Source organism: Clarias gariepinus, chromosome 8 (assembly GCF_024256425.1).
Source record: "Clarias gariepinus isolate MV-2021 ecotype Netherlands chromosome 8, CGAR_prim_01v2, whole genome shotgun sequence".
NCBI lineage: Eukaryota > Metazoa > Chordata > Actinopteri > Siluriformes > Clariidae > Clarias > Clarias gariepinus.
This window is the reverse complement of record NC_071107.1, coordinates 2,019,417-2,091,505: the sequence shown is the minus strand read 5'-3', so window position 1 is coordinate 2,091,505 and position 72,089 is coordinate 2,019,417. Positions and strand designations below refer to the sequence as shown.

Genomic DNA, 72,089 nt, shown 5'->3' with positions numbered 1-72,089 from the left:
TCCCTTTCCTCTCTCTCAGCTCAATCGATCTCTCGATTCCCCGCACCTGCTGCTCTCGGCTCTGTACGATTCTCGCACACATAAAGATCCGAGTTAACTCGCGCGCGCACACACACCCTATACCCACTCAGGGACGTCCTCAGAGGGCCGTTGCCGAGCATAACCAAACTCTGCACGTCTATAAGAAGCGACACGGTAGGGCTGAGCAACAGATTGTCCTAATAAGAGCAAAAAAACACAAAAAAAACATGTGCTAAATGACGCATTCTGTAACAAAAAAAAATAAACGAGAAAAAATAAATGAATAAATCACTATAAATCAGCAGTGAGTGTGAGGAAATGTTACAAACGGGATCGGGTTTCAGAAATGAAATTGTAATGAGGAATTGCATTAGGCGCCTTGGATTTGAGTCCTTAGCTCACTTTCAGTGTCTCGCGCTCTCTCTCTCTCTCTCTCTCTCTCTCACACACACACACACGGGGAGGGCGTGTCGGGATGCCTTTTGTGCGGCGAGTATGTGCTGTGTGTGTGACATGTCGGGGCAAAGTCCTGGGCTGGGTCGCACCTGCCACCCGCCTGTTCATCCTCCTCCTCCTCCTCTCTTCTGCACCGTATAAATACCTCCGCTGCAGATCAGGCAGCCGAACAAAGCCAAACCGCCTGGAAACACGGAGTTGCAGCGTCACCGAGTTTGCACAAGTTGGGAAAGTCTTCTGCTGACTTTAGGGATGCAATTACGTTGTGGGAAGGAAAAAAAAAAAAACATACACGCACACATGTAAACACTGGATTAATTTCAAGCAGCAGAGGGATTCTGTCAAAATAAATAACGGATGATATACTTAGGGGGAGAAAAGAAAGAAAGAAAGAAAGAAAGAAAAAAGAAAAAAAATACATCTTACTCACTCCTGTACAGGAGGCATGGCAAGGTAACACCCAATCTATTGCAGAGTGCGCGCACACACACACACACACACACACACACACACACACGTAACCTAATCTGCATGTCTTGGACTGTTGGAGGAAACCGGAGTATGCGGAGGAAACCCACCAAACATGGCGAGAACACACACACACACACACACACACACACACACACAGACCCCGAGGTCTGAATCGAACCCTCGACCTTTAAAGCGTGAGGACACCGTGCTAACCAGTAGGCCGCCATGCTGCCCAAAAAAAAAATATTCCAAAGTGCTTTTTAAATTGACAGTCCATATTAAAAAAAATACTTAAATAAATAAAATTACAATTGTTTTTTTTGTATGCAGGGAAATGCTTATACGACCTCCTGTGACCTGAAAAGAAGAAGGGCGGGATCTCTGCAAGAATAAATCAATTAATAATAATAATTAAAAATATTCAAAGAGAATAAAAGAAAAAATATATACAACAATAGAAAAGGTCAAGCTGAAAAGTGTGAAATGTGTACAGGGTTGCTAATGAACCCAAACTGAAATAGGAGCTAGTGAGGGTTCGTTCATGAACGATTCGTCCTTTTTGAACGAGTCTTTAACGAGACTCCGATGAACGAGTATCTCGGAGAGTGATTTGTTTATTTTTTACTGGGCGCACAGACGCAAATCATCGCAAAACCTCCGTGGGTTATGTACAGGAAACAGAAATGAGTAGTTACCTTTAAGTCTTTTTTCAGTCCTGAGTCGTTAGTTTTTTTGTCACGTGACTCCCATCGACGCTATGCGGTGCAACAGATTTAAAAGAACGAACGACTCCGACTGGAAGATATAAGAGGTGAGCTGCTCATTCTGTTTATTATGATGTCTTTAGCTGCATTGTAATATTTTGATTACTGGAACTGTAGCCAAAATTTGTGTATGTAGACGTGTTGGGGATCTTTTTATTGAGAATGCAACATTTTATTTTATTTCTGATCAAAAGACCAAAAAAAAAAAAAAAAATTCGTTTATTATTAGGAAGCATGCTGGAGCACGACTAGCCGGCTAGTCAGGAGAGCTAAGCTAGCGTTATTAGTGAAAAACAAACCTTTAAATTCTTAGCGGTCATTAATTGATTAACGGTTAATGTTTTATGGCACGTTTAGCAATTCTTTCTCGCGGTTTAAATTTACAGCTGATTGGAAGGCGCAAAAGCGCCACCTACTGGACTGGAGAGATGAGCGGAACAAAAAAAAAGTTTATTGACGGTACAGTTAAACTATCAAGACCACATGTTACATGGCATTTTAATGTTTAGAAATGAATTCTGAACTTTTTAATATTGTAATTCTGTAAGAAATAGAGCTGCTTAAGATTAATCAGATCAGCTGCATCGCGGCTCTACTGAAGCTAAACGCTGTTTGCTCGGTCAGCGGTGTTGCCCCATTGTCTGTTCCTAAGTTCTTTAACTCCTCCTGCTGCAGTTTTTCTTGTTTAGTGACTCCTATGGCGTGTGTGTGTGTGTGTGTGTGTGTGTCTATATACTGTACATCGTCGTATTCTGGCCTCAGCGCTAATGGCTCGGCTAATGTAAAGCGGAAATCGAACGCGCGGCTCCACTTAGCAGCACTCAGAGCCGCAACGCAAATATATACCGCTCTTAACGGGAACGGAAAGCAGTCAGGTAAGCTTAAAGGCCGCGGTGTGATGAGGCACGCGTTCACTCGGGTACAGAAACCCGCGGAGGACGGTTTACACCCGTACATTCGGAACTAACTGCTGAAGCGCAAAGAGAAGCAAGATGTGCGAGTTATTCTCCAAATCTCAGTTCACTCAGAATAGGATAGTGTGTTTCCTCCCACACACACACACACAGAAAAAAAAAAAAACAAGCTTTTCTCCTCAAGTGCTTCTCATCCACAGACCGTGGCTAACCATCTCATTTCCCTGTGGCTTTGAAGCATGCTGAACCTGCACACAGTCAAAAACACACACACACACACACGCACATACACATACACACTCTGCTCCCTTCTGGCACTCAGCTGATCACACACTTCTGTTCATGGATGGAAAAAAAAGACACAAAACACAAAAAAGAAACAAAAACAAAACTGACAAGTCCATACACAACCTAGTGCAACACACACACACACACACACAAACACACTTTCACACAAAGTCTTTTTAAAGTACCAATTTGAAAAAAAAGAAGGAAAAAAATCCACGAAGGCTAAAAGAATGAAATGTGTAACGATTATTTAATCTGTTTCTGAATCACTATAGAGCCGAGCGTGGCCTCGAGATTCCCAGCGCTGTCGTCAACCGGCGCAACAATTCTAGGATCTCATCATCGTCATCATCACCATCATCATATAAGTCATCGTCATCATCATGATCTGAACGCCTCCCCCATGGCACTATCTCTAAAATCTCCCCTGCCAGCCAGCGGTGCAGAAAGCCCCCGAGCCGGAGGAGGAACAATGATGCTCTTAAAAGAATCCGGCTCCACGGCGTCAGAGTTTTTGGCCACCGAGGCCGAGTTGACGAGGTGCATGGCGAAAGAAGGGGAACGCGCAACGAAGGGCCACAAAAGCGCCTCTGTGTTCGCCGCCGACAGCCGGAATAATCGGCCTTTGTTTTCGGTTAAAAGTAAGAGGGGGAAAAGGCAGGGGTTTTTACATCTGTGCCTATTTTTACGTCCGCTTTTCACACGTCCGAAGACGGCGAGCGCGACGGCGTGACGGAGGCAGATGCGCAAACGAAATGGTTCGGCTTTGGAAAGGTCACGGTGACGGAGCGTCAGCAGGGCGGGTCCTCTCTCTTTCTCTGCAGTCTGCAGGCTTGTCCATCTCGCTCTCGCATGTTCGCTTTAAAAAGCTGTCGTGTTTTCGCAGCGCCAGCTTTGGCCTTGAGCACTGAATGTCCAAACAGCACTGTGTGTATCAGGAGCAAGAAAGAAAAAAAAACACTTATGGACTGCTGAGGACAGACAGACAGAAAGAGAAAGAGAGAGAGAGAGAGAGAGAGAGAAAAAGAGAGAGGTCATGGGGAGAGAAAGCAGAAAGGCAACAGCAGATAAAGAGCAAGAAACAGAAGGAGAGACAGAGAAAGACAGAAACAAAAAAGGCAGAGAGAGAGAATTTTATCTTTCTTGCCCTTTTTTAGCTTTTATGATTACTACTTTTTTTCCTTTTTTATCTATCCATTTCTGTTATGTTTCTTCAGAGCTTTGGCATATTTACGAATGTTAATATTTGTCATGACAATAAAGCACATCAAATCTCAAACCTTGAGGGAGAACAAGAACGAGAGAGAGAGAGAGAGAGCAGAAAGTACGTCCAGAAAAGAAGAAAGTGAGGCAACAGAGAGAAGAGACAGAGTAAAAGAGAGAAAGCGAAAGAAAAAAAAAAAGACAGACAAAATCAGAGAAAGAGAGAAATGGCGCGAGAGCTGTTTGACCTTGAAAATGTTATGAAAAAAAAAAAGTAGGAGTTCAGCTCCGCGGTCGGCCTTGTCCTCGTCTCAGCCTGTTCTCAGCGCGGCCCTGGAGCGTATAAAGACTTATCTTCCAGTCGTTTCTTGATGTCCTTCAAAAACTCTCCATGGCCTTAAATTACAATCTCAAATCTGTCCCCCTCGAACGAGAAGCAGAAACACCTGCGACGGAGGACACGGACACAGACACCTCCAAACCAAACGGCGAGCGGGAGGGAACATGAGCAGGTTCTGTACCCGGGGGGGGGGGTTTCTTCTGCGTCTCACGGTCAGTTGGAGCGCAAGCCTGCGAGGACGAATTCCCTCCGACACAAACCACAAAAACACTCCCAGGCTCGTCATGCTTGGAATAAACACACGAGATAAATCCTCTTATTAATTACTGCTGGAACGAGTTAAAGCCGTTACACCGGGACGGATAACAGGAACTTAAAAAGTATTAAACGTTAAACATTACTACACGTGTATAAAATGTATGACGTGTCTTTGATCATATGATCTTTACCAATTTGGGGTTTTATTCTTTATTTGATAAATCAGTTGAAATTAATGAGCAGGGGTGCAACGATTAATCGCCATTAATTGACTAAAACCGATCAATTAGTTAGCAACTGATTTAATTGTCGATTAGCTGATGATGTCATCACGCTTAATTCGCACATGACCTGTGACATCACGTAGGTGGAGAACACCTTATTAACTCATCGTCTAGACCGCTTTATCCGATATTCAAGGTCGCGCGGAGTCTCGAGCTAAACAAAATAAAAGCGGATAGTTTATTAAGAGCGGTTGAGTAAATCAGTCATTTATAATCGGATTACTCGATTAATCGTTTCAATAATCGATAATTTAAATATCTGGTAGTCGAAACGGTTAATACGAGCTACACCGAAACTATAAACTGTAAAACTATGTAACGTTTCTCAAAACATGTTGCAAACCTTTGTGAGCTTCTGTAATGTACATAGAGTTCTGTGAAAAAGTATTTGCCCCTTCCTGATTTATTTTACATCTTTTTAACATATCCGTCACGCGTAAATGATTCAGATCATCAAACTAATTCTAATATTACACAAAGATAACCCGAGTAAATACAAAATGCTTTCAAGTTTTCAAATTATGATTTCATTTATTAAGGGGAAAAAACATGCTGTCCAAACCTGCCTGAGTATCCTATGTGAAAAAGTTATTGCCCCCTGGTTGTGCCACCCCTGACAGTAATAACTGCGCGACATCAAGCGTTTGCGATAACTGGAACCATGAATCCTTCGTTCTCGTCCGCGCGGAGGAATATCTCCGTGTATATCTCTTTCCTGAAACGTACAGACATTATCTTTCCATGACACAGCTCCGTTGCCGTTTAAGCATCGACTTTATAGACCGTACAGCCGTACTGCGCTTGCCGTTCTGTTCTCGGGTCATCACCCGTCCCTGGCGCGCGCTCCACACTCCCACGCTCGGGAGTAAAAACAGGCCATGCTGGAAGCAGCGCATAAACAGTGACAAAGCATGATGTACTGAGCCTCAGGCTCGCTCCGGTCCTTGGAGGTTATTAAATTAGAGCAGCAGAGAGAACGACTGACCCGGCCTGCTCTCCGTACGCCTTGGCAGCCACGCAACACTTTCACGGGTCCAACAGAGAGTAGGAGGGAGAAACGAACAAAAAACTATCAATCAATACGTTACCATGGAGGAGAAAGATGGGGTAAAAAAAAGAAAGAAAGAAAGCAAGCTGCCTGGGTTCTTATTAAACAGAAGATAGAAAGAGCAGCATTACCTGTTGGTGTACCTCTGAAAGTGCAACAGCCGCCGGACAGCAGGGACGTGTGTTAGAGGTCTAAGGAGTGTGTGGCTTTACCCAGGGGACGGCGGTTTCAATGCACAGACCTGATATGAAGGGTTTCCTGCCTGTAACGGCTTCCTGTGTGGAGTAATCATGACCTCACAGTTCCTACTTAAAGGAAATCACAACCCCCCAAAAAAACACACATTTATTCCCCCCCCCCCAAAAAAAACGCTTGAGCAACTCCTTTCCCTTCAAATAACGAATCCTTAGCGGTGAGCAGAGTTACGGTTAGGGCGACACGATGCATGCTATCACACGAACCGCGATTTTACTCCATGAGGTCACGAGTCTCTCACACAATTCTCATTTCTCCACCATAATGCCATCCACACAGGACCTTCACGTCTTGTAACGATTATTTTAGAAACCTGAAGCGGGAATCGAACCCGGACCCTGGAGGTGCATTTAGTTTATGATTATTCTTTGTATTAGCATTACGTAAAGTTTGTTAGGAATTTTCTCAGCAATAATAACAATTCTATGACCGACTCCTCCGTATGCTCTCTGCTAAACACAAGAACAGAAGAAAATATAACGGGGTTTGATGCACACACAGCGAGGGACACAGAGAGCATCAAAATCAGCCATCAGATCATTATAAGGTACTCGTCCCCCAGACTCTCATTGGTCAGTTCTGTCCCTCCTCTGGTCTCTGATTGGCTGGAATTGAGCGAGCCAGCGTTGTGATGTCGAGCGCGCGCTAATATGGGAACGGCGTGAATGAGGGAGAGAGATGAGAGAAGCGATGGAGGTGGACGACGGAATCATTCGCCAATCTCTCGTCTGATTGGTGAACTGCTTCATCATTTTTTTTTCCCGTGCGTGCGTCCGTGAGACTGATACAGCATCTGGAATCACGGTCATGTAAACAAGTTAAACACATGCATGCAGCGCGATCTGGACTGCAAAACGGAGCGTCTCTCATCATCTCAGCGGAGACGCGGCTCGGCCAGCTCAAGCGGACGGAAATGAGACGGAAAGACCGAAAGAATAAATCCTGGCTGCTTCAGTGTCTGTTTTAGGTGGACACGAAGCAAGGATTCACTCCTAATGCAGACTGAACAGCATTGTGGGTAATGTAGAAGACACGAGAACAGGATACGATCACTGACCAGGCAAACACCTGCAAAAACGTGCGAACACATGGCCTGTGCATGCAAACACACACATACACACTCACACACGTATTCTACTTGAATACTTCCCTTACCTACAGTAAGTATCTGAAAGCTCGTTTCGAACAACACAAACCACAGAAATGTGAAGTATTTTCATCTCGTCACTCCGGTCTCCACAGCCCGCCAGTTCTCCGCTCCAACACAACATTCCTGACGTTTCTTTCTCTCCAGATTATCTCTTACCAGAACTGACCGAGTTCCATCCAAGTCCCCACTTGTTGACCTACCAGGAAAGAGCGGACTCAGAGTTTACAAGGATCTTTTTTTTTTTTTGGTTGGGGGGAAGGACACTTATCCCGCAATCACCCCACACACACACACACCAGGATTCTGTGACTACATTGTTATTTGTTTACTCTGGCACACACTATTTTCCAGCCAGGTTTTTAGAACAACATGTTACAATCTATAAAAAAAAAAAAAAAAAAACACGCACACACTACTTCAGTGCTGTTGCACCAACCTCGAAAACAATCAACATCCATCTCTAAATGACTTAACCTCCGACCTCCCGTAGCACTTATTGATTTCTAGGACAAAAGCAACGTGCAAAACAGAGACCTGTATCACCTGATTCGATATCGCAGCGACGCCGATTCGATTCACGCAGCGATTCTGTATCACGATGTTATAAACATCCATCATTTCTCTATATTACATTTTGTTACAATTTTAAGGGCAGCACACATCTCCGTCATCGACCGTAATTATTATTTCTAAACAAAATTAGCAAATAATTCTCTCCTAGCACTCGGGTGCGAGTGCGCCACCTGTAGAATTATAAAGAAACGGTGAGATTTTAACGTTTTCCAAGTTTGGACCTGTCGCGAGCACAGCGGCAGAGGCACGCGCGGCTTCTAACGAGGCTAATAAGCGCTCGCGGTTCGTGATTGACTCGCTTGAGCAGGGGCTTTTCAAGCACGTTGCACCCTTTCCAGCTCCATTATAAACATAATAAACAATTTAAAAGGAGATTTTGGAGTCAGCATGTCCATACGTTTATTGGCACAAAAAAATGTATCTATTCTTTTCTCCATCTTTTATTAAATAATATGTTAATCAAAAATGTTAATCAAAAAATCATGCTCTCTGTATTCCACTGCTTCTACCTCACGGCTGTGTTCACTCGCTCTCTCTCTCCTCATCACTTATCTTATTACGATCCCTTAAAAATATACAGAAAATCACAGAAATCCAAGTGGACTAGAGACTAGAACTGAATCTAATCTAATTCCAAACACACCCTGAAGTGGAAGAGGCGTGTGTGAGTGAGTGTGTGTGTGTGGTCCTGATGTTGCCAAGCAGCTAAGAGCTGGGTCACACACACACACACACACACACACACACACACGAGTACGCAGTGCGTCTCTGTGAATACTGACTTCCTGAATGTCTTGGTGACTTTCTCTGCCGTCCGCGGCGGCCCTGAGACGAGCCGTGTGGTTTTTATTTCCTTTTGTCTTTTAAATAAACACGGAAACACGGATTAATGGATTGAGGACGATCAGATAAAATCAACAAGGCTTCCTGAGCAGAGAGAGATACTGGCCTTCGAGTCCTGTTTGGGAAATTGATTATGGACCAGAGACCTGGGGTTTATTGCTTAACTGATTGAATGACTAATTGATTGATTGGATTGATAGATAATTGAAGCTGATGTGGTTTTAATATTCTGTTTTTTAAGTCAGTAATCAGATTTCTTAGTCGCCTTGTTAGCCTTACTGCATCTTCCATTGCATGAAGAGAGCATCACCAGTGGGTAAGATGTTGGGCCCAGTTCGAGCCGCAGGATCCCCGGGGTGCCACTGTTGGGTGCTTGGGCCTCAACTGTTCAGATACAACGCGGCTTCGAGCTGAAAACCCGGTCATTAGATACGCGGATCTTAAACTTTAATGCTAACTAGACGACAAAGTTAACAGTTCTGGAAGGAGTCTCCAGTGTCAGGGCTAATGTAAAGTTTTTTTGACCAAGTCTGAAGGATAGAGCTTAGCTTCTAAGTAATACGTCGTAGTTTCTTAGTAATACGAGTACAGCGGTACGTCTGAATACCAATTTAATTCGTTCCTCAGGCGAGTTCCTACGGTGAAAATTCTGTATTGTGAAACGCATTTTCCCATAGGAAATAATGTAACTGCAGATAATCCGTTCCAGCCACACAAAAATATTACCAAAGTTACCAATTTCCAACACCATAATCATAATTTTGCATATAAAAACAATTAAATCATTTAGAAAAGACATGTAAATAAAGTAAAATGTAAAATAAATAGACGTTAAACATGACTTAACCTTAGTTTATGATTCCTCTTGGCACTGGCTGCTTTAAAACCCAAACTGAAAGCGGCTCCCTTTTCTTCTTGCTAACATTCTTGAGTCCCGCGGTGCTGTCTTCACTTAAGCTTACACAAAATGCAAAATGGAAAAAGAAAAAAGGAAACCTGCTTTGCTTGGCTTCCCACTGACGCAAACTAATTTTATGCGTCTCCCAAACGTACGCGCAACTTAGCCGGCGTTTGCTTCAGCTCGATTTGTTCACTTGTATACAGAGAATGCTCCTGATTTCGTGCAAAATTTCTGCCGTTTATATGCCGAGGTACCCCTGTAGGTTTTTCAGAAGTTTTAAAACAGAGAAAAGGAAAAAGTTGCTGATTAGGAAACAGTTGAATACAGCTGTTATAACGTAAACCCACCGCTCAGCTACTCAGGCTTGAACGTTCATAATTCTGCACAAAAATAATGAGGAACAAAAAGAATAACCACGTCTGCATAAGCGCCATTTTTGTGGCCGGGATGATGAGTGTAGATCAGGAACACACGGAGCTGGGAATAAAAATTTTGGATGAAGCCGTCACTCCACTCCCTCGCAAAACTTGAATTCCTCAGCGATCCCACCGCCCCGACGCGCGCCAGAGTGATTTATGTTCAGTTTTCATCAGGGAAATGGAAATCTCCCTACCTATCAAGCAAAAAAACACAAGAAAAGCCAAGGCAGAGATTTGTGTGTGTTTGTGAAAGAAGGGATGGGCTCCATGTCGAGCAGGATGACCTTGGGAACAGCTTGAACAGCTGCGTGGTCCATCCCTGTAAGAACACCCAGCATCAATCCGCTTATTCATGAAGACAAGACAAGCCCTTAACAGCTCAGCATCGAGGCCAAAAGGTCAAAAGGATAACGCGGTTAGCTCTCCGAGCGCTCTGCAACAACCCGGTTTAGCTCGCATTTAAAAGGAGACAAAAACCTCAATATCGCATCGAAGTACCAAGACTGATCAGAAAGATTAAACATCATTAACCATAACACACACACACACACACACACACGTAAAATGTCCATCATCTCTATACACGAGTCAGCACTAACGGGTTTGAGTGTTGATTAGTTGGTAACGTCATTGTGTGTTTTTCACTCCGACGCGGAACGCTCTGACGTGCGGACATCACTGTTAACTGAGCTGAAGTGATTAACAGCGTGATGCTAACACCCTCACAACTAAAAATCTCTAACGCGCGAAAGCATTTCAGTCTCGAGCCACGTAAACACAGCGGCTAGAAGCCATACTCTATCTTACACAACGCAACAGGACCCAGGATTAATCCTGAAGCTCAGACCTGATGCTTGCTCTATTTTTACTTCTCTGTTCTCGGTGCTGATTTATTATTTTTTTTATGTTATCGATAAAATATAGAAAATGTGCGGCCAAAGAAGCGACTTCTGAAGTTTATGCAACATGGAAGTGACCGATCTTACTTTCCTACCAATTTCAAGTTGCTAACTTTAGCCGTTTTAAAGGGATGATTTTAAAATGAAAATTTTTCAGGTTTATACTGTCTCACTTCAAACAATAATTATTTAAAATGCAAATTATTCATATTTTCACATATCACGTGTTGATACTAAAATCAGTCCAAGTTTCTAGAAGCGTATGACCTGTATTAAAAATGTTGCTTTAAAAGCAAAAAATCTGTAGTGTCCGTAACCATGTCAAAGTCATGTTGCAATATCCTAACAATTTAACATTTCAGTATAAAACATTTTTTTTTTTAGGTTTAATGTCTTTTTATGTGAGATCTAAACTGGCAAAGTTTCATCTGAATGACAGTTGAGATCTTTGAAAGATTTAAATAAAAAATAAAAAAGTTACAGACACTACGGACATAAAACTGCATTCGGCAAATGTGTTTCTTTTCATCTGATAAAAATATAAATGTGTATGCAAATTTACAAAAAATTAAGCCTGGATCGGGAGATAAGAAGCTTTAAAAATGATGAAAAGTGGTTTTTATATGATTCGATCTAAAAACTGACTTGTCTTTTCTCCTGAGCGAGACATTTTTTAGCACTGATAGCGCGTCTTGGCCGGCACTTTCCTCACCTCCACGTGCGGCTGTTCGCTGGCCGACTGTGTTCTGCGGAAATTTAATGACTTTTACTGTTGCTCTTAATTGCGAGGAATTCAGGGCGGGGCAACGTGATGATATAACCACAACACTGTGATAAACCGCATCACAACACTCTCCTCATGGAGATACGCTATATTCTTAAACTGGTTACAAACACTGATTTCAAGCTGATGATGTCTGGAAAGCTTTAAAAATATTTAAACAGATTTGGTTGGTACAGTAAAAGTAAAGTAAGAGTTTCAAGAGATAGATGGTGTACTGTATATCCATAATATATTGTATAGAATTCTCTTCAAGTATCAAAATCAAGTATCATAATATGATTTCTTTTGAAGAATAATGCCCAGTCTTATTCCTAGTCGGTGCAGGACAATAAGCAGATCGTATTGGCAATAAATGCGTATGATTATCATCAGAATTACAGCAATAATACAGCAGACGCATGAGTAATATGATGAAGGGAATAGACTTTAATAGAGTTTAAAGCAATAACTGGATTAACTTTAAGACTAATCTGCAAACTGCATTTTCCAGCAGCGAGGTTTAAAACTGGTAGCTTGTGTGTGGTTGTAACTTTTATCCCACCAGGATCGGAGTTTTATTGATATGAAAATAAAATGATTTACATTTACACGATTGCTAATAATACCGCAATAAAAAAACAAGTTGGCGCCACCCATTACTTCACGATTGGCCTCCTGTGATTAAAAAGCAGTTGTACTGTACAATACCTAAAAACAACCAGTTCTACTTACCGCTGTAATGGAATGGAGTCATGAGTGCAAAACTGCACCGAGTCGAAGGATCCAGAGGAAAAAAAAACAAAAAAAACGAGAGTGTAGAGCAAAGCAAGTCAGCGGTGTACGATCCCAACTCCTGTAAAAGCAGCTCTATTTGATTGTCAGTCCAATGTTTACAAAAGAACGAAACCTGAAAGGTTACTCGGGTTCACGCCACAAGAAGTCAGAAGATCCATTAGATGGAGAAAGCTGGTTAATCCAGCATGACCGTGCTTGCCCGGTTCAAGAGCAAACAGAGGAGGCAGGACGGATCAGAACGGAACAGGACAGAACGGAGGCGTCGGATAAGGCGGACGACGCGGGGGGATCGATAATCCGAAAAAAGATCAGCAGCAGCGCCAGAGGTTTCATAAGCAGTCTGGGTCGGCTTCGTCCCGTCTATCTGTCTCGCGCCTTCTCTTTGAGCGGGACGCCGACGGGGGCAGAGCCGACCGAGCGTACGAGCGCACAAACGTTCCCACAAACCCGAGTGAGGCATTAACCAGACGGCTGGCGAGAGGAAGAAACAGCTCACCGTCAGCCAGAGGAAGAAAGAGACATGAGTTTAAACATTAACACTGAGTCCTGCTGAGCATTTCTGGAGGGAGAATCAAAGAGGGCAAGAACACACACACACACACACACACATACAACACTGCCTTAGGAGACTGCAGTTCATTTCCTGTAGCTCTCAGAGCAGTGTCCAGTGATGCACCTCTGATACAGGAAAACTGAGTCTTTTTTAACACACACACACACGCTGGAAGTTTCCACTTTGTTGGCGTTTTTTTATCTTCCTGATCATCTGTTCCCAACACACACTCTAAGAAAAAGACTTCCTGTTTTGCCTCCATTGTCACACTTGTGAGCTGCATGGCTGGACACATCTAACTTTAGACGTGTGTGTGTGTGTGTGTGTGTGTGTGTGTGTTGTGTGTGCTGGATGGGTGGGGGGTGGGGGGCATTTCCTTCATTCAACTCAAACTCTTTGGTCCCTTGTTTTAAGCAAAACACACACACTCACTGGCACATGGAATGAAAAATTTTAAATGAAATGATTATTTGAATCCAAAATCAAAAAGCATCAAGCACTTGTCTTCAACGATCCTCCTGCTTTGTTTTGGGAAATTAAATCAGTTCTTTCCTCCAAATTCCAAACCCCAAAACATAATCCTGCACATCATATTCTTTTTATTTTTTGTTTGTTTGTTTGTTTACTGCAACTGCGATAAAAACGCTGCTCGCTTACCTCGGTCACTCAGGAGCGTAAACACCGGCGACGGAGCGTCTGCGCAGGCCGCGTGGCCGCATGGCTGCACTGCAGTGTACCGACTCTGGCCCTGCTCCCCCTCCGCTCCAGCAGCGTAATGTAATTTACCCTGAACCGCACTGACCGACGCAGGAGGAGGTTTCCTCTCTCAGTAAACACAGGCTCCAATATGGCCGCTCTCAGGAAGCCTTTCGCGTTACAAAAGTAGGATGTCGAGGCGACTACGAGCTATCGTGCGTCTCCTGCCGTCCCCCATCCAGAGCCTCGGAAACCGTCTCGGTAACGGCGCGTCGCTTGCAACGGGTGCACAAAAACAGGATAGAGCCTGGCAGACGACGCACCACGGGACCAAAGAGACCTGAAGCGGATGCGGCAAACAATTCCAGTGCAACGTGCAGGCGGGTATTTACCTGTCGAGATTAATTGTTGACGGGAGGAGACGAAAAAAACAAGGGGTGGCGGCGAGCTGTTGCTGTTCTACTTCTATTCAAGTTCCCTCTCTCTTTCTCTCTAACTCGTGCTCGCGCTCTTTCGGGCCAAGCTACAACTCCCTGCTCCAATAACCCCTGACCCACAGGAAGTAGACACAATGGACTGAAAATAACGAGAGAGAGAGAGAGAGAGAGAGAGAGAGAGAGAGAGAGAAAGGGGCAGGCCACCTCCTCTCTCCTGCCATGTTCCTCTCCTCCCAGCACAACAACACTCGCACAACTGCGGTCATCCCCCAAAAATATTTTCCATCCGATAACTCGGCCTCATTCCTCACATTCCCTCTGTGATCTCCAGACTCCACCCGCACCAAGCCCGCTTCCATGAATACACACACACACACACACAGTGCAACCTGCAACTACTCATACTTCCAGCATGGTGTGATAAAAATGTTATAAAGTACTTCAAGAAACTTTGACGCACACACATCGACCCTGAATCTCCAAATATCTCAATGAAGAAGTTGAACCGCTGAACACAAGCAGGACGGATTAGCATCGCCATCTTGTGACCTTTGACCCCAATCAGCAACCGTGCCAATCTTTTACTCACAACAATGTTTGTTTATTTGTTTACATTCGCTCACGATCAGGAGACACAACACTTTTTCAACCTGCTGGTGGTTTACTTGATTAAAAGGTGCAGGTTCATGTGAATCATGTGAATCGATTCGCTCTGGCTTTATTAACAGAGGAAGCTTTAAAAGTAAGATTTAAAAATGCAACAGATAAAAGATACTCGCATTTTAACTTTAGGGCACCGGGATCGTTTCTGAGAACACTCGACCCCAAAGTCTGGTTTACTTTAAACAGTGAGAACACAAACGTTCCGTGCTTGGGAACCGTACCCGAGTCTGCTTGAAGAGGTGGTCTCGAGAATGCTGCATCGAACTTGGGCACGGATCGAATCGGATACAGGGGTCATCCGTATCCGAACACGGAAGTAGACATGACGTCATCAGCGCCGTCGGACTCATCCGAAAGATGAGATTTCTTTCCTTTCCTCTTCACTTGCGTTAAATGCTGGCTCACAAACCGAGTAGGTGCATACTGCCACCTGCTGTATCGGAGAGTGTTAATACGCAACCGCACCCGAGAATGGAGAGCAAAAACAAACAATGCGAACGATGGCCAGCGTGGGAGTGAGAAGGGGAGGAAGCGAACAGTCCTGGGCACGGCACAAATCAATCGAGGCTTGTGTAAAAAACACCCTTAATCAGCGCACAACAGGAGAGAAGTTTACACCCTGCACTAGACAATCACATTAGCATTGCGTCGTCTGAGATCCTGCACGTTGATGCTGATTCTACAAGCGTTCTAAGATAACGTCAAAGGATCCACTGCTTAGCTTGCAATGGCACTTTTCCAGAATCTTACATGTACCAGCTAAAATTTATTTATTAACTTTAAAAATAACTAAGTTTTAAACCGGTTTACGAACAAGAAAATGGACACACTCCGCCAGAATGAACACATTAAGCTAGAGGAGAATAGAAACCGGGTGGAAAGGACGCAAGAACTCCGTTGGTGAGGATGCGCAGTGCAAAAGGAGCGTAATCCAATCTCAGCCCCGTGCTAATCACACTAAATCACATTCGCTGCACAACCCAGGACTGAAGTGGGACAAATCTAATTATGCCTCTATGACTAAGGAAGAGACATGTCCGTGCAGGAAATGGAGCTCGGTGCTAAGGAGAGATAAGCAAGCGCACATCATGTAGCATCCTTGACACACTTCTCCTGCCGCGATTAGATAAGCGCAGAGCGATACGGCAGGGTTTACGACGCGGCGGCTGAGGGGAACCTTTTGAAGCTGCTGACGTCTTTGTCGTTTGGGGGTGGGAGAGGTGCGGGAGGAAAAAGAGAAAAGAGAGTGACTTGACCTTGAGGAGACGCGGCTCAGCAGTGTAGAGGAGAGGAGAGGAGAGTTTGTTTGGATTGCGCGAGTGATCTGAGAGCTGGCATATCCAAACCAATAATGCCGAGTTTATTTCTCGACTATTGAACTTTTTAACCTGAGCAAGCTCCATGTTGCCTAAAACCTTACTTGTTTATACAGGTGGCAGCAGCCTAGCCCTCGTTCCTTCTGCTCAACTCCTGGACCCCTTACATTTTTTTCCCCCCTTTAAACTATTTTTCCATACTTAACCCATGCTAACCACTTATTCGCTCGCGTTATACGCAGCTTTGTTTTGGCATTCCTCTTCTGCTCAGCCTTTCCTAGAGACAGACCGTTATACCCCTGCCTGGTGTGTCCCAGCTGCTCTTTCCATACACCGATGGAATGCGTGTCCACCTCATCCACGGATTCCTCCGGCCATGAGACACTCGAACCTTCTTCCAGAGCACAGCGTCAAAACTTTACAAACTTTATTTACTTCAGGATATACAGTATGTTTGTGTTTATCTAGTCTTAATCGTTACTTACAAAGACATCTCTCTCTCAAACACACACACAATCGCAAGCAGCCATACACACCCCGGAGTAATGTTCCTGCCGCAGAGTCAAAGCGACAGAGCATAAATCAGCTGTTAGGGTTTTCCCTTGTTGTGCTGCGGTAGAAACAAGGTCACCGATCGATAGCTCTTAACCAGGAGTGTGTCCGGGTTTCGCTCGGGCCCTCGGCTCTCCAGTGTTTACAGTCTGCAGCGCTTACGTAGAAACAACTTCTCAAAATAACCACTGCGTGTCGCAGATTTCAGAGCCGCGGGTTCGTTACAAAGGCCGTCCAAAGGTCAAGAATTACGTCCAAGAGCCGGGACGGATCGAGTCATCTGACCAGGATAGAATAATGCCATTTGAAGACGGGTGTGAAATCACTCACACACAACTCTGTCACACTGCCGTCATCTTTTACGTGTGCCTCCTCTACTTTCTTTCTATTTAGAAAAAGGTCAGCAGTGTTGCACTCCGTTCCGTATGAGATTCTTCACTCCTCCCATTTTTTTCTTTTGCTCAACAAGTCACATGCCTTCGTCAAAGCTATGGCATTCGCATCCAACACATTCCTCCGGCCTGACTTGTTTCTGTCTGCATGAGTGAAGCTCTGCCTTGCTGAAAATGCAAACAGTCCGACTTTGTTTACAGCGCTCGGGGTGCCGTAGGTTACCGCGAGGGCCAGTCCGGAAACCAAGGGGCACGGACCGAACGGCACCAGGCTTCCCTGTCATGTGGAGCAATATGACTTACCACAATACACCAAAATATACCATTCATTCTCGGCAAAGTCTTTACCATATGACGCAGAGAAACCCTTAGCAAAACCGCTTAGAATTATAAAATGTCGGGAGTGAAACTCTTATCGATCTGTTGATGTCCTTCCTTCCTTCCAGACTCAACACCTTCAGTTGGCACTCCCTGACAAAACGCAGTCATGGGGACAAACAGAAGTTGGTCTGGTTCGGGTATAAAGTAAAGTAAACTCAGGGATGCACACTGACCTTGAGTCTTGCCTGGATGTTGAGTGGTTGTTTTCGGAGCGGATCTTGAGAGCGGACCGATATCCAGGAAGAATCCAGAACAGAAAGAAAAGGGCGGTCAGAAGAACTCGCAAAGTTGCAGCAGCAGACAGGGGCAAGTCTTCCTTGGAAGTGTGTTTCTCTTTCTATTTCTATGCAATCGCACACATGCAGACGGTATCGGTGTTGGCGTGGTATCTGTGTTGGAACGGTGCCAGGCTGTGGCTATCGAGTCATGCTGTGCAAAAGCCCTGGAATCCAATCAAGACTGTCACACGGGACAACTGCTAAGAGCATTCACTCTCTCTCTCTGCGTCGCTGTCTCTCTCTCTCTGCGTCTCTGTCTCTCTTTGTCTCTGTGTCTTCACTCAGGCTAGGGGGAGTAGGAACGACCCGACCTAAACAACCTCACGTTAACCTGAGGAATTACACGGGGCAGCAGCAGCATTTCACAACTTGCCCCTAGTCTGTCTCCTCCTACACACTTAGAAACTGCTGGAAAAAGAGTCCATGTCCACTTATGCTACGTTTGAAAATGCTTTTGAAAGTGTTTGTTTTCCCTCCACCTTACTCCATGACTGCACACAGACGGAAATCAATTGCGTCCGTCCTGTCTATGAAATATAACAGGGATAAATGGACTAATTGAGATTATGTGGATTATATTAACTTCGTCCAACAAACTATTGACGCATTGTTACATCATCATTATTACTGAACATCACAAGCAACACAATAGAATTGCAACGTTCGTTGTTCAAATCAAAGGATCAAAGCTGCAGTCCCATAAATCCATATTTTATAGACATAAATAAAAGAAAGGTTTTGTCTGTACGTTGGTTAGAACTCACTGTTACAAAGATATCTTTACATTTCATACAATAGAGCAACGGAAACCAGTCTCAGAAAAATTCATTTCTGTCTGACACACTGTTTTGTGTGATGCTGTGACGTAATTTGTCTGGACAGACTTTACTGAATCTCCTGCAGTCCTCAGATCCTGCGAGAAGTTTAATATGCACCATAAGTGAAATCACAATGTTGAGTAAAAGTGATGTTATGAACAGTTATGTGTATATATACATATATACACATACACACACACACACACACTACCGTTCAAAAGTTTGGGGTCACTTGCAAATTTCTTTTTTTTTTTTCGTTTAGTGATTTATTTTCTACATTCTACAACAATACTGGGGATTTCAATGGAAATAGAAAATTCGGTAATTACGTAATAAGAAAAACAGAAGTTAGTAGTTATTTTAGGACACAGAGGTCAACCTTTCTGTAATAGTTCTTGCAACAACAGTATTGTCAAGTGCATTTGCAAAATCCATCAAGCAGAAACCATCATGGAGTTAGAAAGTGTTCTAAAACTTTTGAATGGTAGTGTATATATATAAATATAAAGCTGTAGCCTTCCCATATACTCCTGTTTATCAGTAGCTCTACTAAGCAACCTGAAAGGTTTTCAAATAAATAAATAAATAAGATAAGAGTTTATTTAGTGTCCCAGTGATGATGCAGCAATGCAACACATCAAAGCACCATCGTGGAATAAGATTTGCGGTCTGAGTACAGTACCTGCTTGAGACAGAACACTTAAAAATAAACTGGCCCTAAACCTGCTTTAATGCACATCTGGCTCATATTTTCACAGCAGGCTCGAACCCTAAGGTAAAGGCAAACCCTGCGTCTGAAACAGTCCTCATTCCAAACAAAAGAAAGGAAGCGAGTGAAGCGTGGTGAGTGTGTGTGTGTGTGTGTAAGTGTGGGTGCACTGTCTAGCCATCTGGTAGCCATCAGTAAAAGCAGAGGAAGTGATCTCCGTGCCGCTCTTGGACACCGGAGCATTGGAGAGAGCTTTCTGCTGCACGGTTATGCGAGAGACACAAAAGGGCTGAGAGATGGAACGGGAGCGTAAGGAGAGTGTGTGTGTGTGTGTGTGTGTGTGAGACAGAGACAGGAGGAGAAAATGCACCCTTGTAGGTTCAAATTCCGCTCCACTCCAGCATGCTGTTATACATGTTTATACACAGTATATACCGTTACATTCAGATAAAAGAAAAACTAATTGTTTTAATAACACTCGATTTATTTTTTAAGAATAACTTGTTTATTTTTATTATTCCAAACTCCACGCACACAGACCCCGAAGCGAGAATCGAACCTGGACCCTGTAGATGCAAAGAGTCCGTGCTATCCATTACGCCTCCGTGCCACCTGCTTCCTGAAGATCATGTACAGAAATTCCCGGCCACGTATACGTCTTCCATCCATTAATTAACCAGCTGATCCTAATTAGCACTGACGGGTGAGAACTAATTAGTGGCATCTGTTTTGTGCACAGCGAGACACATGTTGTCCTAATACTTTTGGCCAGCATTGTACAGAACCACCAAGGCAGAAAGAAATGAATCGCTGTTCAGGTTATTATTACTGGTTATATATAATGGAGTTTCTAAAAAAAAAAAAAGCTAATCTAGGGAAGAGTGCCAAAAAAAATGAAGCAACACCAACATGCACGTGTAATCACGAGCGAGACACACAAAAAAAATCTGTGAAAAGTCATATGCGAATCACATGTCTAATAAAAGTTAAGAAAAAAAAAGAAGAAAAAGAAGAAGAAGAAGAGAGATCCCCCTGCTGTTCAAGTTCATAGCTCTCTCTTTGACCTTATCTTATCAGGCTTTGGGAACGAGCACGGCTGAGCAAATTTCCCAGCACATAAAAGAACATGTGTGTTTACAAACTGCAGCAGGTAGACCTTTTAACCAGATGACGCTACGCAAACAGACGCTGTGTGTTCAATGAGGAACTCGCTCTTCCTGTAGGGTACTGTGGATGTGCTTTATAACAAAGTGGATGAGATCGGCTCTCCGATGCGGATCCAATAACGTTATGCTACTCGTATTTGCTAACAAGCACTATGTGACGTCAGCCTGCTGCCTATTGGCACGTTAACTGAGAAAAAGGTTCACAGGCTGTATTTACTAAACGTCTCAAAGTAGGAAATCGATCCTAAGTGGCCAAAAAGTCTCAGAGTGATGCAATTTTGGTCCTACTTTTAGGAGTAGGAGTAAGAGCAATGATTCGACATTCTTATAATAGGAAAATCACTCCAAAACTTTTTTTTTTCCAAAACTAGTCAGGAGTAGCGAGGAAATAGTATTTAGGCAGAGACATGCACGGAGAAGAGACGCAAAACCTTGTTTTTTCTTTTTGATGCAGATTTTAAAACAGTAATGATTTGGGTTTGTCACAGCCAACAATGTCGGAAATAATAAATCAAACTTTACTTTCACAGCATCACAGATTATGCGCAGATTCATGCATTTTCCATCATGCACACGGAATCAAACAACAACAATAACAAAAAAAAATAACAAGCTGCATTCACGTGCATCACTTGTTTCTATAGAAACACACATTAAAATAATGGTCCTGAGCAGCGACAGGAGGTTTATATGAACCAAAAACATGATCAAACATCATCACTGACTTAACATATTGTTAACAACTGTCTTGTTCAGAGCAGCACTTCATCACAGCAGTCTGACGGGTGGCACTGATGCCTTCACACATCGTCGTCCACTGTCTGTTTATCTTTAAAGGTGAGAGAAGGGCAGAACTTTCCTTTAATTATTTCATTACATTTTACTCCCTCCTCCACAGGCAAAACTCTCTCATCCTCTCTCCAGTTTCGCTTTCTGTCCGAAATCATTTTGATCGGATTATGTCAGTCCTACACGGCTCTATTATAGGGGCTTTAAACAGTTGTGATCAGACGTTCCTAGGGAAGTCCTACTCCTCGTTGAAAACAACGTTTATATCCTACTCTGAGCTAGGAAAATTCTCACTCCTAAATTAACTTTGAGCGGAATTCCTAGGAGTAATTCTGAGATGCTTGGGAAACCTGGGACATGCTCACGTCTTGAAATGAAAAGAATACAGTCCACCTTTATAGAATAAGCAGAACGTAGATAGCAGGATCACTAAAACCAAGACTTACATAAAGCATTGCATCATTACAAAGGAAAGGAAAAAAAAAAAAAACACCAGATTTCCTCCAGGGGCTTTGGGTTAATCCTACAGTCTAAAGACATATTCTGTAAGCTGATCAACATACACTAGAGATGTACGGTACGAGACAGGACAGAGTCAGACACCGTCTCACCGTCTCATCTGCGAGAAGCAGCACTGAATAAACGTTCTATGATGCACCTGATGGCTCTGTAACGACTGCGTTTCTCACAGGACGTCAACGCGTAACGACATCCCAGTACTCAGGTTAAACTGAAGGAAGTAACACACACACACACACACACACACACACACACACACATCACTACTGCTCAGGCAAAGACACGACGCTCGAGACACGCAGACCTGAAATAAACACCAAGAAAGATAAAAAAGAAATAAATTATAAAAGAAAAGAAACCATAAAAAAAGAGAGCGAAAAGAAAGGAAAAAACTAAATGGATAAAAAGGTAAAAATGATAAAAACAAAGAAACCGTGAGAGCAAAAAAAGAGAGCAAGAACAAATGCACAAGTGAGAAGAAAAAAGGGAAAAAAGATTGAGAATAAAAAAGAAAGAAAAAAAAGGAAGAAAAAGTGAGAAGAAAGAGCAAAAAGATAAAAGGAATGACAAAAGGAAAAAAAAAAAAGAAAGGAAGCACTTTTTGTAAAAAACAAAACAAAAAAAGGATCAGGAAAGAAACTGAGAAAACAAAGAACAAAAGAGCAAGAAGAAAAAGAACAAGTAAAGTAAAATAAAAAAAACTAAAGAAAGAAAGGAAAAAATAGAAAAGGAAAACAAAATCAAAGTGGAGAAAAAAGAAAAAGTGAGAGTGGATGAAAAAAAGAGTGAAGAATAAACAAAAGAATGAAACAAAAGAAAAAAGAAAGAATAACAAAAAAACTATTAAAAATAAAAGTAAAAATTCCTTCACATGCGACAGAAAAATAAAGAGCAGAATGTGTGAGTATTAAAAATAAAACTATAAACAAAACACATCCAAGATATCGAACGGTGCACATGTGTGTGTGTGTGTGTGTGTGTGTGTGTGTGTGTGTGCGCGCGCGCGCGTGTGCACCTGAGAAACTAACTGACTGCTCTGGAACTTTACAGCAAATAAACACAGAGGGCAGATCAGTAACTAGAGTGTGTGTGTGTGTGTGTGTGTGTGTGTGTGTGTGTGTGTGTGTGTGTGTGAGTGTGTGTGTGTGTGTGAGAGAGAGAGAGAGAGAGAAACAGGAAGAGAGCAGACGCTGCATTTGGAGGCCCTCTGGAGAGCACTGTGTGTGTGTGTGTGTGTGTGTGTGTGTGTGTGTGTGTGTATATATAAGAGTTATGGCCTCTGAGCCCAGTTCCTCACAAACTCAATCCAAACGCACCAATAAAACCAAATCAACCGCAGAAGCACACACCTATCCAACAGCAACCTGACAGAAAGCTGAGCAAGATCTCCACACACACACACACACACACACACACACACACACACAGTTTCCCACAGAGGCTAAGGTATTTACACGACGCCTCCAGTTGAATGCCGGCGGTAGCGTTGTGTCCGCTGTAACCGCGGGCCCGGCCGGGTGTGACTGAGGTCACGCTGGTGTTTATCTGGAGCGAGATCACGTTCCTGCTTTATGTAAACAACATAGAGGGCGAGAAATCTGCAGACGCTCAGTAAAAGTGGCCCGGGCGGGCGGGCGGATGGTCGGGCAGGTGGAAACCAAGAACGGGAGCTCAGGCTCAAGTAACCAGAAACACACTTCTAATGACGGAGTCGAGAAACTTATTAACTTTAAACCAGTATCCTGGTCTCACGGGGGTCACACGGGGGTCTCACATCCTGTGGCATGCACATCTTTATACAACACACTCCCCAGTGGTGTAAGGTACGGTACAGCGGTACCCCAGCATACGGACATGACGCCTCACAGATTTTCGCCGTAAGAACTGAAATTCTGCAATTAATTTGCCCCAGCATACAAAGCATTTCCGGCATAAGCCAAGCGAGAGGGAGACGCAGAGACGCTCAAAACTTGTTTTTTGAAAAGCCAAGGGAGGAAAGTTTACTTTTTTTTTTTTTTGGTCACATTTTGTGCAAGATTTAGTGAAGACACGGCGTCCCAAAAGTGTTAGCAAGAAAAAAAGAGAGCGGCTTTCAGTTTGGTTTTTAAAAAATTTAATCATAAATTATGGTTAAGTGAAGTTTAATGTTTATTTATTTTAATTTTACTTCATTTACATGTATTTTCTAAACTTTTTTATTGTTTTTATATGCAAAAATATGATTACAATGCTGGAAATTGGTACCATTGGTAATATTTTTTCGCGGCTGGAACGGATTATCTGCAGTTACATTATTTCCTATGGGACAGTGCGCTTCACAATACGACATTCCGACCTTAAGAACTCGCCTCCGGGACGGTAGTGCTGTTGTATTGTTATTTTAAAAGTTTGTATGTTTTTATTTGGTCGTATCGTTCATTTCGACCGTACACACTTCAGTACACAGGCCTGAGGTGCTGCCACGCAACAATTAACGAGCAAACTAGGACTGAATACCTGACTGCTAGACAACACATTAACACAATAACCTAACGAAACTCTCCAGGACCTGTACAGAAGACAGGAAGAGAGAACACAAAGCGCTCATCAGTTCATCCACACACCGGTTGCATTCGTCCCGACCTCAGCATGTCAGCTTTATGTCAGCGTTAAGGAAAAAAAGAGGAGAAAAAAAAGAAAAGAAAAACAAAAAAAAGTCTAAACTCATCACGAGTGCTAAGGACAATCGTGTTAGAAGGAAGTGAAAACACATGTGGAAAACCCAGTGTGTGCGTGTGTGTGTGGGACAGAAGCTGAGACACACACACACAGAAATGTATCAGAATCAGAGAATAAGAATCAGTTCTATTCGCCAAGCGTACCCAGTGTAGTGAACTGCCTAATGTGAAGCGGCTCTTCTTTAGTGTGTGTAGGTGGGTTCGGGTTCAAACACACAGACAATAAACCAAAACAAAGACTAGAGAGCGCCGTGTTGAGGAGGCCATCAGAGGCTATATCTTGGTGTCTGTCTTAAAAAAAAAACTTGAAGAAAAGAAATGCAGATAAATTTTTTTAAAAATGAAGAAAGAAAGAAAGAAAGAAAGAAAGAAAGAAAGAAAGAAAAGGTTAAAGCAAGCAAGCAATGATCTAAAGAAAGAAAAAGAAATGATAAAAGGAAAAAATAAATTAAATAAGAAATGAAGAAAGAAACAAGAAAAAATGGAAAGCAAGGAAGAAATTATAAGAAATAAAAACAGTCCAAAATTAATAAAGAAAAAACAAAACAAATAAATAATTTAAAGAAAATTTCGAAAAAAGAAGAGTAAAAAGAAGAGTCAAAGATAAAAAAGCCGAAATACCTAGTGAATTCCTTTGACTAATGAGCCAAAAAAACAGGTGACTGCAAGCAAGACATTGTTGACAGAAAGAAAGAAAAGGTCACAAGAAAAAGAAAAAAAAGAGAAAAAGTCAAAAGAAACAAAACAGAAGGTAAGAAATTCACCATTGAAAAAAAAGAAAAAAAATGAGAAGAAAAAGTAAGAAAGGGCGAGTGTGAAGAACAAAAGAAATCAACAGTCAGAAGGAAAGCAAGAGCGAAACGAAATAGAGAAGGAAAGACGGACAGCAAAAGTCTTGACGCTGCAGCTAACGCAGGAAGCCGAGTGCGAGGACGCGAGACGCTCGTGTGTCTTTAGTTGTAAGAGACGGTTAATAATTTATTAAGGGGAGAATCCATTTCAAGAGCTCTGCTCATCATTTCAGACACAACACAACTTACTGAAATGGAGCGGGGCGGAGAGACAGGGAGAGAGAGACAAAAAGAGACAGAGAGAAACAGGGAGAAACAGGGGGAGAGAAAGACAGGGAGAGGGAGAGACAGGGAGAAAGAGACAGAGAGAGAGAGACAGGGAGAAACAGGGGGAGAGAAAGACAGGGAGAGACAGAGAGAGAGAGACAGGGAGAGACAGAGAGAGAGAGGGAGAAAGAGAAAAAGAGAGAGAGACAGGGAGAGAAAAAGACAGGAAGAAACAGGGAGAGAAAGAGAGAGACAGAAAGAGAGAGAGAGACAGGGAGAGATAGACAAAGAGAGACAGGGAGAGACAGAGAGAGACAGGGAGAGAGAGACAGAGACAGAGAGAGAGAGAGAGAGAGAGAGAGAGAAAGACAGGGAGAGAAAGACAAGGAGAGAGAGAGAGGGAGAGAGACAGAGAAAGAGAGAGACAGGGAGAGACAGAGAGACAGGGAGAGACAGAAAGACAGGGAGAGACAGAGAGACAGAGAGAGAGAGACAGGGAGAGGGAGAGACAGGGAGAAACAGGGGGAGAGAAAGACAGGGAGAGACAGAGAGAGAGAGACAGGGAGAGACAGAGAGAGACAGGGAGAGAGAGGGAGAGAGAGGGAGAAAGAGAAAGAGAGACAGGGAGAGAAAAAGACAGGGAGAAACAGGGAGAGAAAGAGAGAAAGAGACAGGGAGAGAGAGAGACAGGGCGAGATAGACAAAGAGAGACAGGGAGAGACAGAGAGAGACAGGGAGAGAGAGACAGAGAGAGAGAGAGAGAGAGAGAGAGAGAGAAAGACAGGGAGAGAAAGACAGGGAGAGAAAGAGAGAGACAGAGACAGAGAGAGAGACAGAGCGAGAGAGACAGAGAGACAGGGAGAGAGAGAGACAGAGAGAAAGAGACAGAGAGACAGAAAGAGACAGGGAGAGAGAGACGGAGAGACAGAGAGAGAGAGAGAAAGACAGGGAGAGAAAGACAGGGAGAGACAGAGAACGAGAGAGACAGAAAGAGAGAGAGAGACAGAGAGAGAGACAGAGAGACAGGAAGAGAGAGAGAGACAGAGAGAGAAAGAGAGAGAGACAGGGAGAGAGAGACAGAGAGACAGGGAGAGACAGAGAGAGAGACAACGGTTTAGAGAAATGCAGCAGTAATGTGAACAAAAAGGAAATGAAAGCCGTCTGTAAAAGAAAGAATTAACAATTAGACGTTTCTGATCAGTCGTGAGCTGATGAACACAAGCGCGAGTGCAGGTGTGTGTGTGTGTGTGTGTGTGTGTGTGTGTTTGGCCTGACCTAAGCGCGAGGTTAGCGTACCCGAGTTAGATTTAATTAAATCCAACAAGAGTAAATAAACACACTATAATGAGGAAGTCGTTCCCTGTGTGTGTGTGTGTGTGTGTGTGTGTGTGTGTGCTGCCGTGAGTAATGGCAGCGTGAGCGGTGGAGGACGCGAGTGTGTTAAGAGCGGCCGGTAGCATTAAAGGGGAAAAAGAATTCCGTATGAAGACAGCTCCAGCTGCAGCCTGTTGTAGGTTTACACACACACACACACACACACACACAGACAGAAACCATCCTTCCGTCTCTCAGCACGGCCATCTCCTCTTTCCCTGGTGCATCGTGGGAAAGTTGAACAGTAGAGCTTTAAGTCAGGGTCCCTCTCGGCACATGAGTTTAGCCTAATAATTTATTATTTTTTTTTTTTTAGTTTTAAAATACATCAAAGATGCCCAAGAGAGTGAAGCTAACGCAGCCACTGGGACCAGGACTGATGACATACATGTGTGTGTGTGTGTGTGTGTAGCTGTATAAAGAGTTCCCATCATGTCAACAAGACTTCATTTCTGATTATCATTTTCAAATCAAACTACGCAGGACGAGCTGCTCCGCCAGATCACTGCAGAGAAACACACGAGTCCGTGTCCATCACCTGACCAGCTGTGGGTTCAGCCCTCACACTTTATCAGGGTCCTCACACGAGGGTCAGGGTCGTACGCTCGGGTTTCAGTCGTACGCTGGCGTGTACAGCCATGAGACTTTTCCAAGACATTTCCACATTTTTGGGGCATTTAAGGAGTTCCTGGGAGGCCGGCGTTTCAGACATGAATCAGGCAGTCCGATGAGAGAACTTCCTACCTTGTAGGTGTCCAGGCACCAGTGAGACACTGGGATAAGTGCGTTAGTGTATCAGGGGATTATATAGAGAAATGAAGGGAGGTTTTACTCTCAGGACTGTGTTCTGTTATTCTGTACAATCAAAAGTCCCGGTTCGACTCCCCGTCTGTTTGAAGAGACAATCAGTACCAACTTCTAACACGCTTCCTCCAACTAGGAAGAGCCAAAACATCCTTTGAACTTTTAATCAGAGCCACATACAAAATCAAAATCATTTGCGAACCTCCTGCGTCCTGCGACAGCGAACGAAAACTAATAGTCTGGATGCAACAGTTCTTGCCTTTTTGAGTATAAACGGTAAACACAAGAACAATCCGGTCTCCGGGACGGCAAGAGCGAGCGTTTATAATGAAGAAATGGGGTGAATGTGACAGCAAAGGTTTATTTCCAGATATCAGCACGAGCAGCGTTTAAAAAACGTTGGCTCCTGAGTATTTGGGAAACACATCCGAGCGTGCTCGTGGGAATCCATTTTGCATGCATGCACAGGTACCGAGGGTTAATAACCGGACTCGAAACGAAATAAAAGTGGAAATCGAGACTGTAGTAATCTGCACGTCAGCTTTCACTGTGTGCAGAGCGAGAGAAAGAGAGAGAGAGAGAGAGAGAGAGAGACGCTGCACACACTTTGGGAACGGAGGTATGAAAAAGAGGAAGTTTTAAAACCCAAATACGATTGCTGGGGAAAAAAAAACTGAATTGGATTGGAAGAGCGACATTCGGAAGAGTCAGGATCTAAGCGAGTTGGAAAGAGAGTGTTGGAATATTCCACATTTCAACAAGCTGTAAAAGTAGAGTGAAGTAAGCGGCCTTCGACACTCGTATATCACCGATAGAAAGCAGCACGAGTTGCCATGGCTGCACGGTGTGTGTGTTTGAGAAAAAAGGAAAAAAAAAATAAGTTCATATGGAAGCGGCGAAGCGCGCACTTTGAGCCCTGCGCCGAACGCCGAGCACTTTCAGCGAGCGCGACACACAAAGTCAGCTGTACAGCCGAGCTCTTGATTCGCCGCCAAACAGCCGGGAACACGGCAGACTTTTGACCCTCTCTGCTCAAAGCTCTGCTCAAAGCTCTGCTCAAAGCTCTGCACAGCTTGAAGCAGGAGGGCCGGGAATTTGGGCTCGGTGCCCACACTGAAACATTCTCATGTCAGGCCTGCGGATTATATTTCTGTCTAGAGGAGGAAGTTGTTGGTTTGGAGGAAAGAAAAATGACTCGGTCTGGTTTTCGGAACGTTCATGCGCTCGCTGGTGTGTTGCGGCAGGTAGAATTTATTACCGTAAACCGCAAACCGTTTGATAAAGTTTGGGGGATCCGTGGGCGTCCTCTCGCACCTCATTTCTCAGAAAAGTGGTTTGAAGCTTAATAAATTCAGAGCAAATGAAAATGTCGTGCCAGGCTCATACTGCACCACACATCCTTTAAAAAAGAGAAGAAAAAAAACAAACAAACTGCAGAGCTTTTTATCCTGATCGTGTGTACAATGTGCGAAATTGGCACGGAGGATATTTGCCATTTCCACGTCCTCTATTTCCATTTCAGACGCTCAGGAACTGGAAATACAAACAGTTCCATAAAACAGGTTCCACATTTATAGGACATGTTCTCCTAGAGGTGCGGATATGTTCATGCAGAAACCGCAGAAAACCTTTGGGATATATATATATATATATTTTTTTTTTTTTTTAAACATGATTGCTCCAACTCCAGAGAAAAATAAAAAGCTCTGGTGAGACTGACTTCTATTTCTGACTCATCGGAAGACCTTTACTGTTCCAGCCTAATGGCTGTCATTTTAAATCTTTATAAAGTATAGCCGCGTGCTTTAAAATGCTGCTGAAGAATGCCCTTCGACCTCTGCTTCAAGGTCTCCTTTTTTTTTTTTTTTTTCATTTTCTCAGAAAAATAACCAAGATGAAACCCTCACCCTTGGTAAGCACATTATGCTTTTTTTAACCACAGCTTTCTTCTTCTCTTTTAGAAGGAATCCGGCACTAATAATCAACAACGGGACGGTGTGATGCAAAGTTTCTGATTAATTTCCTATAAAAGCATGCTCTGAAACCTTTTACTCTTCTGACTTATAAACAGGGAACAAGGCAGCTCCTGTGATCGTTTACTGTAAAGTGAAAACCTAACACTTACATCACCGAATCTAACAAAGCACTGACACTGGAGACTCCTTACGAATATATGAATATGTTACGGAAACACTAACAAACGGCGCGACCATCATTTTATAATATATAATAACCCGTCGATAAAGAAACTCCAGACACCTTCTGATCAATCACGGACGCCACCGAGGATTTCTGTCGAGTCCTAGAAGCAGAATAAAGGACTGGTTTGACGGAAAAACTTCACACACACACACACAAACACACACCACCTCCTCCTCGCACGGGTCATGCAAACTCAACCAGATAAACAACAAACAACACGCAGCACCTCCGGTTGAAATCTGAAGTCTGATTAAGAGCTCGGACTCACGCAGGCAAGATGAGTATTAGATAGCGCTGGAGCAAACAGATTCAGAGTTATAAACGTGTCCTGATACACGGGGTGGATAAAAATATATCCATCACGACCCCTGAAGGCTTCACACACAAATACACACACACACGCGCTTGTAATGCAGAACAGTGCAACTGAAAAATCCCAACGCGATAAGATCAACATTAGCAGTTTAACACTGAACAGGAGAAGAAAAGAAAATCTGTGATATTTAAATAGATGAAAAGAAATATTAAAGAAATGTCTATTTTTGAAATAAAAATAGAAAGTCATACCTACAACATGGTGGTGATGTGTAATAGATTAGTTATTTTGTAATTACAATTTACTTGATCTGAACAATTATTTCTATTATTTAGATCCGGTTCGTTTCTGGATATTTGTCTAATCCCGTATATTCAGCACATCTGTGTTCATGTTCATCAACACGTTCATCTCATTACTGTTCTTATTGTTTACTCTGCAAATGTTGTGGTGCTGTTTAAACAGAATTAAAAAGATACCTCCAGCCACCCGTCTGTCCATCATCCATCCATCCATCCATCCATCAATCTTTATCCATCCATCCACATATCCATCATGTTCTTCTTCTTTCTTTCGCCTGTTCCCTTTCCGGGGTCGCCACAGTGAGTCATCCGTCACAACTTCATGTCCTCTCTCGCTGCACCCATAACTCTGCTCTTTGGTCTTCCTCTAGACCTCCTGCCTGTCAGTTCCAACCTCAACATCCTTTAACAGATACATACACAATCTCTCCTCTGAACCACCTCAATCTGGCCTCTCTGACTTTATCTCCAAAACATCTAACATGGGTTGTCCCTCTGATGGACTTGTTCTTGATCCTGTCCATCCTTCACTTCCAAAGAGGACCTCAACATCTTCAGCTCTGCCTCTCAGCTCTGTCTTTCCTTCAGTGCCACTTCAGTGTCTCTGAGCCGTAGAGCATCGCTGGTCTCACTACTGTCTTGTACACCTTTCCTTTCCTTGCATTCTCACTGACACTACACACCTGACATTATCACACAACACACACGAGACTTTTATCCACTCGTCCCAACCTGCCTGCACATTCCTCTTCACCTCCTTTCCTCATGTCCATCCATCTATCCATTAATTTATCTATTTATCCATGTATCTTTCTATCTATCCATCCACCTATATACCCATTTACACTTTCCTCCATCCTTCCACATTTTTTAATCCATCCATCCACCTATCTATCTATTCATCCATCCATCCATCTATCTATCTATCTGCCTAATAATGCATCAGTCTCAACATTATATAGTCATATTTCCAAAACCAACATGATACTCTTGGTCCCAGAAATTAACAGCTTTTTCTTTTCATTTAAAAGTTATTATTATTGTAGTTGTGTATTATTAAACCTGTCCTTCAAACCGATGACTAACGGGAAGAGAAAAAAAACACCAGACAAAGACCAGACAAAACACTACTTTGTTGCAGAAATCAGTGCCATTTAAAAAGCAGAGACACCAGACCAGGAGAGTCGAGCAGTTAACACACAGATGAGATCCGGTAAGAAAGCTCGAGCTTGTCGATCAGCAGCGGATTTGGTTATCGCTTAACAGCAAAGTGAGCGAGGGTTGATTTCATTACAGGTTAAAGAAGATGTATTAGATGGAGGTGGGTGGGGGGTGAGGGGGGTGGAGGAGAATACTACTCTCATTGAACTTAATTTTTTTCCCCCCCAACTTGATGATCTAAACGATCTCAGGCAGGGTTTACTGTAAAGGATGTTTCGTGACACACAGACAATGCTGACTATGCCTTTATCATTTTTCCGCATTTCTGCTGATTCTTATGTTGCATTAAGGAATCAAATTTGTGCACTTAGTTGCGGTCGAGGAAAGAAGATCTGAGATATTTGGGGTGAATTAGCATTAAAAGGACAATATGCAAAAATACAGATATTTCTGCTGATTCTGCCGATTCAGCCTTGGCTTCGAATTTAGAAGACTTTGGTGGAAGTAATAATAAAGAAAAAGAAGAAAAATCAGGTTTGAGCATCACCAGCACTTTTTTTTTTTAAGAAAGTAGGAAAAAAATATTTGCTGGGTCATCACCATTTTTTAAGATCTAAGATCTGAGTTACTTGGGTGAATTAGCATTAAAAGGAAAATATGCAAAAATACAGATATTTCTGTTGATTCGTACAGCCTTGGCTTGGAATTTTAGAAGATTCTGACGATGAAGAGGATAAACAAAATGTGCTCGCCCTTCATCATGTTTCAGTATCATAAGCACTTTGGGATTAATTTGGGCGTGTATGGCAACATGTGCAAAAATACATACATTTCTGCTGATTCGTAAAGCCTGGCTTTAAGCATTTAGGATGTTTTGATGATGAAGAAGAAGAAGAAAAACGTGCTTGTTCTTCATCAGGTTTGTGTATCACCAGCATTATGGGATTTAGATGTGTGTGGAGCCGAAAAGAGCTTCGAAAACCAAACAGCCCGGCGTTCTGCTATCCCACATGATGCCGTGTAGGAACCGAGGAGCTCAAATACAGCTTTATTTTTAGACGAAAGAATGCAAAAGTGTCAGTCTAATGGTGTGTTTATGAAAAACAGCATTGTCCCAGAATAGCATAGCACCCGTGTTGACAAGTAAACACACACACACACACACCCTGGGCAGGTTCGGGGAGAAGGAATGTCACCAGCATATCCTCCAGACTGCATTGTTATTTATTAGAAAGCGGCCATTTGCAAGTCATTTGAATAGAATTGAGATTCTCTCTCTCTCTCTCTCTCTCTCTCTTGTACTTACATAACGGCGCAACTTTTTTTCCGGTGGAGACTTTCTCAGCCAGCCCGAGCACACCACGTCTCCCCCGCTCATCTTCCCGCGGTCTTTGTTACTCCTTTGATCTGTGAAAACACACACGAAAAAGAGACACAAGTTGTGAGGAGAGTTAGAATACTGCACGCGGAGAGAGAGCGCGCGCGCCTGAGAGAGAGAGAAACACGGAGTTACAATGTAACAAACATCAAAGGCAACGCACGCGAAAAACCAGCCTCGGTGTATCCAGGCTCGGCTCGTGCACTTCGGCTCGTGCACTCAGGCTCGCTTTAAATAATCCCTTTATGTTTTTTTCTTCTTCTTCTTCTTCAATAAAAACCATCCAGGACGCGTAGAAACACCTCTAACAGATAGAATCCGGGTCTACTGGGGCATTTTTTTTTTTTTTTTTTACAAGTTCACACACTTGTGAAGGTGGAATAATCCTGTTTTTTCCCCCTTCTTCTTCACCTCAGACACGTCCTCTGCCTTCCCCAGTCCCAGGCTTGACACACTCCAAGTTCTTCGCTCCCCAAAAAAGAAAAAAAAACACACACACACACCGCGCTGGTATGTTTTAATTACTAATACTAAACTCAACTCCCAGGCTTTTCCCCGCACATGGTGCGAGCTTTTCCTTTTAACTGCCCCAGTTTCACTCGACCTACCCTCCAGTTTCGCTCGGTGATTGACGCGCAGAACCGTCGACACTTTTCCCTCAAAACTCAACCTCCCTCCTTCTTTCTGCCTGTGCCGGAGGAGGAGGAGGACAGGGAGACGCCGAACCAGAGCCCAGAGGCAAAGGATTGTGGGAATTGGAGTCGACCGGTGCCGCCCAGACGAGCCGCCCCAGAGGGTTAGATCGCATCCCGGACTCGTTCTTGGTGTCTGTAAGAACAAATCTCAGACCGACTTATCGAACAACGAGCATCATGCTTATTGCAATAGAGATATTAAAGCAGTGGTGTGTGTGTGTGGAGGAACTTATTAAAGCCGACTCTCAGAACGAAAGACTACAACTCCCAGAATGCAGTTGGGTGGGCATCCCTACTGTTCAATCCTATTAAACATACCAGGGAGGCTCAACACTTAGGGTTTTTTTTTTTTTCTTTTTCTTTGAAACCAGCCTACTGAGGAAAACATCAAAGGGATAATACACCAAAATAATATATATTATTATTATTATAATACACATAGATAGATAGATAGATAGATAGATAGATAGATAGATAGATACTTCAGGAAAATAAAAATTATATAATTTATATTAAATTAATATATAATGAATAATAAAAGGATCATATTATTTAACATAATTAGTTTTCTTTTCCTGAAGTGTGCATAACTTTTTTCCCTAAATATATATAGGCCTATATAGATTATAGATAGATATATATATATATATATGAGAGAGAGAGAGAGAGAGAGAGAGAGAGAAAAAAGTTAGAGTGAATTATCATTAATTAACATGGCTGCAGGATCAAAGCTAAAGTTTTTTTTACCCCATTTTTTTTAATCTTTGATCCTGCTGCCATGTTAAATAATTATTATTCACTCTAACTCTTTCATTATAGCACTTTACCTGTATCCACTGTCACAGGAGGACTGGAGCCTATCCCAGGAGACTTAAGTCACAAGGCGGGTTCCACGCACACACACACACAAACATTCATCAACACACTACAGGCAATTTTGGGAACGCCAAATCTTTATGTCTTTGGACTGTTGGAGGAAACCTGAAGCAGAGTAAATGGATGAAATTCAACAAACAGGGATAGAACATGAATACTCCACACATAGACCTGAAGGTGGGACTCAAACCCTTGACGCTGAAGGTGCGAGCCCACAGTGGTCAGGGGTTACACTTCCAGAGCTGGGGGGGTTTGAACTCTGTGTGCAACCCTAGGCTGGCTGGTGGTTCCAAACTGCTCGTAGTGTATGATGTTGTGTGTGTGTGTGTGTGTGTGTGTGTGTGAGGGTGTTTGTGACCTATAATGGATTGCCACCCAATTTAGGGTGCACTTTGCCTTTTGTGAACTGTGAAGCCATAAAATGAAAATTCATTAATGTTTATTTATTTATTATTATTTTGTAATTGGTGGCCAGAAATATTAAAAACAAAAGTGAAATTCAATGTTTTAATGATATTCTCATTTTAGAAAAAAAATACTGACAATCAAGACAATAAGAATATATTTTTTTATTTCATGCAAGCAAATTGCTCTACAACAATCAATATTTAGTGTGAAGTCGTTTAATAATCTAAAACAGGCTGAATCCGGCTGAACGGAGAGTCTAAAAGACGTCTGCAGTACTCCGGTATCACTTGCTCGATTCACGACAGTTACTTGACAGCTCCTGCCTTCTTCACCATCGTCCAACAGTTTACTATTAAGTTTAGGTCTGTTGACCGGGTCACGGTTCCAGACTCTGAAGCCCATTGTCATGGAGCCACCACTTAATTTAAAACTCTTCAGGCATGTAGGCGAGAGCTAATTAGTGACATCATCTGTTTTGTGCACAGCCAGAGAACTAGAGCACTATAACACATGGCTCATACTGTCTTAACACTTTTGGCCATCACTGTACAGACTGAAGACCATTTAAGAATATAAAAATCATAAAATAAATGAGTTTAGATGAACAGTATCATGTCATAATACACACACCACTCCTATCAGAACAGCGTAAAGATCCTAATCTGACCCGGGGCCTGTTTCTATCATCACACAACACATCTCAACTCATCTAATTGTGATTTTGTCGTTACAGGAGAGCGAGCTAATCCTGTAACTAATCCCGATGGTTTACTCTACACTCCCAGCATCCTCATGTTCCTCCAGCGCTTTAAAGATACGGAAGGATCCGACGATGTTAAACGCACCGTGCAGCTCTGTTACTCATTGGGTCGGTTTCTATAGAGAAGACCAGAAGCAGCGGTTGAATGTGCACGAGCCGGTGATGCATGCAGGGATTTGTGTCCATGTGAAACCGGAATGTGTGGAATGCTGTTGTACTGGAAAACGCCTACTCCAGTGGAGCCTGCTAACAAAGTCTCCTAACTGCTTACTCAGGGCTTTTCGAAACACAGAGTCTTTGTGTGGATGATTCATTCAGGCAGCGTGTTATGCGCTAATCATCTGTTAGACACGGATTATAGCGCGGATAGACTTTTAGGTTTAGCAACACATGTAATTATGTAATAATAATAACAAAACAACAACAAATGCAGTCTAATTAGTAATAGTTTTATAATAATACTTAAAATCACTCACTCACTCTTTCATTGTCTAGAACACTTTATTCTGTATTTAGGGTCACAGGGGGGCCTGGAGCCTGTCCCAGGTACATCCTGAATGGGAACACCAATTAGCCTAATCTGCATGCCTTTGGACTGTAGGAGGAAACTGGAGTACCGGGAGGAAGCCCACTAAGCACAGGGAGAACATGCACACTCCATGCACACAGAGCCAGAGGGGGGAATCGAACCTTTGACCCTGATGGTGCAAGGCGACCACTACATCACTGTGCCGCCCTTTTCCAAATTAATAAAAAAAAAAAAATCTGCATTGAAAATCCCTTTAGATCCCAAATTGAATGTGAAATTTAAAAAGTGACTCGCTGCTGTGTCACTATGGACTAGGGAGGGGAATCACCAGGGACGACCCGAAACAATATTATCACGATACCTAATTTCCGATTGAATTCATATTGTGATTCTGGATCTATCACAATTTAAATATATATTTGAGATCACACAGGATGTTGTGCGTCGTTAGTCGTTCAGAGCGCACCACCCGCAGGATTATAAAGTAAAAACATTTTACCCGCTGAAGTGCGAACAATATACTGTACATCATTTCTAATATAGATTTCTTCCCATATAAGAACGAGTGCAGAGATCTCTCGTCACCTCCTACTTTCGTTCCGAGATGATGAGAATGTCGTGGGTTAGTGGGAGTCGAGCCCAAGCGTCGAAGTGTCCTTGTGAAATGGCTGCAGGAGAGAGAAAAAGAACGAGCGAGCGAGCGAGTGAGAGGGAAAGAGAGAGAGTAAGAGAAAGAGAGAGAACAGGCGCAGGGCTTTTGAATAATTGAGAGTCATTGATTTTACCAAATGGTCTTGGAGGCAGCACGAGTGGCAGTACTCCGCAGCACACACCGTGTTGTAAAGCTAATGGGTTAAGGGGAGATTTAAAAGCTTAAACGTATCCCTCTTATCTCTTTTAAAAAACCACAAGACTGATTTTTGGTGCATCATACCCAGGAGCATCTCCACCCGGAAAAAAACAAAACACACCTCTGCTTTTTCTTTTAGAGAGAGTGCGGAGATTTAAAGGTGGGAAAGGTTTAAACTAGTGGCACTGCGCAGCGTAGTGATCTGGTTCAGAGATCAGACAGAGAGAGAGAGAGAGAGAAAAGGGAGAAAGAGCGAGAGTGAGAGCGAGAGAGATGCATACACAGGGTGTTGAGTTCGTCTCAGGACACAGGGCCAACGGCTCAATCAGTGCGCTGCCAGAGCTTGATGGATTGCTGGTCTCACGGTGACTGTGAAAGGGCTCCTAATTCAGCGGTAAAAGCCGGGATAACCCCGATAACATTTGTCTCTGATAATCTGTTTTGAGCCGTGTCTAATGCTCTCTAATGCATTAATGAGCCGTCTTTGGTCTCTAATAGCAGCCATTTGCCAAAAAGGACAATTGTTAAACATCTTCAAAGCAGGCCGCGCAAAAAGAACAGGAAAATGTTCCAGGTCCATTTATTCGCTTTTTGTTTCTCTGACTGTAGAAACCACTCTTATGTAATTGGACATCTTGCATTTTGTGTTACACTACTGTGTCCTCTGAAACTGCTGCGACTCCATACTGTGGATATGAAAACGTTTGCTTCACATGATCACAACAGCAAAAGAACAAAAAGCATTACATGTACAATATAAGCATTTGACAAACTGCTTATTTATAAATTTCCACAGTATTTCAATCTATTTAAAAAAAAACCAAAGCATTAATAGGACCTTTTACAAGCACTGTATAAGCAATAAACAAAAGGTAACAAAAAGTAACCTGGATCCATCCTCCAGCAGATGTTCAACATTATTATTACGCCAGATTAGATCGATCAGATTAGAGTTAAAGCACTCGTTCCTACTTTACACCGGTTCTCTGATCACTGCGATTACTATCCGAGGTCCTGTACGTTCTGCCTTGTTTAACTTCTCACGCGCAGCTCTTCACCCCTGAAAGTTTAGCTTTTGCCAAACGTCCTGATGATTTGTAACACGATATCTCGACAAGTTCTCACCAATTTTACTGAATAGTCATAAATACCAAAATGCTAGTATAGATTAAGACAGTTTACAGCAAAAATGTTTACGAATAAAATATGTAAAAGTTGTGATTGCAGAAGGATGAAATTAATTGGAAGTAATTAAACCAGGAAGGAAGAAAATGATATCATCATGGAAAGAAAAAAATCATGACAGCAGAAAGCATGGAAATCATGAAATCAAAAAGGAATTAAATCATGAAATCACAATAAAAGAAAATCATGGTCTCTTAAAATTAAGAAGAAAGAAAACCAGGAAGGAAGGAAATTAGGAAATCAGGAAGGAAGAAGTTCTGATATTAGGAAGGAAATGATAAAAGAAATGAAATCATAAAATTATAAAAGAAGAAAATCACAACAGAAGCAGGTAGGAAATAATGAAGAAAGGGAATCATAAAATCATAATGGAAAGAAATTATAAAGGAATGAATTAGGAAAATAGAAAGAAATTATGAAATCAGCAAAAGAATTTAAAAAGAAAGAAAATAATAATAGTGCAATTTATCGAGCACCATCAAATGCATTATCTAGCAAAAAAAAAACAAAAACGACGACGAGGACTAAGTTGCAACCTTTGCTCGTGATAGAGGCGTCCAGGAAGGAACTTTAACAAAGAACTTTCAGGTCCAGCCTGGGAGAAAACTTCATGAGCTGGAAATATTTATACACACACATACACACATGACCATTACTAAGAACTTCTTTAAAATAAGATGACACTTCCTGTGCGGTCAGAGAGCAGGCGGTGTTGCAACCAAAGCAAAAAGTCAAAATGACACGTAACAAAGTTGTTAATCTGTCTGGATTTTACACGAGATGCCTCGCTGTGATCCATTTATATAATCAGTGAAGAGTCGCAATAGTTACATTATAATTAAAAAGTTTAGTTCATGTGTAACTCAACAGGTCAACATGAACAGGCTGAGATCACACACACACACACTCGGTGTAGGTGAGGGAGGCGATACTGTAACCTGGTGGAACGGTCACGTGACTGTGATTTGCATTACTAACTTATTTCCTTCTTTTAAACACGGCTGTAAATCAGTTTAAAAGAAAGAAACCAATATCTTATTAATAAAAAGGCAAATATAGACATGATATACATTTTAAATATTTGAGCATTAAATAAATCAGCCATTTCTTATTATTAATGAACCTTTACTGTTAGACAGGGGAAAAACAAACAAACAAACAAACAAACAAAAACATCGGATATTAACACTATACAACTACACAAAGCTTGTGTAGCTTTTAAATCCTGTCAAAGTTTTCTGTAAAATCGTAAATGTGGATCAAAAGGCACAAAAAATCTGTTTCAAATTGAGGGAAGGAAAAAAAAAAAATCCTCCCTGAAAGAAAAAAATAAAATAATATAAACAGCAATATTGTGAAAATTGACCTCGGTTTTAAATATTCCGCATGCAAGATAATCTCTTCACACACTCAAACACGCTCACACCTATATATATTTATTTTTTACTTAATAATTATCCAAGTATAATTCAGTGATATTATTTTGGCCATTTTAAAACACTAGCTTAAATCCCACAATGGAATAAAAATGAGTATTGCATCATCCTGGGTGAATGTATTGCAACATGTCAGGTGATCTGTCCACGGACAGCTAGACACACACACACACACACACTTGTTCAAGTAGGATGGCTCCAATAGAAAAATTAAATAAAAATTATAAAATAAAACAAGTTAAAATCAGGTTTCTTTACAGACGTTAACGCAGTCAGACTCGGTGCTTATGGAGAGTACAGGACCGTGAACGTACCGGTCAGAACCCGTAAAAAACTTCAGTGGTAACACTTTATAAAGGGGGAGTAACTCATAACCCATTCGTACACATCGGACAGATATTTAATCAAGAAACATTTCAGGATTTACGTTCTGTTGAAACAATATTGATGTGACAAACGTCATGATTTTTATATGCTTATTTAAAATCTACGCTAAAAGTCAGCGCCTCAGTGATCCTTAGGGCTCATTATGCTTTTTCATCTTTTGTATTGCCAAGAGTTTAGTTACTGTATCGACTTATTACTGGAGCCGAAGGTGCTTTATTTGCATTTAAAAGCCTTATAAAGCACCATTTAGTACAAGTACAATTTGCACTTGTTTTTTAAATTTCTTTTAACCCCGTGTGACAGCTGACTGGATGATTATGATGCACTTAAACTAATCAGATTTGCATTTATACCACTTAGGAGGCCTTACTGTACACCTTCTAGAGCTCTTACCGTGCTCAGAGTGCGCAGTTAAAAAAAAAAAAAAAAAAATAAACTAATCAGTGGAACAAAATGAAAGTTAAAAGCACTGATTATTATTATTATTATCATTATTACTACATGTTGTTCTTGCTTCTCTTTTTTAAATAAAAGACCCAAAACCTGATGAGTGCTGACAAAAGCATTTCATAAATTCTCCAGCATTTCTCTAGAAAACAGGATTTCTGCAGTGTGTTACAAACACCCTTCCACGGGGTTTAATAAAGTCTCACAAAACAAAAAGTGCTTTCATTAACACTTTATAAGAAGGCTTTAAAAAAAAAAAAAAAAAAAAAAAAAAAAGATCCGTATGCAAAGGAAAGCTTGGTGAGGTGGTTTGGAGTCATTGAACATTTCTGCATGTTGGATTCAGACGAGACGAGGTCCAGTGTTTGAGTCCAGTGCTCTGTTACAGTCTGAATGCTTCCCATTCTCAGAAAACCAGTCTGCTGACGGTGCTGAAGCCGCCGCCTCCTCCTCCTCCTCCACCTCCACCCGAAGGCCCGCAGCTTCCCGGGGGCTCGTTGTCGTCTGAGCCGTTGGGTCGAAACGAGCAGGAGGTCGAGGCAGCCTGGAGAGCACGGGCCCTGGCGTTAAGCTCCTGCTCCTGGAAGAAAAATACACACACGTTTTAAATATATATATATATATATATATATATATATAAGGTGTCGGACTACTGATCAGAAGATGCCAGATTCAAACTCCAGCACCACCGAGTGGCCACTCGAGCAAGATTCGTAACTTCTCAGATGTGTAATGAGTATATAAGCCTCTCTTGATTCCCTCCCCCTTTCCTCTCTAACGTAGACAGGTATTTTTTTTTTTTTATCAGGAATATCTTTATACATTACATTATTGGTGTACATTTGGGGGTTTTAACTATAAATCAAAATAAATAAAGACAGACAGATAAATAAAATAAAAGCGTGGATTTAGCAAACTTAATCTTTATTTCCATATTTATATATTTAAAAAAATTATGGTATATTTCTTATATTAAAAAAAATATAAAATAAATTAAGTCAAGAATGCACTTATAGGACACTGTACAATCTAATCTCCTAGTTCACTCTTTCCACATGTCTAGAGCACTGAAATGTGACGCAGCCTCAAGAAATATCACCTTCAACAGTTTTTAGTCGTCAGCTAGAACAAACCTCCCTTTACTACCCTCTAGTGGTACGGAGCACTCAGCCAACATATACTGTAATTACACCCTTAGTTTTTTTTCTCACCTGTAAGAAGAGTTTGTTGTCTTTGGTGATGGCTTCCATCAGATCTTTATGAAGAGGTGGTTCCCCGTTGAACCTCGATCCGTTGACGGTAGCTCTCGAAGCCCCGCCCTGTCCTCCTCCAACCTCTTCCTGTTTCCTGTAGATCAGGACGTAGGCCGTGTCCTTGGGGAAGCGGCTCGTGATGTTCTGCACGGACTGGAAGTTGGTAAAGGTCACTCTGCTGTCGTTGAACAGGAACCAGTCCCTGGAGTTTTGCCCCGCACACTCTAGGACATCCTGTGATGCGCCCGGCCCTTCTGAGACGCCGACGCCGGGATCCGATCCCGGACTCTTATGCGAATGGGGACCGGCGCTGATGTTCCTGCCGTATGAGTAGTAGTGGCCGCTTTCGGAGGACATCCCAGAATGCATCACCACAGAACACAGGACGTACGGTACACTGCGCCGCACTCCTGACCCCCAGTCCCGTCTCGTGCTCTCCCCCCCACAGTCTGTCACGCCTTTATCGTCCTCCTCTTTCTCTTTATGAGAAGGTTTCAGCTTCTTCGCCAAGTTCTCGCCACTCTCCGGTGAGTCCATGTGCACTGACTGAGGCGGTGATGAAGATGATGATGAGGACGTGCTGTGCTGGTGGACAGGTAGGCGAATGTGAAGCGGGATGTCTACGTTGTCTAGGATTTTCCGCCGCACGTGGCACGTCGTGTCATACGAGAAGCGCAGGAGAGTGAGGATGAGGTACTCGGGGGCCGTCCTTATGTGTATGGCCCTCTCGGCCCGCTGCAAGGAAGCGCAGCGCTCGCAGAAGTAACAGTTTTCCTCTTCCAGGATCTCCGGAGCCAGGAAATACTCGAGCAGATCTGGCAGAGACAGAACCGCCTCGGTCTTGGGCCTCTCCTCGCTCCGTTCGTCCTTGGAAGTGCCTTCGGGGTTCTCGCTGCCGCCGTTTACTGCCCCCTTGTGGGAGTGCGCGGTCGGAGAGCCCGCGATGCCGGATGGGCAGAAGGCGAGAGAGAGATCCGTGAACGGTTCCTCTTTCTCAGAGAGACTGTGGCACTGCAGGCAGCGGATGCCCGTAGAGAGACGTCCACCGAACATCCGCTCCACCAGAGTCCGTCCATCGCCATCAGGGTCCGGCGGTTTGGTCTGACAATGAGACGGGGTGCTGGTCACGTCCCGGGGGTTGGCATCATCAGTCGCCTGGGTGTCCGTAGACATGGTCTTAGATTTGACTAGAGCTCGGAGAGTCTTTTCCTCCTCGTGTAGCCTTAATGACATAAAACAAGTAAATATAACACATACGCAAGCATCCAAACTAGGGCTGAAATTCGATAACAAATAATGATTGAGGCAAAATTTTCTACCTCAAAGCTTCTTTTAATTAATTTTAAAAACTTGCGTTATGTTTTTGCGCAATTATTTGTTTGACGCGCTCCCGGATACAAGACGGAAAGGTAAGTCGCACAACATAGTGTTTTTGTATAATTAATAATTTTAATGTGTGTGTTATGCGCTAAAATGCCCCCCTGCCTCGGATTGCCCCCCCTACATAATCTTTATCAAATATATTAAGATACCATAATCAATAATTACTATTATAAATAACCCTAGGCAAATTAATACAAGTAATAAAAATTCTCATATAATGATTATTTTGTGGCACATTTATTTTGTAGGGGTTTGTCATGTAATACAAAAATGTTTACACTAAATATTGTTTATGATGAAAAATTACATGAAATGATTTTTATTATAAAATAAGCAATATAGTTCATATATTTTTCCCTATACAACACGTTTTTTTTATATTGCTTATTTTATAATTAAATTCGTTTGGTGCAGTTTGTAATTTGTAAATTATAAACCTTTAGATTATGTTGGGGGGGGGGTGCAATCCGTTGCAGGGAGGCATTTTAGCGCATAACAGTGTGACTTAGTTTTTTTGATACTTTAAGTCATTTGAAATACCTTTTTTCAGTTTTTGCATCGGACAAAATTTTTTTAAATAATTGTGTATGGTGCTGTAATGCACTTAACTCATCTCGGTCAACTTTTAGCTATTTCTTATATTGTGAATAATGACAATGTTTATTTTTGATAAAAAGAAAACTAATTAATCTTTGTTTCTTTTATATATTTTAGATTTCCATTTAATTAAACAAAATTACTTTTCATCCAATTACTCGATAAAATTTTTGGTAGAATACACGATTACTAATATATTCGATAGCTACAGCCCTAATCCGTACATACACCGAGTTGAGAGTTTTAATCCATGTACTGCTGGATTAAACATTTATAAACAGACATTATAACATAATCCTGGGAAGTTTATGTAATTAATTTTTTATTATTATAAGCATTCAAATGATCAGGTGGATATAGTGCTTAATATATTAACGTGAAGTCGAACCGACACTAATGTTTTCACCTGTAAGGTAAATTATTATTATTATTATTATTATTATTCTTTTATTATTTTTAAGTTTACAGAGTTCTGGAAACATACATCAATAAACACAGATGGTACTTAAATGCCTAGAATACCTGTCTAAAATAAAGCGGAGGTATTCAGAGCAGTCCTGCTGGGAACCCGCTGAGAACCAGGGAGGCCGGGACGCTTCGAGGAAACTCCTGGGCTCGTACGCAGCTCGCTGGGGCACAAGCAAGTTCATTAAAAAAATAATAATAATAAAATATGCAAAATACAACAGAATTGAGGGCAACGATGAGTGGGCCCAAGCACCGGTGACTTCACCACCCCAGTGCACCACAACCTGCATGCCTTTTGAGCACGCGAATAACAACAACTGAGCGCAAAAACACTTCTTAAATGCCCCGGATGCTGAGGTCACTAAAAATATCAAGTTTAAGGCCTCGACACGACTGGACACGTCTTTCTGGTGCGCCAGGGCGGCATTGCGGTGGGTGCTTGGGCTGTGCGTCAAGTCAAACTGGGACTTGTGATGGAATTTCTCATAAACAAATGCATAAAATGGTTGTTAATAATGTAAAATTAATAAATATAATTAAAAAAAAGAAAAAAGGCATAAAAGCGCGGTGCAAACGTTTTAAAGAAGGCCATATGTCTGTGAATGACGAGGTGGCTCGGTGCACATTGTGGTCGTTCCCGTGAACATTCACCGAGGGAAACGCCTGATCCTTAAAGAAGAGACGCATCCGTCTATGTGACTGTACGCACAATCATTCACCAACACCAATTGCACGTTACAGGAACTCGGCTGGAGTTATTAACACCACCACCATACAGTCCTGACCTCGCTCCAGGACATTTCTACATGTTTGAAGATCCATTAAAGACGGTCCTGGGAGCGAAATACTGAGAAGAATTTCTACCTTGATGGTGTCCAAGCACTAGTGAAACACCAGGATTAGTGCATTAGTGTAGCAGGGGATTATGTAGAGAAATAAAGATTTTACTCTTTTTGTTCTGTTATTCCGTGCAATCAAAAGTCCTGGTTTGACTTGAACGCCTCTCGCATGTATATAACCTGCACACCCAGAAAAAAAAAAAAAAGGTGGAAGCCTGCAAACCTGTGTATGTGCCAGGAAAGCAAACAGAAGCTGTAGCTTCTTCATCAGCGTGTTCGAGCTGTTCAGGTTCACGGATAAGACGTTTCGTCTGAAACTACAAAACAGCACAGAATTTTATACAAAGTCGGAAACAACGCGCGTTAATGCACCCTAATTATATAATCTGTACTCGGGTAACATAAGCGTAAACTTACTCAGTAGCCATGAACAACATCTGGATGATGCTGTTGAGGTAACACGTGTTGCCCAAGTTCACGAGCCCCGTCTTGCCCGTCTCCGATTTGCCGGTAATCCTCAGCAGTCCCGAGGCGAAGGAGTTCGACTGCGAGGTCCAGGCGCTTTGGTTCAACACGTACTTGATCTTCTCTTCGCTGGGTTTAGGGAGTTCCTGGGGGAAAAAAAAATAATAAATAAATAAATAAATAAATAAAAGCTTTCAGTAAAACAGAGAGAATATGAAACAGCAGCATCTTTAATATACAAAGGTCATCTCTCCACCTTGAAGATAACTACGTTTCCCAAAACAACGTATAACAACGGAAGTGTTTAGTTTTTTATTAGATTGTCGCAACAATTATAAGATTTTATCAGAGTTAAAATAAACTGCATGTATTATTTATCAGTAACATGATCGCATTAGTTTGTTTGTTTGTTTGGAGGTCGAGTACACTGATCACTACAGAAATTTAAAAATTTTAGAATTAAATAAAAAAAATGTAAAACTGTTTATTTATTGTATGATTAGGATATGTCATAGTGACACATGCCAATAATGAGAACCTGTACACTTTGTTCCCGCCCCCTGATGCTGTGTGTGCAACAGTCACAAGAAGCTTGCGTCTCATATGAAGCATGTGATAGTATTTCGCCTCCTTGTGGAATTTTCATTTTATGTCTATTACAAAAATCTTGAGGCTGATCAGCAACCTGGATAAAAGTCTTGTAACTTTGTAAATTAAAGTTATTTAACAGTCCATGTTTATATACATATTATATACACAACTAAATTTTTCATTACGTTTCCAAAATAGTATTTTTCAATTACGGTTCTTTTCCAGGGGGAACAAAAAAAGGAAAACCACTGCGTTTAAACTACACATCGATCTTCATTTACACCTGAATCTCGTGTGTTTAAAGATCTTAATAAATCTCTCTCTCTCATCTTATTATTGCTCGTCTTCCTTCTACATGACGAAGATGAAAATATAAAGCAGACCGTCTTTACTCCGAGTGCTTCTCTGAGCCGCGCACGCTGCCGCGCTCTCTCCTCCCACACGCAGCTACAGTGGATCCTGACAGTGACATGCTAATTAGGATTGAACTCATTATCATCAGATGGAAAGCAGGTGGATCAGAGCTCAAGTGTTGTGCAAATCATCTGGTTTTTTTTTTTTTTATCTGCTGCAACGTGCTTTCTGAGGGTAACACATAATTTTTTTTTTATAAAAAAATTATAAAAATACAGCATTTGGAAGTTTCTCTGTTGAAAAAAAACAAACAACAAAAAAAAAAGCAGATGGCTTCTCCTATTTCTCGAAAATATGAGATTTAAAGCTATGTTTAGTGGCAAGAAATAACCAGACCCTCTAATAATATCTAGAGGTCTGGCGGAGACGCAAGTACATGTGGTGAATATCTGCCGCGTATCCGAGTACGGTGCAGTAAAGTGATGTAATGACTACTCTATAATAACAGCTGGATTTGTTTAGCGCTCCAAATGTCCATAGTTACATACAGACATCTACCTAAAAGTGGGTGTGGCCTCACTAAATTTCTGAGGGATAAACAAAGCTATCCGTCTGTGTGTATTAGTATTTGCATGCATTTACATGTACATCATGTCTACAGTGCAGCAGACAGGATTAGTCAGGATTTCTCACCTTAATGACTTCGAGGATGCTGTCGTAGAGGTCAGGGAAGCCAGAGTACTGGTACATCATGCAGTGGATCAGCTCGGTGAACTGCAGCAGGAAGGCTTTGCTGGTCGGAAGGCCGTCGCTCTGCAAGGACTTCACCAGCGGTACCACGTGGGGGACGACCTGTCTCACCGGGACATGCGTGTTCATTAAATGTGTTCATTTACATTTGCACTTTATAGTACTAAGCAAAAGTCTTGAGCCACCCCGTATTTCTTCATATTTTGCTCCAGACTTTCATGTATTTTTTTTTATGTAGTCTTGAATAATACAGTTGTTCTCCAGGCTTCCTGAAGGACCCTTTTTTGTGTCTCATTATTTTCAGTCCAGTCTCCGTACCTGAGCAGTTTCCGAGGAATGTTTTTTGTTTGTTAAGCCACACAGCCACCTATGAATCATTCGAGCATCTAACTTAAGCCATGAACCGGTGAGAAACAGATGATCAGGCTGCTGATGCTGAGGGCTCAAGACTTTTGCACAGTAACAATATCGGTTATTAAGACCTGGCAGGTATTTTGCCTAATGCACCAGTTAAAACCACTAACACAACACTTTTAATACTTCAGCTTTCTTTCCTTTTTTTTTATGCAATCATTACATTTGACACATGACCAAAAGGGAAATGTTTTAGTCGGAGGTTGTTACCAGATGGAAGGCCTCTGGCGAGTGCTGGAAGCTCAGCAGCATGTGAGAGAGGACTGCTAGCGCCCCCTGTCTCACTATGGGGTACCAGAGACGATTAAAGACCTAAAGGTGACAAATACAGATACGCATGATTAACAGGAGACACAACACACATAGCGACAAAGTATATATGTTGTGATCAATATATCAATATATAAATAAATTAATAAATTTGCTGTTTAAAAACTCATGTGTGGAGCCTGAGATTGGTCACGAGGTCTATAGGACACGGTGGCATTTAGTTGTGTGTTAGTGGGCTCGCCCATGAGCTTCTCGCCCGTGATGGTTATATTGCCAACACTGCAAGTGTAAAGATTAAACCAGGACTTTTGACCATGCAGAAAACAGGACATGTTCGCACTGTTCAAATGTTTTACTGTGGCTAAGAGTCTCATCACTGCACTGTGCATTTGGTCTTCTGTAAATATCGATCTGTTTTACACCTTCATTCACCAGAAATGTCATCACAAGTGCCGGGTTTGACTTGAACACTCCTTGGAGATAAAAATATACGATTTCACTGCCATTTCCCCGTAACATTTACTGTGCAGTGTTTGTACACAACCCTTGCTTTTTAAATGTGAAATAAATTGATGGAGTTTTTCACACAACACTATTCCAGCCATTTAGCAACAAGGGCGATTGTGACGCATCAAATAGGCGCAGTAAATGCGTTACGCATTGGTTATTATTCTCTAACTCTGGTTAAGATGGCTGTATTTACCAGCTCGATTTTAAGCAGGGTGACATCAATAAGGATGGTGAACTTCTGTACAGCAGCCAGTCCCTTCAGAAGAGCGATAACCCAGGTGTCTACGTGATGGGCCAGGGGCCACGAGAGCCAATCGATCATCCTGTGGAACAGAGAGGGGAAAACAAAACAGACAGATAAAGAGAGTGAAAGTTTGCTTTAAGGTCAGAACAGCGTTTAATGCCAGTGCTAACAAAAAAAAACAAAAAAAAAAACAACAACAAAAAGCAGTGACAGAACAGTCACACACAAACTGTCCACCTTTCTGACCTCTGCGCATCACATCTACAGGTGCGATGCAGCAGCTATTCAGGGAGATTCTGGACATGATTTGCCATTCTCTGCTGAGCATTTTTGACTTTAGAGAGGAAGTACAAGTAGTCTCCGACTTAAGAACATTAAGAGTTAAAAATTTCTACCAATATTTATAATTATATACAATATTATATATCCCAATAGTAAATGATCTTATTAATCAGGGAACGGAACACGTTCGTAAGTCGGAGACTACCTGTACAATCATGTGGGCAGAAAAAGCAGAATAAAAAAAAAGTTTTGTAAAATGATCCAGAACATGACTACAGGGTGATTATTGGATAGCGAGGTCAAGATTTGTGCGCCCGCCCAGTTGGAGAGGAACAGAAGGAGTGAGCGAGAAGGCGCGAGAGCCGACCTGCTGAGTGCCTGAGTCATGCTGGCGTCTTTGACGTTCTGGTCAGTGGTGAGGCTCTTGATGAGGATGGTGATCATCTGCAGAGGGATGTGCTGCACCAGACTGGCCAGAGCGATGGACGGCTCAAAGGATGGATCTGCAACCAACACACACACACAACTTTTTACACTGAATCAAAAGTATTGCTCAAATATTGCCTTTTTTATCAAAAGAAAAAGATTTATTTCTTTTTGTGACATTTTAGTGTGAAGCAAATTGCTTCCCTGACCTGTTGAGGAGATAATAGCGAACACTTCCTGCAGCGAGGGCAGAAGCGTGGCTGGCTCCGCCTTCCAGATGCCCTGCAGCAAGGCAGCAACGCAGCCCACCTGCTCTACATAGCGCCTCAGCTCTGCCTCCTCAGCCGCCGGACATTGGAAATGGGCAAACGTCCGCACCAGCTGCTGGCAGAACGGAACGGCGGCCTTGTTGCGTGGCACACACTGGGGGAAGTTGCTAAGCAGCGTGGCCAGCTTGCTGCAGAAGGCGGCGTCGGGCCGCTCGCACACCATGCGCAGGACCTCAGTCTGCAGTGTCTGGGCCAGCTCCAGGACAGCCGGGCAGCTGATGAGAAGCCTTAGGCAGCCATGCAGGAAGTCCAGTATGACCGGATCCCGGCGGTCCAGAGAGCCGTATCCCTGATGCAGCAGCTCCATGACGTAGTCCTTACTCAGGAAGCATGCGAACTCGTCGCGGTGGTAGCGCGCGTACGCCTCTTGGACCTGGAGGCCCACCTGCCGCTGGAAGGTGTCCTCGCCGAGCAGAATGAGGCGCGCGGTGAGGTGGTACAGGGCCTGGCACTGCTCTGGCGTCACCTCTTTCTCAGCCGCCTCCACCACCATCTTCACTATGGCCCGCTTAACGGGGATCGGGTGAGACGAGCTCACCAGACCTTCCAGAATCTTATCCATGACGGAGCTCTATACTACTGCACCATGAGGATGCTGAAGAGGAAAGGAAGAGCTGCGTGAGGAAAACATGCACGGAGACGTGAAAACCTGTAAGGGGAAAAAAAATACTGTTTGATGACAAACACAAACATCGATGGGCCTGTAGAGAGCTTCCAGCACTCGCCAAAATTTCACATTTTTGTTTCATAAATAAAAGTAAAAAATATATATAAATTATGTAAGAACGCACCAACGGAGCCAAAGCTCTAGATCGGTACCAGATTAGATTTAACATGTTTCTATTTTTAATAATATTATTATTTAAAAAAATTAAATGCTATGTATAAAAATAAAAATATATATATTTTATCAAATTATATATTAAAATAAAGTAGAAAAAAAAAAAGTATAAACATACATTTTACAAAAATATAAAAATTTAGATTTTATATAAAAATACACATTTTATATTTTGTTGAATTTTATATATATTAATTCAATTTAATATTTTTATATTATACAATTTTATTAATATTTAATATACATTATTTAGCTGATCATGCTTCTGTATTTTTATAAAACCTAATTAAATATAAAGAGGAATTTTCTTTAAACCAGGCTTTTTATTTTAACATTATAAACCGACCCTTATAAAAAAAATTTATAATAAATAAATTTTATTATTTTTAAACAACACAACAACAATAGAACAAAACTCCACTTTCAGGTTTTTTAAGTAATTTTAGTGGATAAAAAAAAAAAAAGATCTAATTTAAACAGGTGAGTCAATGCTACAATGATTAGCAGTTTAGCTTAGCAGCTTTACAATCCATCAACGTTAAAATCCCGTCACTACTCTTCAAATTTTTAACAACTGCTAATGTTCTGGATATTGGATTAATACTCAGTTCTAACATTTAACGCCTGCTGTGTTTATTTAATCAGATCTGATTAGAAAAATCCAAACAATGCCTTGGTAATCAGACATTAACTTTTACCTATCCGTTTTCCGTTAAACCCGTACCCTGCACTCGGATTGGGCAGCAACGCATTCCACCAATCAAATCATCCGTGGGCATGCGGTATTAGCCAATCCCTGCGCAATAGGCGGGACTTCGCGGAATACAGGTAGGAAGTAAATAACTTTACAGGCAGGCCAAAAAGACCACTCTGACTTAACAGAATTTTAGCCAGGCTAACGTTTCTGTTTCCTTTCAACGTTTGTAAATAAACAGACTTACCAAAAAACAGACGACATTTTACACAACCCCTGAACAATCCCCAACAACGCGCATTATAAATAAATTAGAGTCAGTTTTATCTTAACGCAATGTTTTGATTCCTCTCCAGTCCTACAATCAGCTGATGAACATTAACGTCATCATCGTGCGACCGGCGATGGCGACATGAAGGACCTCATGGAGGCGTCTATAATGCCTGTCGTTAAATGAAAAAAAAAATTTTTTAAGGAAAAACTATGTAAAATATATTAATTAAGGAATAGATTAGGGTTATATTAGCACATTGTGAATTGTATGTTTTATTCTATTGTATATACATATTGGTTTTACGTTATTCTAATAATTTTATAGTCAGTAACTCTATAAATGTCAAAATACAGTTTTCATAACCTTGTTAATAATTTGTGAGTTTTAGCATTCTATTACACACACAAAAAAAAGGGAAATATGTGGGAAATTTAAATAACAAAAATTAAGTCATTGTGGGTTTTTTCACAATCATCTAGCCCAAATGTAGCTAGCTAGCGTGAGAAGGGGCCAGATTCTGATGGCTAGAGGACTGAGTCTCCAAAATTGTGGCTCTTGTGTGATGTTCCTGGTCTGCAGTGGTCAGGACATACCAAAAGTGATCGAATGCGGAAAAACTGGCAAGGAATTGGTGACAGGGTCACGAGTGGCCAAGGCTCACTGATGCACATGGGGAGTGAAGGCTGACTCATGCAGTCCCATCCAATTGAAGCGCTAGTGTAGATTAAATGTCTGAAAAGGTAATGTTGGGTATGATATAAAGGCGTCAAAACACATAGAGCATCACAACTATGGTGGCAAAAGGGGGGCCCTACTCAATATTAGGCAGGTGGTCATAATGTTATGGCTAATCACTCTCACTCACATTCTATACCGCTTTCTCCTGTATTCAGTGTCACGGGGACCTGGAGTCAATCCCAGGAGGCTTAGGGCACAAGGCAGGGTGCACCCTGGACAGGGTGCCAATCCATCACAGGGCACACACTCACTCACATTCACACACTACGGGCAATTTGGCAACACCAATTAGCCTAATCTACATGTCTTTGGACTGTGGGAGGAAACCAGAGGAAACCCACCAAACACAGGGAGAACATGCAAACTCTACACCACCGTGCCGCCTATGGCTAGTCAGTGTATATGTAAATAGTGCTTCTGTGTACTTGGTTTGTTTAATTTAATTTAATTCCCTTTTAATGTTTATTCTACGTATGTCTTTTTAGCTGTAAGTAACTTTTACTATGCAGAACTGCAATTTCCCTAAGGATTAACAATGATTTTAATCTTTTAGATTAAGTTGCCCTTAATTTAAAGGTATAATTTAAAAAAATCTGTAATTAACAATATTTAACAAATAACAAATTTTATTATTATTATTATTATTATTATTATTTATAATATAAGTTATATTTTTAACATACCCATTAATTTTCCAAGTGTATTTTCATTACATTTTCCAAAATGGGTCAATTAATGTAAAACACTATTTTAATATATTTTTTTTTCTATTGTAAACTGTTTTTCAATTTGTAAATAAACATAAAGAATGTTTTTTAACTGCTAACACAAATAATAAAAAGGCCAGGAATTTTTTGATTGGATGGATAACAGTTATTCAGCTAAAAAACCAACAACATTAAACAGGCCAGGAGTAGCTCTGTGTCGAATGTGTTGGATTACTGATCAGAAGATTCCAGGTCTAAACCTCAGCACTACCAAATTGCCACAGTTGGGCCCTCGAGCAACGCCCTTAACTCCTCAGATGTATAATGAGATAAAAACGTGAGTCGCTATAAATAAGGGTGTCTGCCAAATGCTGTATGTGAATAGCTACAGTAAGTTTGCTTTAAAAATATGTTGCCATTGTTCTTCTTTGTTGTTTACCGGTGGTTAAAATCCATTAGGTTACATTTCCACCAACTGTACTGTAGGTCTCATTCTCTCTCATCTTCCTGGCCTCTTAAAGCCAATTTTCCAGTCCAGCTTTCCCTAAAAACATCTAATGCTTCCTTCCCTGATCTTGTCTTGACTTGCTCTGCATTTTGAACTCTTCGTTTGCTTTGTCCAGCACTTCCACACACTCTTTGTTCTCGACATGTTTCCTCTCAGTCCCACTCTGAGTATTCAGTTGGAGTTCTGTAGGTTGCATCACCGCCACCTATAGATCTCTCTATTCTCAGCGTCCCTGTCCTTTAAAGCCGACTTTAAAGTCCAGTCTTCCTCAAAAACAACATTAAATGTTTCCCTATTTGATCAGTGACTTCCTGTTCTAAAAGACTCTTAACGCTGCTTTCTACTCTCCTTAGTTCTTGGAACTCTGCCACCATATCGAGCCTCTCCTTCCTTCTAAATATAAAAGGGAAACCGTGAATGTTCTGGATCAAACAGAAGCCAATATCATTATGTGTTTACCAAGATACTATATTAATTTAGTTGTGTTTCTAAATTATTACTTAAAAACTAACAGGTTTACATGCACAGAGGTACATAAACTGCCTGGCCAAGAAAAAAGGCACACGCTCTAAGATTTAGACCACCTTTAGCTTTGATTACACACACTATGTTGTCCAGCTCATGCGTGAAAATGGAATATTCTCCGTGCCATCAGGGAAAGAAAAATTCCATAAAAGTGGAAAAACACCTGCAGGGTCGAGGTTCGAGTCTCATCACTCGGGGTCTGTGTGCATGGAGTTTGCATGTTCACCCCGTGCTTTGTAGGTTTTCTCTGTTGTCTCCTCCCAGAGTCCAAAGACATGCAGATTAGTGTGTGTATGTACTGTATGTGTGTGTCCCACCTTGTGCCTCCAGGCCCTTTAAGACACGATAAAGGAGTATACACAATGAGACGATGAAGTTGTGACTTTTCTTTTTGGCCCAGCAGCGTAGTTCAAAGTCCATAAATTACTGGAAATTGTAAACTAAATGCTAGTAAAGCAAATGTTTTTGCTCGTCCACTGAAGCCTATTATTACTTATTTTTATTATTTATTACTGTTCCTATTATTATTATTAATATTATTACTATTACTAGCATAAGTATGTGTCATTGATGGTTAAAGAGGTTGTAGAAATGGTTAAAATGTTAAAGCTAAAAATCATCTGAACAGCTTTAATGTGATCAGTGATATTATTATTTCAGGTTGAAGCCCATGTACCTGTCTGCCTATAACAAAGGTGTACTCCTTAATTTTTGAAAACTGTAATTTCACAAAATGTTTGTTGATGTGACAACATTATATGGAATTGCTTTTATCAATGGGATGAAAATAAATAAAAATTAAATAAATTAAAATTCACTTATACCACTTCAGCGCTGTTATTTCAGCCAAAGTAAAAATATAAACTAATCCCAGTAAAACTAGTAATTATATAATTATTAATGAATATATATTGGTGTATTGGTATATATTGATATATCATGTTTGCATTGAGAAAGTAGCTTATTAGTAGCTTAATTTAAAGTAGATTATTAAATTCACAACATAACTGTTCACAACATTGCTTTTACTCAACATTTTGATGGTGCAGGTTAAACTTTAGGCAGATATATAGGTACTGCAAAAGATTCAGTAAATTCTGTCCAGACAGTTTTGCGTGATGCTGTGACTTTAATGTATGAAACGTAAAGATATCATTGAAAGAGTGAGTTCTGACCAAAGACAAAACCTTTCTTTTGTTGATAGGGATACCTAAAAATAAGTTAAAACTTTTTAAATCCTGGAGGAAATTATTGACGTAAAGTAAATCAAATTTACTTTACATATTAAACATTAAGTTAATGAGTCTTGTTATACGTTATGCATGTTTAAGTACAATGCTTTAAATAATTAGCTCAATATTCTTTTTTTCCCAGAAAATTAAACAAAAAAACTAACAAAACATGAGAAATTTAATAAATTTAAGCAATTTCCCTCTGGGATTATTAAAGTTATTTCAATCTTGAATCTTGACTCTTGAAAAAAAAAATCTAAGTGTTTCACTGATTAAATCTGAATGTTGAGACAATAACAGAGAAAATTTGTGATTTTCTATTAGATTTAACAAGTCCAAAGGTTTTTGGATCTCACAGAGAGAAATGATTTAGAAAATGTTCATTTACAAATTTATAACTTGGCCATTAAAATATAAAACATGGTCAAATGTTTTTAAATGATGTGTTATTGCCGCCATGATTTGTTTCTGTAGTGGAAATGGATTATTATATCCTTTAACATGAAGCAATAACATGAAATTTTTTTTTTTCAAGTTGCCGCCAAAACACTTGTAACGCAACAATAACTTCAAGATTCTTTCTCGCGCAACAAATGCATTATGACGTCGCCTTATTACGTAATAATGATTACTCGGTTTGATAGTGACGCTCGCACGAGGAGGAAGAGTCAGTTCAATGAATCGGCTCCTTTAGGTGAACTTTGAGAGTCGACACTGATCACGATGGTTCAATTCATTAGAAATGAAATAAATTCCATTAACACTTGTTCTCTCAATCATTCACTCATCTTCTATACCGCTTTATATTGTGTTCATGGTCGCGGGACACCTGTTGTTGTTATTGTTTTTTTGTTGTTAATTTTTTATTATGAATATGAATAAATATTTAAACATGCAGGAGGTGGGAATCGAACCTTCGACCCTAAGGAGTCGCGAGGTCAATGTGTTAACTACTGCAACACTATGCTCCCTTTATTTATTTTATGTATTATCTTTTATTCATTTGTAGTTAAGTAATTACACAGTTTAAAGCGGGGATAAAGCAAAGAGTTGTTTTTGATTCAAACGTGTCGACTCTAAACTGATTCAAATGATTTGAATCTGAATCAGGACAGACATCTCGCGATATTTGCAATCCGGTCCTCTGGTTTTTGAATAGGAAGTCTCGCGATACTTTCTAACGGGCCGCACTTTTGCGGGAAACGAAGGCAACAAAAAAGCCGGTGGGAAGTGACTGCCGTCGCGCGCGTGGCTGTGTTGTATTATTGCTGTTATAATAATAAACTCTGGTTGAGTTTGAAGAAAAACCGATTCTTGGGAGATTATAAAATTTACTTAGATTTAATTAGATTTTATATACAAAGAAGAAAACGAAAGAGTGGATAATGTCTGAGGCGGAGGGAAGCGTGGAGAAACAGCGGGAGGACGAGGCTGAAGAAGTTGAGCAGCCCGGGACAGCCCAGGTGAGAGAACACAACACCGTCACGATTAAACTGGGCTTTTATTACACATTAATGTACACAGAGCCGAGAAATTAGTGTGTGTGATATTACTTGGAGATTCTGCCATTGTTGAATTGTGTGGTAACTTTTAGGCGAAATGAATCAGCTAGCGCGTTAGCATGTTAGCTCGGCGTAACGTTATTGTTCCTTAGCTTAGCTTAGCTGTGTGGTGAGTTAGCCAGTGACACACTGTTAAATAAGCAGTTATTAAATTTCGTATGAATTTTCTTTCGAATTGTTTCGTGTAACGTGTTTTATTTTTTCAAACGACGTTGACATTTTATATTTAACGATAAGTGTGTGTTGCTTAAATAAGATAAAAATCGAAACAGGAACTAAATAATACTACTTCCGGTGCGTAGTCATGGAAATTCTTACTTTTTTGTCTTGAGTTAGATATTGAATTATATATATGATATAATAAACATATTATTATTATTATTATTCCTCTTCATACCCTCGTGAAGTGCTTTTGTTATTAGCTGTGACGTCAGCGCTAATGCTAATAATGCTGTGTGTGTGTGTGTGTGTGTGTGTGAGTGGTGAAATTCAGATCATCGTGAAAAACAACACAAACAACCACTGACTGATGGGAAAGTTTAGTGTACAGTTTTTAATTAAAGTATAAGTATTTTTAAATTAATTAAAATAAAAAAATAAGTAACTAAATGTCACCTGTTCCTTATAACATTAGTTTTCTAACTTTAAAGCTCTGTGGCATTTAAACACTACAAACTAACTTTAAATACAAGAGTTTAACATGTAACTTGAAACAAATGAAATTAAGCAAAAAGCTACATTGTTACTGATCAGCGTGTATCTGTCATTCGCTGTATTTATTATTTCTAAAGAAACTTCAAACAAAAGAAAAATAATTCACTTCTACCACACGGAAGGGGAAATGTGTGCACGACTTGTTGGAATACAAAGAAACTTTGACGTTTTATCCCCTCAAACGCCTCCAAAGTCTCAAAAATCAACTTGACAGTGGGATTCTAATACACGCAGTTTTCTACTAATTAGCTCTTTTTAAGGCTGGTGTAAGCGTGTGTAGTGAGTGGGTTTGAGACAAATTCACTGAGAGTTTACTAATTAGCTCTTGTGGAGTTTTGAGACTGGTGTAAGCGTGTGTAGTAAGTGGGACAAATTCGCCAATAGTTTGGAGTAAAGGTAGATTGGAGGCTTTTGATGTATGCAATTTTTGGTAACGTTACACCATAAAGATGTGTTTCACTTGGAAGCATCATCTCTCATCACTGGACTGGTCATCAAACTAAAAACCAGCCAATTCTGGTCTCTGGCTGATCGACCGGTTAATTTCTGTTATAAATGTAAACAGTGATGCGTGATTCACCACACAAAATAATCATGATTCATAACTGAATAAATTTTTACCCCCATCTCTATTGTTTAGTGTATTAGTGTTGACATTTAATCATTGATACTTTGATGTAAATCTATTATAGTGTGAGATCAGTGTTGGTGTAAATGACGTGAATATCGTTTTTATCGTACCTTTCTACAAATATTCTTCTTGTACTATCTACCAAAACCCAGTACAGATACAGGACAAGAGCTGTAGGTAATGTTCATGTCAAACACTTGATCACTATGTTGAGTGGTTTCAGAGATGGTGTTTTTATGTTTATATGTGATGTACAGTACTTAGCAGGAATGTCTTCAAAAAAAGGTTTATCCATAAAATAAAAAGCAGTAATCAGTAATTAAAGAAAGTCAGTAATCGTTTTGGCAGGTCTTTGCTTCAAGCACAGTGTGTGCGTGCATTTTTATAAGGAAATGATGTGCTTAGTTTTACTAAACATCCTGCAGAATCTTTCAGACTTTGTCGTACCTGCCTCTTTTTTTATGCTGCAAAACCCAGAAGCTTCTTTTTCCTTTCTTTTTTTGTCTCAAAGTGCTCTTTTACTTAATATGCTGCATTCTAACCTGCAGAGATTGTGTAATGTACATCATTTAAAAAAAATGTTTTACTTAATAGTGATGTCATAAAAGCGTAGATGGATTGATAAAACTTTGTCATTGTATTGTACAGCAACGAAATGCGGTTTTACATCTCCCAGAAGTTTAGAGTTTAGCCGTGTGATTGTTGTGGAAAAGACCAAGAAAGTTTGTACTGAAACAAAAAAACAAACTACAGGTTTTAAGACTTTTGCACAGTTCTCTCTCTCTCTGTGTCTGTGTATGATTTCAAGAAAAATATGATTTCGTTTTATTCTTAAGCTAAGCAAATAATTTACTCGCAGCAGCTAATTCATTAATCACACTGGATGCTGTGCTGCCTGCCAATATTTGAATAATTTAGAGCACCATCTGTAGGATCAAATTGGAACTGCAGCATATTACCACCTCCAATGCAAGCATATGTAAATTAAACAATATATTTATAACAATTCTGGAGTCAGTGTGGACATGAATTACCACATCAACGGACTGAAATACATTCATTAACTGATTTATGTGGATATATCTGAAGTAAAAAAAAATCTCAATTCTACTTAAGGTTTTAGTAGCTTGAAAACGTATGTGTTAGATGCTTACAATCATTACCGCTCATTCTTAAGCTTTGTCAATTACACTTAATATTTTTATTGGCTCAGAGTTCTTGTATATGAGTATTTACTTGATTTATTTGTGTATATACTTTTTATATAATTATCTATCTATCTATCTCTAACCTGCTCATATTTGTGTTTAAGGATGGTGTTTCAAGTGCTGAAGAAGCAGCGCAGGACGGGGGCGAGGAGTCGTCCTCTCCTCAGGCCGAGAAGGCGAAGACGGAGCAGTCGGCGGGTTACGAGGAGAAAGTGGTAAGCGTTTGCTTTGGGGTCGTATCACGCATTAAAATAAAAGTTCCAGCTTTTTAACCCCTCTCTATCTTTTTTATTTATGTCAGAAAACAGACCGGACCAACAGATTCGAGTACCTGCTGAAGCAGACGGAGGTGTTCGCTCACTTCATTCAGCCGGCTGCCCAGAAGACTCCGACCTCGCCGCTGAAGATGAAGCCCGGCCGGCCTCGCATTAAAAAGGACGAGAAACAGAACCTGCTGTCCGCCGGGGAGTGAGTCCTTTTTTCTTTGCTTCCTCCTCAGATTTTTTCTTCTTCTTTAATGTCATTATGTAATGCTCGTCATGTCCTAAACACCGTCCTGACACTCTGATGTGTCACAGTAACCGTCACCGTCGTACCGAGCAGGAGGAGGACGAGGAGCTGCTGAGCGAGAGCAGTAAAGCCGCCAACGTGTGCACACGCTTTGACGAGTCTCCATCCTGTAAGTTCAAAACCATCAAACGCACTCCCATTACTCCGCACTCCCACGCCCACCAAGATCGCCATGGTAACATTTAGGTACGCTGATTAAATAGATGTAAATTTGCAGTAAAAACAATGAGCAAAAACAATGCATAACAATAACACCACATTATAATTGTCAAATGTTCACATGTTCAATCCACGTGTACGACCGCATTCTTAGTTCTGATTATTTAAAAGGTATTCATTTTCTCTCTTAAAAAATTCTATTCTATTTTAACATGAAATGTACTGTGTGTGGAGGCATGTTTGGGGGATTCTCCACAGAATACACACATTTTCTTCAAAAATGTAATTAAACATTTATGGAAGGCGTCTAGTCATTTATACACAATACAGTATCCAGAGAAAATTAACTACAGTGCTCATCTCGTAAAACCCGTCTGTCCATCAAACATATTTTATTGAACTGTAATTCTTTTACTCTTATGAGGAACTTGGTTTAAACAAGTAAATCCAAATTTAGTTTTAAGATTCTTGGAGAAAAAGTTAATCTTAAACATCTTATCTAGTTTTAATATCGAATAACAAAAACTGACTCACAACACGATATAGCGTTGAGATAAAAGGAGTCTTCTGTTGCAACACTTTACGATTATTATTTTAGTTTTTTAATAACTAGACGTGCCTGCGACTTTGCTCGTGTGGAATTTATTTGCACTCATGAGCATGTTTAAAAAAAATACATAAATAAAATAATACTAATAAAATTTGGAATGAACTAAAACATTTTGCTTGTTACCGTAAAGTTTGCAGAATGAAGGTGTAAGATCAAGTTTATTAAGTAGATTTCAATTTCACACTCATAAGCACGGGCTTAAAAATGTAAAATGACCTAATGCTTTTTTTTAAGGTCAATTAAAAAAATTATAATTATTTGTTTGATGATCTGAGAGCGTTTTCTAAATTTCAAATGATCATATCTTCTCTTCCCGTGGGCTGATAGCAATGAAACAAAGCCTATTTGTTACCTTAAGCTTGACCAAATACACCCTATTAAAATTAGTTTAGTAGTTTTTACGTGATGTGTGCACAGACAGACGAACATTACAATAAACTATTACTGTTCTATTACTCATCGTGCCCTGCACCCAAAAAAATATATTTTTCAATATTCAAATATCTTTAATGTACAGACATGCCCACTTTACAGTTTTATATGTATATTTTTTTTACCTCTTTAACAAAAAGGGGAAAGAAGAGGATGATGAGGAAATCACAGCTATAGCTTTGTAGTGCTTCTGCCTTGATGTAAATTTTTTCCCTGTAACAAACAGCATGCTGATGAGCACTTATTCCTAACTTGACGTGTTCTTGATCTTTAATGTTTTTCCCCACGCAGACGTGAAAACCGGGAAACTCCGAGATTATCAGGTCCGTGGACTGAACTGGCTGATTTCACTCTACGAGAACGGAATCAACGGCATCCTGGCTGACGAAATGGTACGACTGGAGGTTTTTCCTTCCTTTAAATGGAAAACAAAGGTAAATTGCATGAAAAGTAAAAAAAAATAAATGTCTCTCTTGTCTGTTGTTCTCCTCAGGGTCTTGGGAAGACTCTACAGACCATCTCTCTCCTGGGCTACATGAAACATTACAGGAACATCCCCGGCCCTCACATGGTCCTGGTTCCCAAGTCGACACTGTACAACTGGATGAATGAGTTTAAGCGCTGGGTGCCGTCGCTCCGAGCCGTCTGTCTGATAGGAGACAGGGACGAGAGGGTGAGGGATCGATCACGCGCCAAAAGTCTCCACTCTAGACAACACTGGTTGCATTATGTCTTTAATTTAATTTGTTGTCATGTAGACGGCTTTCATTCGTGACACGCTGCTGCCGGGAGAGTGGGACGTGTGCGTCACTTCTTACGAAATGCTCATCATCGAGAGAGCCGTCTTTAAGAAGTTTAACTGGAGATACCTGGTGATCGACGAGGCTCATCGTATCAAAAACGAAAAATCAAAGGTCTGCACTTTAATTATGGTCATTGAATACGTACAAAACTTTATGGTACATTTTTATTTTCTGTTAAATCATGCCAGTGTGTGAATGCACGTTTCGTATCCGTCTATCTATCTATCAGCTGTCGGAAATCGTGCGAGAGTTCAAGACCACCAACCGGTTGCTGCTCACCGGGACCCCTCTTCAGAACAACCTGCACGAGCTGTGGGCTCTGCTTAACTTCCTCCTACCCGACGTCTTCAACTCCTCCGAGGTAGACACCTCACCGACCGCTCGTCCGCATGTGGAGCTTTTTTCCAAAACACTTTAGATACCCATTACCTCCATGGTCTTTCCTGATGTTTACTAAAGGGGTTTATCCAAAATACACAATAGTCTCCTTTAAACAGTTAGTGGTTTTAAACATTTAGTTGGTTTTAGCTGATTCTTTGTTCCAGCCCTTGTTCTAGTTCTGGTTGCTGGTGCTTTGGTTGTCTGAAAACAAAGAACTGGTTCAAAATTAAGTAACTAACTCCAGAACCGTTGTGGTGAAAAAATATCAATAATTTAACATTTGCTGTATCAAAAACTCAACAACCAAAGTTTCTGGGTTACTGATCAGAAGGTTGGGGGGTTGAAGCACCTTCAAGCTAGCCACTGTTAAAAATTTTTTTTAATGGTATTTAACCCAGGCCAAAACAAAACATAAAAAAAGCAAAAATTATCTTTTTTTGTTTTTCTACACACACACACACTGGACATCTAATAAGTGAATTTTACATAACGTTAACATTTAAAAATGCTGACTACTGGAGGCTCCTTTCATAAGCGTTGCTTCTCTAAGAAAACCCCAAAGTATTAATGTAGTTAAGTTTAGGGCTGTAGCTATCAAATATGTTAAATGCATACAGCATTTTATCAAAAATTAACATTGTCATTATTTACAATACAAGGAATAGCTTAAAGTTGACCGAGATGAATGAAGTGCATTACAGTGCCATACATTCTTATTTTAAAACCTTTCCTCAAATGCAAAAGAAAAAAAAAAAAAGGTATTTCGAATGATTTTAAGTATCAGAAAAACTAAGGCACATTAAAATAAATAATTATAAAAGACACCAAGTTGTGCAATTTAACTTTCAGAACTAAAAGTTTCTAAATCTACAGCTCAGGCAAAACATAAGCCTTTACTGACAATTTCTGTCGTTTTCTCTTGTTGGCTCGCTGATATTTTTATCGCTCCTTTTCATTTTGCAGCTCACAACAGAACGCTCCCTCAAATCAATACACAGCTAACTGCGTCTTCTTCCGCTTTGTGGGTAACGTAAGCGCTGCTTCTTCGTCTGTGTTTACTGGCGGCTTGCCTCCAGAAGCACGCTGTGTCACGCCAAACAAATAATTGCGCAAAAACATAATGCAATCTTTTAAAATTCATCAAAAGACACTTCAAGGCAGAAGATTTTGCTTCGATCCTCTTGTAATTGAATTACTCGAGTTACTTGAGGAATCGTTTCAGCCCTAGTTAATGTAATAAAGTAAAACTAGTTCAATTCAATTTTCCTCATCATTTCATTTACATCATCACAAAGCAGCTTTACACAATCAAAAGAATTAAGTTTGTATGAAATGTGAATGTGTATGAATCAAAATTATATGTTTGTCCCTGACGACAGCGACAGTGGCAAGGAAAAACTCCCTGAGATGATAATAGGAAGAAACCTTGAGAGGAACCAGAATCAACTAGTTGAGGAAACATAGACACATCTGCAGTTTTATTGTTTTTGGCAAGTTTAGTTTTGTTTAAGGCAGAGTGAATTTTGTATTGAGATTTAAGTTTTCGCTTCCTCTTTACTTCCTGTAGGACTTTGATTCCTGGTTTGACACTAATAACTGTCTTGGAGACCAGAAACTGGTTGAGCGTTTACACACTGTGAGTATTTCTTTGCTTCCTCTCAGGATATGAGGACTGAGCATGCACAGCAGTTTTTGTTTATTTATTTATTTTTAGCAGAATCTACCCTAAACCCCAACGTTTAACTTATGTTTATCGCGCAGGTATTGCGTCCTTTTCTGCTGAGACGTATCAAAGCAGACGTGGAGAAATCTTTGCTTCCTAAAAAAGAAATCAAGATGTACATCGGGCTGAGCAAGATGCAGAGAGAATGGTACGGAAACATTTGTATTAGCAATTAGTATTGTACAAGTGTATAAGCCAGAATCACTCACTTACGGGGGACACGCGATGTTTCCTGACAGGTACACCAAAATCCTGATGAAGGACATCGATATCCTGAACTCGGCAGGGAAGATGGACAAGATGCGTCTGCTGAACGTGCTGATGCAGCTCAGGAAGTGCTGTAACCACCCGTACCTGTTCGACGGCGCAGAGCCCGGCCCACCTTACACCACCGATCTTCATCTCGCCACCAACAGCGGCAAGATGGCCGTCCTCGACAAACTGCTGCCCAAGCTGAAGGAACAAGGTGAGCTGGTGTAGATGTCGTGAAAGCCGTGTCTTCCACGTACTCTGGGTATTTATGGCAAATTGGCTCTTGAGTGACACATATAGCCACGCCCACTTAAAGGGGAAAAGTGCTGTATTCGTCTGACTGCTGTGAGGTAATCTGGCACAAAACTGCTCATAACGTCACTTTTACTCAACATGTTTATGTAATTTACGAATAAACAAATGTTAAAATATTTTTTTAACAATAAAAACAGAAGGACTTGCAAAGTTTCATAAAATTCTGTTGAGCCAGATTTAATACATTTATTTATTTTTTGAGAGAGAGTTCTGTCTCGGTCTGACCGATGTACAGACAAAACCTTTATTTTTATATAGATTTTCTTGTTTTTTTCTTTTTTCTTTAATTTATTTTTTTTTTTATCTTAAGCCATTTGCCCTAAAATAAAATAAATCTCTCTCATGGATTCAAGGTTCTCGTGTGCTGATCTTCAGCCAGATGACCAGGATGCTGGACATCCTGGAGGACTACTGTATGTGGCGTAATTACGGTTACTGCCGCCTGGATGGACAGACACCTCACGAGGAGAGACAGGTACGTCCAATGTTAAGGGAAACTTTTAGAAGAATTATTAACCAAAAGGAAATGTTTTTTTTTTTTTTCTTTTGCAGTAGTCTTTAACACCTGGCTGCTTAAATATTTTAAGGCTTTCAGAAATATGATTACTGAGTTAAAGATGCAGTGCTAACTTTCTAATTAATGCTTTTGTGTCTTGTTTCCCCCTTAATCTCCCCAGATCTCCATCAACGCCTTTAACGAGCCCAACAGCAGCAAGTTTCTCTTTATGCTGAGCACCAGAGCCGGTGGGCTGGGGATTAACCTGGCTACAGCCGACGTGGTCATTATTTACGACTCTGACTGGAACCCTCAAGTGGACCTGCAGGCCATGGTTTGTGTATCATTAATCATGTTTCCGTACCATCTTTAAGGTTAAAGTGTTTTTTAAGAAGGTGTAACTTTAAAAAAAAAAAAAAAAAAAAAGTTCAAAATAGTGTAATGAACAGACTCATTGTGGAAGGCTTTGAACTTTTTTTTGTTGTCATCATACAGGACCGCGCTCACCGAATCGGTCAGAAGAAGCAAGTCCGCGTGTTCCGTTTCATCACAGAGAACACGGTCGAGGAGAGGATCGTGGAACGTGCCGAAATGAAACTGCGTCTCGACTCCATAGTCATCCAACAAGGTTAAGGATCTCACGAGACAAGCCGGACTTTTAGGTTAAAAAAAATGAGGGCCTTTTTTTAACTCTCATCTCCCGTTCTCCGACTTGCAGGTAGACTGGTCGATCCCAACATGAACAAGCTGGGCAAAGACGAGATGTTGTCCATCATTCGGCACGGTGCCACTCACGTCTTCGCCTCCAAGGAAAGCGAAATCACAGACGAAGACATCGACGCCATCCTGGAGAGAGGCGAAAAGAAGGTACAGAACACGCAAACACAAAACGGAAAACGTTGCACTTAATGTTTAGGTCGTGTTACAAAACCAAAAGTGATATGGAATTAAAATTCTGTTTTAATCGTTTATTTAAGACCATGGAGATGAAGGAGAAGATGTCTACACTGGGTGAAAGCTCTCTAAGGAATTTTACGATGGACACAGAAAACAGCGTGTACAACTTCGAAGGTGAAGATTATCGAGAGAAGAAAAAGGTAACAGTAAAGTGAATTTGGAAATGGGGTGCTATTACGTTTTTTAAGTACTTACTTTTTTCTTACTTAATATTGAGACCAACTTTGACGGATTCTAGCGCAGAGCAAGAGGCGCAAGAGATGCCTGAATTTGCCCCATTTGACATATAATGGTGAAGGTTCTCCCCACTGAAACAGGAAGTGCTCATAGTTACATTCTCTGCTATGAGAGCTTCCATAGAAACTTTGAAACTGAACCTAACTGTGGATCCCATTGTCATAGAGACATAGGGGCGGGCTCATTTTACTCAGGCAACCAATCAGTCTCTCAGGATCATTGTGAAGCGGCGAAGCCACCCCCTAGCAACCACTTTAGAGCACCTTAGCAACTGATCCCGTAGACTGTCCTTATAAAAGGCCACAGCAAGCAGCACCCACATTTTTTTCAGATGTACCTGTCTTATTATTATTATTATTTTTAATAATGTTTGCGTTTACAGTCCTCATAAACATTTTACACATACAATGTGAATATTTTAAATAAATAAGATGTGTAACGTTTTGTATCGTGCTTCTCAGGTCATCAACAACTGGATCGAACCGCCGAAAAGAGAGCGTAAAGCAAACTACGCTGTCGACGCCTATTTCAGAGAAGCTCTGCGTGTTAGTGAGCCCAAAGCACCAAAGGTACTCTGTTCCAGCTTTGATTGATTTAACCACAAAAAACCCAAACAGGAAGTTATAGGTCTCAGTGTTGCATTAAATCACATTTCTTTACATTCTTCTTCAGGCTCCTAGACCTCCCAAACAGCCCAACGTTCAAGACTTCCAGTTCTTTCCACCTCGGCTTTTTGAGCTGCTTGAGAAGGAGATCTTGTACTACAGGAAAACTATAGGCTACAAGGTGTGTGTGTTTCTCTTTTCTCTTTCTCACCCGTCTAATCACTTGTATCGTTGCAGTTCGCAAATCATTGTATAGTAAAGTTTAAAACATGCAGGCGTTTTTAGACAGCCGGTGTTTATTTATTTATTTATTTTTTTTTAAACTCCAGGTGCCAAGAAATCCTGACCTGCCCAATGCTGCTCAAATGCAGAGGGAGGAGCAGGCTAAGATTGATGAAGCAGAACCTCTTAATGAAGAAGAGCTGGAGGAGAAGGAGAACCTCCTGTCACAGGTAACCTCCTGCAAGCTGCTTGGTGATATCAGATGTGGTTAATGCAGTTTTGAAGCACAATTGTTTTAGTAAAGACGATAAATAAGTAAATGAGTTTCATGGGGGGGGGGGCATTTTCAGTAACGGATAACCGTAGTTATTTGTGAAGATTTAGTCAAGTATGCTTTAGATGTATATTTGTGTCAAAGGCGTATAAGACTCACTTTGTCGAACTTAAGAATAAATCCAACTTAAGACCACACTCCCGGAACGGAACTCGTTCATAAGTAGAGGATTACCTGTATATAAAAGACTTTTTTTTTTCTTCTTCTTCTTGAACCTTTGATTGTTTTTCCTTTATAAACCCATGTTGTTATTATTGTTATTCGTCCTCTTTGAATAGGGCTTCACTATTTGGAACAAGCGAGATTTCAACCAGTTCATTAAGGCTAATGAGAAATGGGGACGAGACGATATCGAGAACATCGCTCGTGAAGTGGAAGGCAAAACACCCGAAGAAGTCATGGAGTATTCCGGTAGAGTGACTCTTGACTTCCACACATTCAAACGGATACCTGTTATGTGCATCAGTGCTTTGTTTGTGTGATTTAATCAAAATGTGTGTGTGTGTTTGTGTAGCTGTGTTTTGGGAGCGCTGCAATGAGCTGCAGGATATCGAGAAGATTATGGCACAGATCGAGAGAGGTGAAGCCAGGATTCAGAGGAGGATCAGCATCAAGAAAGCGCTAGACTCAAAAGTATGCGACTGCGCTTACAAACATTCTTGTTAATAAATTAGTTTTGCTTTCTACACTAAAATAATTGCCAATGTGGAAATTGATTGATCAACACAAAAAACATTTACAGTATAATCCTACAGAGCGTCTGAAAAGTCTGGACCTTGTGGAAATATGTAGGATGTAGAGCAAAACTACAAAAAAAATAATTCTGTATAGTTTTGGAATTATGAGAAACTTTATGATCACCATTAACCTAGAACTGAGACTAAACTCGTGCACACTTTTTAACTGTCTGAAAAGCATTACTCACTTACATTTAGGATGGCAGTCGGCAACCTTAAACACTCAAAGAGCCATTTGGACCCGTTTTCCCCAGAAAAGAAAAAAAAAAAAACACAGGGTGCCTGCCACAAAACCTTTTTGACATTGAAAATAAAAATAACACTGCATATATCATTATTTTTACATTTATGCCATTTATAAAAAAAAAAATAATGTTAATAATAAATAAAAAAATGTTTTGCATTTATGAAATCAATGCACCATATCAGACTTTTAAAGTTCTATTCAGTAAGAAGTCAGCTTGTGTGTTTTATTTAAAAAAAATTTTCTCCCGGGTCAGATCGGCCGTTACAAGGCACCGTTCCACCAGCTGAGGATTTCTTACGGGACCAACAAAGGGAAGAACTACACCGAGGAGGAGGACCGATTCCTCATCTGCATGCTTCACAAGCTGGGCTTCGACAAGGAAAGCGTCTACGACGAGCTCCGCCAGTGCATTCGCAACTCGCCCCAGTTCCGCTTCGACTGGTTCCTGAAGTCTCGCACAGCCATGGTGAGTGACACACCGGCACCGCCGCAGTCAGCTAAAAGTTATCACATCCAATAAACATGTAGCGGTGTATAAAACTGAGCCGTTGGTGTGTGTTTCCAGGAGTTACAGAGGAGATGTAATACACTGATCACTCTAATCGAGCGCGAGAACATGGAACTGGAAGAGCGGGAGAAGGCGGAGAAGAAGAAACGCGGACCTCGCACATCTTCGGTGAGTCTCTCTTTTTTGTTTTAATGCGCTCTCAGCAGCTTGAACTTGAGCTGAGTGTTTCAGTTCAGACTGTAGTATACTCATTGGAGGGTAGATATCTTATCTAGGACACTAAAACTCTCCCAACGTCTGTGTCCGTGTTTCAGGCACAGAAGCGTAAGCAGGATGGGACCCCAGACGGCCGCGGTCGCAAGAAGAAGCTGAAGTTGTAAATCGCACTCGAGCCCCACACTGACGGATGACGCGCTTTAGTAGAGCATTTGTGTTACGGGTCCCACTTATGTACTGTATCATCTTGCCTCACAGTAGCTCGTCCTTTTTAAAAAGGCATAGTATTGTAAAATAGATCAATCTTTTAGGTAAGTAATAAATTGCGACTGTGCTGTTTTGTTTGGTTTCTTTTTTTTTTAATTCCTTTTTGTATCTGTAATTTGTGAACTATTGAAATAAATGTATTTATGCCTGTTGGTTACACGCTACATTCCACTTGCTTATCAGAAGAAATAGTTTTTCTTTTCCTTTCTATTTTCAAAGAGTCATCAGTATTGTACACTCGCATACCTACTACTCTGGATCCTTTGGAACAAGTCTGTACAAGTCTGTCTAATAAATTCCTTTTGTTTTGTAAATCTGCTGATTTCCTTTTCATTTTTAAGCTACATTGTATTGCCAAAAGTATTAGCTCGCCTGCATTCACATGCATATGAACTTGAGTAACATCCAATTCTTAATCCATAGGGTTTATTATGATGTTGGCCATTTGTCGTTATAACGGCTTTCCACAAGGTTTAGGAGTGTGTTTATGGGAATTTTTGACCATTCTTCTAGAAATGCATTTGTGATGTCAGACACTGATGTTGGGCGGGAAGGCCTGGCTTGCAGTCTTCGCTCTAATTCATCCCAAAGGTGTTCTATTGGGTTTGACATCCAAGAATTAGACGTTACTCAAGTTCATATGCATGTAAAGGCAGGCGAGTGAATAATTTTGGCGGAACGGTGGATTTCTAGTGGTGGATTTCACATTGTAACTGAAGTGTTTTATACTTCATATAATTTCCTGAGCATGGCAGTGTACTGGAAAGTGTTTGAAGCCTCACAGTGCTAGGGTTTGTGGTTCAATGCTAAGCTCAGGTTACTGTCTGTGTGGAGTGTTAAATGTTCAGTTAATTAAGATGATTCCTAAATTATTAATATAGGGTCAAGCTGGCCATTGTGATATCTAGAACTTGACCACCACATGCTGATATTAAAATCCTCAAAACCACATTGGTGCTCTACTATCTATATACTGTAACAAACAAAAGTTTGGATTGTCACGTGCAATTATGTAGGTAATGAAGGAACAGCAACAGCCAGTTGATTGATGCAGTATTGACCAGTGCATTTGCAAAACCCATCAAGTTCCATGTTGAAACTGTCTCTCATGAAGACCTTCCCAGGAAAGCAAGACCAAAACTTACATCTGCTGCAGAGTAGAAGTTCATTTAGAGTCACCAGCCTCAGAAATCAGTAAGCGCTGAGAGAGGCAGTAATCTGCATGTGATTTTAAGGAGAATTAATCATCATATAAGAGCTAGCATGTAATTCAGGTTAATTAAAAAGGAGTTTCACTTACATTTTAAAGCAATGAAGCAAACTGTTTATTCCCCATGCAATGGCAAACGAGAAAGATTAATGCCATATAGGCTGAAACATTACACTCACATATTGTACGCAATAGAAAAATATTTTTCAGGCAAAAATAGTTTCTGTATTAATCTTAGCTTAATGTTATCCATGGGGTTAATTAAAGAATCAAAGAATAATCCCCTCAGAGTTTAGACTTATAAAGTGTGTTTCTTTCCAGTTTCATATTGATTTCTATTTCGATAGAGGAATATGATTAAATGTTGATTACATTAACTAGATGCTCTGGTTAAAATTAAACAGATTTACGACAGCATAAATGTTAACATTTTCAACTGTAGATTATTTTGTTTGTTGTTAGTGCTAAAGTGAAAATCATTACATTAACTCAGATGTGAATGTAGCATTGTTTTCTTGGTTGGTGGGATGAACCATGGGCATTATGGTGCTTGTTTGGTTGGGGTGAGACATGGATGCTGTAGAGCTTGCTTGGATGAACTGTGGATGTTGAAGTCCAGGCTTGGTTGTTGTATTGAGCCATAGATGTTGCAGTATTTGAATGGTTGGCGGGATAACCCCCTGAGTGTTGTAGTGCTTTCTTGGTTGGCTGGATGCACTGTAGACATTGTGATGCTTGCTTGGTTTGTGGAATAAGCTGTGGACATTATAGTGTTTGTATCTGTGGATGTTGTAGTGCCTGGATGGTTGTACAGTGTGGATGTTGTAGTGTTTGTTTGGTTATTGTGGTCACCATTAAATGTTGTAGTGCTTACTTGATTAATGGTATGAACTGTAGATGTTGTATTGCCTGCTTGGTTGGAGAGATGAACCTTGGACGTTATAGCACTTGCTTGACTTGTGGGATGAGCCATTGTAGTGTGTTCTTGGTTGGTTAAATTAGCCATGGATGCTGTAGTGCCTGTTTGCGTGGTGGCTTGAACCATGGACATTATAATGCCTGCTTATTTGGTGGGATGAGCCGTGAATGTTGTAGTGTTTGGTTAGTGGGTGGATGGTTGGTTGGATGGGCTATGACTGTGGTACTGCTTGATTGATTGGTGGAATGAGGCATGGATGTTATAGTGCTTGGATCGTTGGT

General features: G+C 41.0%; 3 protein-coding genes across 10 annotated transcripts in view; 1 reads left to right on the top strand and 2 right to left on the bottom strand.

The window, feature by feature from the left end:
* Positions 1–33,914, bottom strand: part of gab1 (GRB2-associated binding protein 1) — a 66,010-nt gene extending 32,096 nt beyond the window's left edge. For 2 of the 7 annotated variants that reach the window (XM_053501532.1, XM_053501533.1), the window contains exons 1-2: positions 33,390–33,914; positions 33,155–33,255 (exon numbers count right to left, since the gene is read on the bottom strand). In XM_053501532.1, coding sequence (XP_053357507.1) covers positions 33,155–33,226 — 72 coding nt within the window. In that variant the 5' untranslated portion in view covers positions 33,227–33,255; positions 33,390–33,914. Of the gene's footprint in view, positions 1–6,178; positions 6,195–12,582; positions 12,840–13,855; positions 14,213–14,286; positions 14,389–17,808; positions 17,941–33,154; positions 33,256–33,389 lie in introns of those variants that run through there. The other 5 variants (XM_053501536.1, XM_053501539.1, XM_053501537.1 and 2 more) reach the window with 5 other exon arrangements.
* A 5,719-nt stretch (positions 33,915–39,633) lies between these two features.
* Positions 39,634–51,886, bottom strand: usp38 (ubiquitin specific peptidase 38). 2 transcript variants are annotated; one of them, XM_053502730.1, is made up of 11 exons: positions 51,757–51,886; positions 49,855–50,569; positions 49,587–49,722; positions 48,887–49,016; positions 48,124–48,225; positions 47,443–47,601; positions 45,757–45,950; positions 45,563–45,656; positions 44,555–44,661; positions 42,011–43,274; positions 39,634–41,379 (listed from the first exon to the last, which is right to left on the bottom strand). In XM_053502730.1, the coding sequence occupies exons 2-11, from the start codon at positions 50,534–50,536 to the stop codon at positions 41,206–41,208; spliced, it is 3,042 nt and encodes a 1,013-aa protein (XP_053358705.1). In that variant the 5' UTR covers positions 50,537–50,569; positions 51,757–51,886; the 3' UTR covers positions 39,634–41,205. The 2 variants fall into 2 exon arrangements, with proteins under 2 accessions (XP_053358705.1, XP_053358706.1); XM_053502731.1 differs by lacking the exon at positions 51,757–51,886 and having other exon boundaries at positions 49,855–50,605.
* A 4,804-nt stretch (positions 51,887–56,690) lies between these two features.
* On the top strand, positions 56,691–69,993 carry smarca5 (SWI/SNF related, matrix associated, actin dependent regulator of chromatin, subfamily a, member 5). The gene is made up of 24 exons (XM_053502883.1): positions 56,691–56,956; positions 59,713–59,823; positions 59,910–60,076; positions 60,187–60,287; positions 61,671–61,771; positions 61,873–62,052; positions 62,138–62,293; positions 62,412–62,543; positions 64,131–64,199; positions 64,325–64,434; positions 64,526–64,752; positions 65,207–65,328; positions 65,531–65,683; positions 65,845–65,977; positions 66,068–66,216; positions 66,327–66,446; positions 67,005–67,112; positions 67,216–67,329; positions 67,478–67,600; positions 67,983–68,115; positions 68,219–68,337; positions 68,942–69,154; positions 69,254–69,364; positions 69,511–69,993. The coding sequence occupies exons 1-24, from the start codon at positions 56,879–56,881 to the stop codon at positions 69,574–69,576; spliced, it is 3,096 nt and encodes a 1,031-aa protein (XP_053358858.1). The 5' UTR covers positions 56,691–56,878; the 3' UTR covers positions 69,577–69,993.
* The last annotated feature ends 2,096 nt before the right edge of the window (positions 69,994–72,089 follow it).

Bases quoted from the DNA above. Each gene is read 5' to 3' on its own strand.
- smarca5 (XM_053502883.1), top strand. From the start codon at position 56,879: ATGTCTGAGGCGGAGGGAAGCGTGGAGAAACAGCGGGAGGACGAGGCT. The intron at 65,978-66,067 runs GTTAAGGATCTC...TCCGACTTGCAG, and splicing joins CTCCATAGTCATCCAACAAG to GTAGACTGGTCGATCCCAAC. The intron at 67,330-67,477 runs GTGTGTGTGTTT...TTTAAACTCCAG, and splicing joins GGAAAACTATAGGCTACAAG to GTGCCAAGAAATCCTGACCT.
- usp38 (XM_053502730.1), bottom strand. From the start codon at position 50,536: ATGGATAAGATTCTGGAAGGTCTGGTGAGCTCGTCTCACCCGATCCCC. The intron at 45,951-47,442 runs GTGAGAAATCCT...TTTTTCCCCCAG, and splicing joins GCATCCTCGAAGTCATTAAG to GAACTCCCTAAACCCAGCGA. The intron at 41,380-42,010 runs GTGAGAAAAAAA...TTTTTCTTCCAG, and splicing joins ACAACAAACTCTTCTTACAG to GAGCAGGAGCTTAACGCCAG.